The 72089-nt window shown below is 39.0% G+C and overlaps 1 protein-coding gene across 1 annotated transcript; it reads right to left on the bottom strand.

The window, feature by feature from the left end:
- Nucleotides 1–1931: 1931 nt before the first annotated feature.
- Nucleotides 1932–57506, bottom strand: LOC142433745 (DDB1- and CUL4-associated factor 12-like protein 2). The gene is made up of 2 exons (XM_075538457.1): nt 57294–57506; nt 1932–3824 (listed from the first exon to the last, which is right to left on the bottom strand). The coding sequence occupies exons 1-2, from the start codon at nt 57504–57506 to the stop codon at nt 1932–1934; spliced, it is 2106 nt and encodes a 701-aa protein (XP_075394572.1).
- Nucleotides 57507–72089: the final 14583 nt, after the last annotated feature.

The following is a 72089-nucleotide window of genomic DNA, read 5'->3' on the forward strand; positions in this document are numbered from 1 at the left end:
GGCGTGCAGACTCCCCGTGGCCTGCTCTGGAAATTAGGGCATATTAAAATGAAAACGGCGATGGGAGGAAGTAAAATGACGATTCCATTATTATTGAAGAGTAAATTTTTATTTGTGTATTATATATGTTCTAAATCCTTGAACATTTAGGTCTCCAGATGGCAAATACATTCACTCAGTAAATATGTGCTGACTGCCTGTGATTTGCTGGGCATTAGTGAAAAAAAAAAGTGAGACTATAAAGATGACAGTTACATTCTCCTTCAGACATTAATGTATGCTGTAGACTCATACATGTACGCAAACATATTTTACTTTTATATAACAACTGTATAGACTGGTAGAAATAATCACAAAAAAAGCTTTTCTGCCGTAAGCTAATTTTCAGTATCATTGAAATACGAACACTTGTTAAATCAGTTTGTGAATTAACAAGCAGGGCATGGACAAAAGCAATGCCCAAGTGCCAAAACACTTAAAGAAAACAGGTTACATATTACCAACTCAAAGTTAGCACAACCTGGCCACTTTTGGGGAAGGGCCAAGGTCTTTTCTGACTTCCAACATCCTTACACATGACGAAGTATAACCAGTTTCAGTAATAATCTACAACTTATATTATTAATTTAAGGCCCCACGTAGGTTTTTTTTTCAAACAGAACCCCATTTTAATTCTCTAGGCTCATCTTGAAATGGGATTCCTGCATGGATTCATTATTACACTGAGGGCTATATAACACCACTATCTATAACTACACATTGATTTACTTTTCAGAAAAATCTCTGATATTCACAAAAATTATTACAAATTTGAACTTTACAAATTAAAAACTCAGAATAATATGTAATGGGATGTTTTTTTAAATGTTTTTTTTCTACTTTGTGACTTTTTTTCCCCTTGTGACTTCATTCCTGTGTATAATAAACACCTAAAACATAAAACATTGATATTACCAACAGAAAAATATCCAGTTTCTTTCCTACATTCAGTCCCAACTATAATACATCCTACACATGTATACTTAGTACCACTGACTGTGAATGATGGCACTACCATTTGGTGCAAGATCCTTAAACAAAAATTTACATGTAGTCACAAGGCTAGATAGCACTAAGGCAAAAGTGAACAAAATAAGCTTCTGTTTATTTAACATCAGTTAATAAAATGTTAATTCTTTAAAGAAAAAAATTCCACCTTCGGATTAACTCTCAACATTCAATTAACCAGAACTCTCCCATTACTGAAGTGTACTGACCAATTGGCATTTTGGTGAAAAAAACAAAGCCACCAAGAATCTAAGATAAACTTTTTTTTCCCAAAGAAAATATACTTTTTCAAAAGTATCTGTAGCACCAACAATGTATAAACTTTGGACATTAAGAGCCCAACTTAAAAATCAAAGATTTCCAAAATTTTGTCATTTTTAACTTTGAATGTGTTTCTCAATTGTAACAATGCTATAAAACTACAGCTAGCTCTTCAGAACAAATGTATAAACCCCGTTTAGCAAAAACGATTCTTAAAATACCATCTATCTGCAATGAAATATAACAAAAAGTTTTCGTTGTAATACCATTATCTCCCAAAATAGAAAAATAATGTATACTAATTATACGACCAAGACGTCATCTTTATCAGTGTAAACGGAATACTTGAATCACCTAGAGAGAGAAGCAATTAGGGTGAGTCAAAATTCTTTGTACGAAAAGGCAAAAAGATGGTGGTTGGTGCTGGACAGGTGCAGAGAATGCATAAAGCCACGTGTTTGGTTGCCTGAAGGATCCACCCCTCTCTCTTTGTCTCCATCGAACACTCCAAATCCTGGCCAACTGGTAGGGTTCTACCTGTGGGGAGAAAAATAGGCACAGAATGAAAAGCCACAATCACAGAATGAAGAAGTCAGGCAAAACATAAAAGTAGATCTACGCACTTAGCTCCAGAGGCCCGCGTAGTTGCCGTGGAGGCCTGAAGCCAGAGGGCCCCCAGCCACGAAGAGCTTCATGTCAGCCCAGTTGTAGCAGTGGGTGTAGAGGGCGTTGGGGATCTCTTCCACACCGCTGAAGTAGTTTAACCAGTGGTCATTGTGGTTGAGCCAGCCTCTCCCGGTCTTCAGCTTGAGCTTCCTCCCGGTGGCCACTGGGCTGGAGTTCGGGCTGGCTGACGCCATTTCCTCCAAAAACTTCTGGGCACGAATATCATAGAAGAGCAAGGACCCCTGGCCCGTGCCTATGGTGATGAGGTGCTGGTAGATGCTCAGAGAGCGCACGCCAGTGCCGCCATCCCTGGAGCACAGGGGCCGCATGGTCTGGATGCGCTGGCGTGGATCCAGGAAGGAGACGTGGGCCTGGGAGCCCACGGCATACAGGGACAGCTCGTCGCCGTAGGTCAGGCACACGTTATCGCGGCAGAAAGGCAGCCTGATGGACAACAGCCTGCACAGGCTGCTCCGGGCCTTCCACAGGTGGAAGTACCCGTCCAGGGACACGGCCCCCAGCTCCTGGTTCTGGCCGCTGAAAGCCAGGGCACGGACCTTGCGGTTGGTGGGGCTGGTGCTGACCCTGGGGATGGCCTCCATGTCGCTGGGGCTGATATGGGCATACACGGGGAGCCCCACGTTGCTGTGCCAGGCGAGGCTGCCAGAGCACATGTCGGGATCCACGCGCCACAACGCAACCGTGCCATCTCGGGAACCGCTCACGACCACGTCGTCGCACATCCAGGCGATGGCAAAGATACAGTCTCGGTGGCCCAGGCGGTCGCCCAGGCACAAGGGGTCGAGCGTGGGGAGCTGGTAGACGGCCAGGCTGTTGGGGTTCTCGCCGCCCGTGGCCAGCAGCGTCTTGGAGGGGTTCAGCTCGATGGCGTGGATGCCACTGGTGGCCTGGGCCCGGGCCCGGGCCGGCACCGGTGTTCGGTCGCGCAGCAGCGGGAGGCGCGTGATCCGGTTCGAGTGCACATCCAGGACGAAGAGCGTGTTGCACTTGGTGCCGCACACCACCTGCCTGGGGTTCAGCCACTGCGACGCGAAGACCTTGTTGAGGGTGCCCAGGGCCAGCGGGCGCTCGGCGAGCAGCGCGGGGAGCCTGGACACGGCGGCGGCATGCAGCCGGTGCCTGAAGCCCAGGCGCTCGGCACCGCCCAGCGCGCCCACCCCGCGGCCCTGCAGGTAGTACACCAGCGAGCGTCGCGCCACCAGGCGCCGGGGCTTCTTGCGGAGCAGGGGCCCTTCGCTATCCTCGCCCCCCATCGCCGCAGCCGCGGGGTTGCCAGACGCCGACCCCTGGGAACCGGCCACAGCCGGGGGCGCTTTCCGCTTCCTGCTACCTGTTGCCGTAGGGGTGGGCGCGGGGCACAGCGCGGTGGCAGCGGCGCGGCTGCGGCGGCGGCGGCGGCGGCGGCAGCGGCGACGCGTGGCACCCGGGTTGGCCATGGAGGCGGCGAGAAGGGGAAGGTTCCCCGGAAGGTGGCGAAGGTCGGGCGTTCGCGGGCGGCGGAGCCTCCCAAGGCGGAGAGTGGCGCGGGCGGCGCGGCGGAGCTGGCGGCGGATGGGGCTGGCGGCGAGGCGGCGGAGTGGAGGCAGGCGAGGGCGGGAAGTGCACGCGGCGGGCAGTGGCGGCGGTTTATATGGGCGAGCACGGTGCGGGGAGGCGAGGCGAGGGGCGGGGTGGGCGGGGAGCCCGTGGGGGGCGGGCCGTGCGAGGCGGGGGAGGCCTCTCCAAGGGCTCGATGAGGGGTGCACTGTGCAGAGGAGGGGTTCAGTGGCAAGGGCAAGAGGGCACCTGGAGGGCGAGCGCAGGCACGGGCATAGGATGAGGTCCTGGACCTGAAGCCATATCCCAGTTGTTGGACAGGGAGTGTTTGGGTGCAGTGCTTCAAATCCATAGTGGAATCAAATTGGAACCCGGTAGAGTCAAGGAGGAGGCGAGGCAAATCTGACCATGAAGGGCTCACCCCCTCCCACTTCCCCCTCCCCTGTTTGCTTGGTGCAGTCCTGCGGGACTATTTGCTCAGAAGAGATAATTCCCTCCCACATTGGGTCCCTCCCCAAACTTCTTTAAGAGTTTCAGCCCAGTCCTCATCCCCACCTCCCTTTCCAATTAAAGGCTCTGATGTGGGGCTATTTTCCATTGAATTTCCGTTTGGGGGGCAGATTCTGAATTCAGAGTTTGGGCCCGCCTCTAACCACAGAACGTGGAGGACCCTGGTAGGGTTTTAGCCCTTGAATCCCCTGAAACCTTGAGGTCTAGAACTGGGGCAGAAGAAAAAGAGTTCCCTCCTCAGAGTCCTGAGGCTGAGGAGCACAGGCTTCCAAGAGAGGGGAACCGAATCAATCCCTTGCTCCTGGCACAGGAGGTTTAGTTCTCTCAGCCAGTCTCTGGAGGAGGCCCCTGGCTCTCAGGATCCCCATGGGGTGTTGGGTGGGAGACACAAGCCTTGGGGTGAGGGGCAGCTTTCCACAAGTGGAGATAGACCTTTCCAGAAGGATACAACCACGTACACGCAGTGATGGGGGTGGGGGGGGGGCAGGGTTGAAGCTCAGGCTTCTGCTTTGCAGTCTGAAGAGGGTTCAAGGTCTTGTAATTGGTTCAGCCCTCAGCAGTTAACTTCCTGGAAGCTTGAGCTACACAAGAGATACTTTGCCAAAGTATCAACTGGACGATACCAACTCTGCAAACACCCCCCTTTTTTTGAAAACAGATGTTGCTTTCTGAGTGGTGCTTGTAGGGAGAGTGCATTCACTCTTTGACCAATTAGTGGAGCCCTGGAAGCCATATTGTTGTTTCCCATCACCCCCTTCTTCCTCTTTTTTGCAACCTCCCCTCAAGTGAAAAGTCCGGCGTACAAACCCGGAAACCACCCTAACTCCATTTTAGCTGCGTCATCGCTGTATTTTTCAACCCTTTCTGTACCTCAGTTCTAATCCTTTCCCCTATCAATGCACCCCAAAGCAAAAGTTATGGAAGGTTGGTGAATTAGTTAGGGAAAGCTTTGTGGAGGTGCCTGCCTTTTGTTTTCTCAGAGGGTAGAAGGAAATAGCCATTCCAGAAAACATCCACTGTATGTGAAATAAGCGCAGATAGTGTCGAGAAATAGTTCATAAAAATAAAAAAAAAACAAAAGCACTCAAGTCAAGGTTTACTCAAAGTGAACTCCTGTGGGTTTCTGAGACTATTTATAGGAGTATGTCCAGCCTTCCTCCTGCGGAGCTGCTGATGGTTTTGAACCACTGGCTGAGGGGATCGCATCCCAACGCTTCCCCACTACACTGCCAGGACTCTAAAAGGCCTATTAATAAACAGGCACATTCCTGAGTTCTATCCTTTAAAGATACAACCATGCAATGATCTGTGGATGAGTCTGAGCATGATTCGTCTCGATTTTTTGCACTGGAGTTGGCAAAGGTTTATGGCAGGTCAGGAGACCAGAGTTACCCTGGCCAGTGTACTTCAGGGGTACATGACAATGAATTCAGCTCTACAGGTGCTGTCCAGAAAACAGGGGGCTGAAAGGTCACCAGTTCAAACTCACGGGCTGCTCCTATGGATAAAGATGATGGTACCTGCTCCCTTAGGGATTTACAGTCTCTGAAAGAAATCCTATATAGGGTCATTATGTTTCAAAATGGATCCCATGGCAGTGGTGGGGTTTGTTGTTCTGTTTATTCTAATATGGTAAAAGTCTTGCCGAACAAAGAGCCTGTGATTAGGTTAGATAGGTAAAAGAGACTGATCTAGGCAAAAGCATTGTGTGGATGCTGACTCCTAGTGACCCACTGTGAGTTTCTGAAACAAACTCTAATCGGAATTAGAAAGCCCAGTCTTTGTCCCACAGAGCTGCTAGTGGTTGTGAACTGCTGACCATTCAGATTGCAGCCCATCACTTAACCACTACACCAGTAGGGCTACCTAGTGTTCCTATGAGGTTTACAGGAAAAAGAAAAAAGAAAAGAAAACACAAGAGTGCCCATTGAATGAACAGAAGGTGACTCCATGTATTTCAGAGTAATGCAATGATCTCATGACTCCATATCCAAAGAGCAGCAACCTGTGACCCCCACATATTTCATAGTAGATCAGTGACCCCAGACCACCGGTGAGTCCACTTGTAAAGTGGAAAATGTGTTTCTGAGGAGAAGAGCATACTTTTTCCAGTGTAAAGTTGTTCTCCATAAGGCTTTCAATAGATGAGACAGTGAGGTCTTTCTTCTTTGGAACTTCTGAGAGGATTTGAACCACCAACCTTCGAGTTGATATTCCATACCAATTTGTCCCACCAAGGAACTAATGTGAAAGTTGGACTTTGAAAAAACTGAAGGAGAACTAACGCATTTTAATTATACTGAAGGTGAAAAATATTGAAAATACCATGGAATTCAAAGGAACAAACAAACTGCCTTGGAAGAATGCTTTTTAGAGGAAAGCATGGAGAGACTTTGCCTCACATACTCTGAACATATTGTTGGGAGAGACCAGTGTGTAAGTCTGGGTACACTAGAGAAACAAATTCATAGAGACTTATATGTGTATGAGAAAGTGCTTTATATCCAATAGCAATTGAATATTGAGGAAAAGCCCCAGCCCAGTTCAGATCAAGTCCATAAGTCTGATATTAGCCCGTATGTCAATAACAATCTATAAAGTCCTCTTCAGACTCACAAAACACATACAATGATGCCAAAATGCAGGAAAATCCACAGTCTTTTGGATCCAGTGGCGATGTAAGCATCTCAGCACTGGAAGGGCTCCAGAGGTTACTCCATCAGCCTCTCTCCGTGTGTCTTCTCAACAGGGATGTCTCGCAGGGAGTGAGCCTTGTCAGTAGAGTCTCCAAGGGAGTAAGCCGAGAGAGAGACAGTGTCACCCGCCTGCAAGGAGGAGTACAGGAATTCCCAGCATCCTCAGGAGAAGGCAATGCCCACACAGCAGACTCATTGACTATTGCCTGATTGACAGTCTAGACTCCACCCCTTCACTCTGAACCCTCAAATTGACACCAGATTCTGTAACTACCACACTCAATCCCTGGAGAAGGATGTACATGCTTGGTAAAGTAGAAGGGCAGCAAAAAGGATGAAGGAACTCAACAAGATGGATTGAGATAGTGACCTCAATAATGGGCTCAAACTTAAGAACAATTGTGAGGATGGTGCAGGACAGAAGCAGTGTTTGCTTCTGTTGTTTCCAGTGTATCCAGTATTTCCAACTGCACCCAATAACAACCACAACCAGACTCACTCTCTGCCATTGAACCAATCCTGAACCAAAAGTTCAGCAGTTCGAAACTACCAACTCGCATAAAAAGTTACAGTCGCAGAAACCTACGAGGGCAGGTATACCCTGGCCTATAGGGTTGTTGTGAGTTGGAACTGACCACCAGGCAATGTTCTAGAAACTTAAGACACATTAACTAGTTTAAGCCTCCCAATATCCCTGTGAGCTGTCTACCAATATTATCCCCTTTTTGTATCGATAGGGAATTTGAGGCTCAGAGAGACTGTGATTTTGTCCAAGGAATTACTATGTGATGAAGTAAGATTTGAATCCAAGAAGTCTGAAATTACACCTCATATTTTGATCTGCTTTTCGGAGATTAGGGCTATATCAGTTGAGTGAAGGGTTTCTCATAATTACAAAAACTCAAGCCTCATTTCTTGGCAGCAGCACAGATGGTGAGATATGGCTGTGGCTTACCTTTGAAAATTGGATATCATGTCCAGAGACACTAATAATAGCAGGGAGGAATTCTGGGATTCAGCCTGTTGAGAATGGAAGCACTACAACTCTCAGGAACAGGAACTGGACAGAATAGCCAGGACCAGTACAGGGCACCCTGATGCAATCATGTAGCAAACTGAACAGTGGCAGTCACAGCAATTAAGGAGCGGGGGGGGGGTGGTGTTGAGGGGGGTGGGAGTGAAGGACCAAATCCATATCCTTTTCCTGGGACCAAGTAAGCATCCCATAACGAGGGACCAGAGCTTCTGAAATGACTGACACTAGACTTTCCACTGACTTGAATTTAAATGCAATTTAATTTAGGGGGAAAAAACATAAAACACGTTTCCTGAGAGAAAAACCATACCCATTACAGAGGGTTCACAGGAACTAGAACAGGGTGTTCTACTTTTGGACCTGTGATAGATATTTTGCCGTAGCACAGTGGCAACTCCTTAAATACCTAATACCTCTCAAGTGTTTGTTATGTCTGTGCAAAATATCATGGATACGTAGTCCGGACATTCCTCTCAGAATCATTACAGTTTCCTCCTCCGAAGTAACTGGTACTTGACCACCCCCTCCTTTGCCACCTCTTCACAGCAACAACCTTTGAAGAACCTCCCAAACCCTGCCACTATTCCATTGCCCTGCAGCTGCCTCTCCTCCACTGTAAGATCAAATCCTTATCGCAGCTGCACCAGAACTACAACCAGTACTTGGTGAGTTTACTTTTGCTAAACACTTTCTTCACCAATCTCAGCGAGGAGGAGAATAAACATGATGGGAAACCGATGAAGCTTCAGAACCAATGAGGTGTTATAATCTTCCAGCAGTATGTCAAGAATCAGATGGTGATGACTGAGAGAGAGTCATGAGGTGTATATTACAATTGGAAAAGGCACACAAAAAAGCACGAAACATTCACGAATGGAGCTGTGCCAACTGGCCATGTGTGTGACCTCACTGAGACTCAATACGTGGCTGATATACTCAGTAGAGACTTATCGAATGGTAATATAATTTGATATCAATTTTGATGTATTTTAAAGCTGTTTCCATACAAAAAAGTAAAGGGAAATACACATGGATTAAGCCCCTGGTAAATCCCCTCTAACCAAGGACCAGCAATAGGAATAACCTTGCTGACACATGGAAAGTATTGGAAAGTGGGTTGTTTCAGATGCAGTGAGGTTAAAATTTAGCCCCCTATTATTTTGCCTTCCCTTAGAAGCCACTCAAATTTGCTCTACTTTTTAATATTATCTGCTTTCTTTTATATTAAGATTTTTATCTGTTTTATTTTGTTATTCTTGTTAGTTAGGTTTCTTTGTGTTTTCAATATTTTTCTGTATATGAAATTCAAAATTGGTAAATCTATAGAGATAGTAATAGGACTAATGGTTCCTTGGAGGTGTGACATGGGAGGTTGAGGGAAGTTGGGAGCTAATTACGATGAGCACAAAAGTGAAAAAATGTTCTAGTGATAAATGTACAACTCTTCTTCATATTATTGCACTATTGAATTGGATGACATGTGAATTATATGCCAATAAAACTTTGGGGAAAGAAAATAAATTAATGATTTACATGTTAAACATTATAAAACCCCAAAACAAGCAATCAAATATTGTCCACATAATGGAGAAACACAATATGTTTCATACTTTGGAACCACAGTAAAATTATCAGTAATCCCAAATTGATCTATTGGTTTGCTATTATTACTATCAAAATAATGGGAAAGCATTTTTTAGAGAAATGAAAAATTTCATATAAAAGCTTCTATGGAAGAAAATAGATTATAAGTGGGTGGGGAGAGAACAGGCTACTGGTTAGAGTGGGGAAGCTGGTCTGCTCCTTGTTCTCCTAGCAAGGGAGAGAAAAAAAAACAACGAAAACAAATAAGTGGTAGGAAGAAAAATTGGGGAAAAGGGCAAGGCATTCGGGAGTTAGATAATTGAAGTTATTGAATGCAAAAGCAATGCTCTGATATATATATATATATATATATATATATATATATATAATTCACCAGATATCAAAAGGAGAAAAAAACTACATGATCTCATCAATTGATACAGGATAGACATTTTACATGCAATACACATTATTGATAAAACACTCAACAAAATAGGTATTGAAGGAAAGCATTCCCCAATTACTAAAGACCATATATGTAAAAACCCAGGCCAACATCCCCTTCAATGGTGAGATATCAAAGGTTTTCCCCTTTTGAACATGACTCACACATGACCAACCTTTGTCACTACTCTTATTCAGCACTGTATGGGAAGTTTTAGCCAGAGATATTAGGCAACAAAAGGAAATTAAAGGCATCCAAATTAGCACAGACAAGACTATTTGAAGCTCAAATGATGCTATAGGTATAAAATCTCAAACACTGGACAAGACAATTGTTGGAACTAATTGAAATATTTGGCCACACGGTGGAAATCAAGAAAATAATATCATTTACAATCGCCAACCCGAAAATTAAATACTTAGGAATAAGTCAAACCAGATAAATGAAAGACTTGTACAGTGGAAACTATAAGAAAACAAAAGAAACATACATAAATGGAATAATAAACAATGTTGATATATAAGAAGACTTCATATGGTGAAAATGTCCTTATAATCCAAAGTGATTTAATACATATAATGCAATTCTGATCCTGATTCCAGCATCAGGAGCTATAAAGGGATGAAAAAACTAATCAGCAACCTTATACTAAAAGGAATGAAATCCAGGGTAAGTAGAGCGCTACTTGACAAGGAGAAAAATGTAGGAGGCCTCATACCTCCAAGTCTCAAAACCACTACACAGTCATGGTATTCAACAGAGCCTGGCACTGGTAAAATGGGATATACCTAGACCAATGGAACAGAATAGGAATACATCCATGAACCTAACAACTCTCACTGCTATTCAATTGATCACAACTCATAGCGACACTATAGGACAGGGGACTGCACCTGTGCGTTTCTGAGCCTGTACCTCTTTATGGAAGCATAAAGATGCATCTTTCTTCCCAAGATTTGGCTGATGGTTTCGAAGTGCTGACCTTGAAGTCAGCACCCCAATGGGTTTCTATTACATCACCAAGTTTCCTCCACCCACCTAAAGTCAACTGATATTTCATAAAGGATCAAAACAGATTAAATGGGAGAAGAGATAGACTCTTCATCACATGGTACTGACAACATTGGTTATCTATTTGCAGAAGAGTGAATAAGTACTCTTATCACACTCCATGTACAAAAAATTGAATGCAGGGTGGGGTCAACGTAAACCTAAATGCAAACCCTAGAACTATAAAGATTATCAATGAAAAATATGGACAATCTTCAGGACCCTAATACATAACATAAATACACCATTGAATATAAGGGAAACCATGTACACCCCTGAAGACAAAATAGATGACGGAGACTTCGTAAAAGTAAGAAACCATATGCATCACAAGATTTCATTAAATGAGTAAAAAGAGAGCCCACAGACTGAGAAAAATTGACACTTACATACTGAACAAGGGACTAATCCACAGAATCTATAGATGACTTCAATAGTCCAACAAGAAAAGTACTAATTGCAAAATGGAACATAAACAGTTTACCAAAGATGATATGCAGGCAACCAACAAACATGAAGAAATGCTCATGACCTCTAATCAACCAAGAGATGTAAATCAAAACAGAAGACAAATGCTAGAAGGAATTAGGTGTGATAAGAACCCTCATACACTATTGCTGGGACTGTTAAATCACATTTGTAATTGATAGAGCGCTTTTTCAAAGAATTAAGGATATAAATGTGATATAACACAATAATACCTCTATTAGATATATGCCCTACAGAAATAAAGAATATAGCAAGAGTAGATATATGCACACCCATATTAATTTCAGCACTATTTATAATAGGAATAAGATGGAAACAGCCTAAATGAATGCCCATCAGTGGAAGAATGGATAAACAAAAGATGGTACAATTGAATACTACACACCAGTAAGGATCCATGATGAAACGGTTAAGCACTTCCATGCTGAGTGAAGTTAGACAAACATAAACAGGTATTGTATGTAATGATTGCTAGAAAAAGTCAATATTAAGTCTTCACACTAAAGAAAATCAAATTTTATGGTTCCCAGAGGTAGGAAGAGAAAGTGGAGCACTCTATTACAGAATAGATAGATGTTAACTTGCCCAAAGGAGAACTAATATACTAAAAGTGGAATATGGGGAAGAAAAAAGTTTAGGGTAGGAAACAGGGCAAGTAACTGGGAGTTTTGATACATTAAATGCAAACATGATGATCTGATGTACAAACATCTGTCTAATGTATAATAAAAAATTTGAAGGACAGAGAGGTTGGCAGGGATGGTCCCAAACCCAGCTATGTCGACCTCCTCCCCAGAAGAATGCACTAGAGAAGACAACACTGACGATATATCCCAGGGAAAGTGGCGCTTCTGCCCAGATCACAGGGGAGCAAGCTAAGAGGGAAAGAGAAGGAGAGAGGGAGAGAGAGAATTGCAATCTGGTTCACCAAACCTCCAGGACAGCATTCCTGTCTGGAGCAGCCCATGAATGCATAGAGAGGGCCGTCCCCACCACTGAGCACCAAGTCCCAATATTGACACACAGTGCTATTGGGACAGCACTGGAGACACAGTGCGCTAATTGTGCCTGGTCTGATGTCCTCTACATGGGGGCGAACCATGAAGGGAGCTCAGCAAAGCAGCAAGGTGGGCAAAGCAATGAAGTTTCTGAGGAATCTAGAAAATAGACTTTTGGCTTGTGGGGCAGGGCTTGGCACCTCATCAGACCAAATTGGAAAATATTCATAAAGGTCAGCGGACCCACCTGGAACTATTTATTGGCTTCATTTTTTCTTTTCTTTTTTCTTCTCTTTCTTCTCTCCCCCTCCCCCCCATCTCGTTTTTATTCTATGTCTATCTATATAAGACGGGCAGGATAAACAATCCTTAGGAAAAAACAATGGGACCAACAATGGGGGTGGGGGGCATTGGGGTAGGAGGAAGCTGGGAAAGGGAGGGGAGAGCGAACAAACGGGAAAAGGAACCAAAAAAGATCTCAAGTTGATGACAAGGAAGGCATAAAATGCCCTGGGGTTTGACCAAGTGCAGTGTAGTCAAGAAGCATTATGGAGAGCCAAATGAAGGTCAAGCATGCAGGAGAACATGATGAAAGTAAAAGGAAATAAAGCAAGGAACTAGGAGGCAAAAGGCATTTATAGAGGTATAAATATATGCATGTATATATGTAAATATATTAATATATTGTGACACAGATCTAGGTCTATGCACATATATTTATATGTTAAGTATTAAGGTAGCAGACGGATATTGGGCCTCTACTCAACCCTCCCTCAATGCAAGAACTTTGTGTTCTAATAAACTAGCATTCTGTGATGCTCACCATTGAGACATGACCACTGATGACAAAAATGGGCACATAGGAAAATGTGGTGAAGACAGCTGATGGTGCCCGGGTATTATCTGGAGTCTTAAAGGCTTGAAGTTAAACAAGTGGCCATCTAGCAGGGAAGGCAATAAAGTCCACATGGAAGAAGCACACCAGCCTGTGTGATCATAAGGTGCCCAGGGGATCAGGTAGCAGACATTGGAAGAGCGAAAATAATCATATCCGTGCAAACTAGGAGAGTTGAAGGGGAGATCCAGGGCCCATCTCTAGACAGTTGGACATCCCCTCACAGAAAGATGGAACGAGTCAGCCAGGGTGCAGTATAGCACCAACGAAACAGACAACATTCCTCAGTTCTTTAATGCTTCCTTTTCCCCACTATCATGACCCAGTTATAAGTTACACCTTACAAATCTGGATAGATTAGAGCATGTACATTGGTATACATAACAGCCCTCAACACCAGGAGTCTAGGACAGATAAATTCCTCAGGAACAGTAATGAAAGTAACAATACTATGAAGGTAAGGGGCAAGTGGGGAGAGAAGGGGGAAATGATCACAATGATCAAAGTATTAAACAAGCCCCCCCCAGGGGGACGAAAACAGAAACATGGGTGACAGGAAATAGTGGATGGTGTAAGGTAAGAAAATAACAAAAAAATTTAAAATTTATCAAGGGTTCACGAGGGTGGGATGGTGGAGGAGGGAGTGAAAAAAGAGGAGCTGATACCAAGTAGAAAGAAAATGCTTTGAAAATGATGATAGCAACATATGCACATAAGTGATTGATACAATTGATGTATGGATTGTTAAAAGAACTGTATAAACCCCTAATAAAAGAGCTATAGCAAAAACTAGAAGGAAAAACATTTCTACGGAAAGATATAGGCCCTAAAACAATCTTGAAAAATTTAATAACATATAGTCATTTAACTCATTATTAATTCTTATTATATATCCATAAGAGTCCTGTTGGTGGAACAACTAAGCACTTAGTTGCTAAACCAAAGTCAGTAGTTGGGAACCCAACAACCATTCCTCAGAAGAAAAATGTGGCAGTGTGTTCCCGTAAAGATTGTCAACTAAGAAATCTAATAGAATTATTTTGAGTCAGAAGCAACTAAATGGCATTGGTGGCGCAATAGATGCATAGGGAAATTGAAACATCAAGAACCCCAAAACAGAGCTGCATTGGATACATTCAATTAATATTTGACACAGATGAAAAGGCAATCTATGGGCCTCCACTCAAGTACTTAGTGCAAGAACACGTTCTATTCAATTGGCATTCCATGATGCACATCATCCCAACACGAACGCTGAAGACAAATGTGTGCATAAGTTGTTGGGAAGAAAGCTGATGGTGTTCGACTATCTAAAGATATAGGGTCTGCAGTCTTAAAGGCTTGTGGAAAAACAAGTGGCCATCTAGCTGAGAAGCATCGAAGTTCTCATGGAAGATGCACACCAGCCTGTGTGACCACGAGGTGTAGAAGGGACCAGTTATCAGATATCAGAGAACAAAAAAATCATATCAGTGGATGTCCACCTTATGATATGATCACTGAAGACAAACGTGTGCATAAGCAAATGTGGTGAAGAAAGCAGATAGTGTCTGGCTATAAAAAGATACAGTGTCTGGGTTCTTAAAGGCTTGAAGATAAACAAGCGGTCATCTAGCTCAGAAGCAACAAAGCCCAGATTGAAGAAGCACATCAGCCTGTGTGACCACAAGCTGTAGAAGGGATCAGGTATCAAGCATCAATGAACAAAAATATCAAATCATTGTAAATAAGGGTGAGTGCAGAGTGGAGATTCAAAGCCCGTCTGTAGGCAACTGGGCACCCCCTTACTGAAGAGTTGTAGGGAGGAGATGAGCCAGTCAGGGTGCAGGGTAGTAACTATGAAACATATCTTTCCTCTCGTTCTTAAATTTTCCCCCAACCCCCTCCCCAATCATGATCCCACTTCTGCCTTACAAATCTGGCTAGACCAGAGTATCTGCATACTTACAGATAGCAACTGGAAACACAGGGAACTCAGGACAGATGACACCTTCAGGATGGGTGGTGAGAGTGGCGATGCCCGGAGGGTGGAGGGAATGTGCAGTGGAAATGGGGAACTGATTACAAGAATCTACGTATCGCCTCCTCCCTGGGGAATGGGCAACAGAGAAGTGGGCAGGGGGAGACGTCGTACAGTGTAAGATATCACAAAATAATAATAATTTATGAATTATGAATGGTTCATGAGAGAGTGGGGAGTGGGGAAGGAGGGGCAAAAATAAGGAGTCGATATTAAGGGCTCAAGTAGAAAGCAAATATTTTGAGAATGATGATGGCAAAAAATGTACAAATGTGCTTGACACAATGGATGGATGTTTGGATTGTGATAAGAATTGTACGAGCCCCCAATAAACCAAATTTTTAAAAAAGGCTATTTAATAGATGGATTTTTATTTCAGGAAATGTCACAGAAGATATTGGACACAGACGACCCTTCCCCTCCAAAAAAAATGAGTCGGGTTAAACTACACTTCTTTTAGGAACATTCAGTCCAAATACTTCTTGTGCTTAAATACAAAACATAAGATTAAAAAGTTTTGGGGATAAATAGAAGACCATTTCCTGGATCCGTAGTAAAGCGTTTGCTCCTGTCTTGACAATTGTGGACCACATGATTGCACTCTTATATACATATCCTGCTCAGAGCAACCAAAGCACAGAGAAGATCATAGGGCCGGCCCCACTAGGAGACATGACCCATAGCGCTAAGTGGGACAACTCTGGAGACAGTGTGGGAATTGCACCACATCTGACCCCATCACACTGGGACAAAACACTAAGGATATGCTAGAGAATATCAAGAGGAACAGAGAACTGAAGTCCCCAGGGAAAAAACCAGAATAGACTGTGGGGCCAGGTAGGGGCACCACATCAGACTGGATCAGAAAACACTCCAAAAGGTCAACAACTAGACCTTGAACTATTTATAGCCTTTTCTTTTTTGTTGTTTTTGCGTTGTTGTTTCATTTTCTTTTGTTGTTTGTTTTGCTCTGTCTTATTTTTTGTGCATATTATTATCTCTGCAGGTCTGTCTAGATAAGAGAGGCGGAATAAAACATGTGGAGGAGAAAACAATGGGACCGATGGTTTTGGGGGGGCATGGGAGAGGGGGAGGTGGTGGTTAAGTAGTGGGTGTTAACAACCCAAGGACAAGTAAACAAGGTGTTCAAAATCGATGGCAAGAAGGGTGTAGGAGACCTGGTAGGGCTTGATCAAGGGCAATGTAACTGAGAGGAATTACTGAAACCCAAATGAAGGGTCAGCATGATAGTGGGACAGAAGGAAAGTACAAGGAAATAAAAGAAAGAACTAGGAGGCAAAGGGCATTTATAGAGATCTAAATACAGGCATGTGCATATGTAAATATATTTATATAGGACAAGGGAAAATAGATTTTTGTGCATCTATTTATAAGCTTAGTATTAAGGTAGCAGATGGACATTGGGCCTCCACTTAAGTGCTCCCTTAATGCAAGAACACTTTGTTCTATTAAACTAGAATTCCATCATGCTCATCTTCCCAACACAGTCGCTGTAGACAAAGCATGCGTATAAGCAAATGTGGTGAAGAAAGCTGATGGTTCCCAGCTATCAAAAGTTATGGAGTTTGGGGGTCTTAAAGTCTTGAAGATAAACAAGCAGCCATCTAGCTCAGAATCAACGAAGCCCACATGGAAGAAGCACACCAGCCTGTGCCATCACAAGGTACCGATAGGATCAGGTATCAGGCATCAAGGAACAAAAAAAATCTTATCATTGTGAATGAGGGGGAGTGTGGAGTGGAGACATAAAGTCAATCTGTAGGCAACTGGACATCCCCTTAAAGAAGAGTCACGGAGATGAGATGAGCCAGCCAGAGTGTAGTATAGCACTGATAAAATATACAACTTTCCTCTAGTTTTTTAATGCCCCCCCAAATACGCACAATATCATTATCCCAATTCTACCTTACAAATCCAGCTAGACCATAGGGTGTACACTGATACAGATCAGAGCTGTAAACAGAGATAATCCAGGGATGATAAACCCCCAGGATCAATAATGAGAGTAGAGATACCAGGAGGGTAAGGGAAAGGTGGGGGATAAAGGGGAAACCAATCACAGTGATCTACATATAACTCCCTCCCTGTGGGATGAACAAGAGAAAAGTGTGTGAATAGAGACATAGAACAATGTAAGACATGAAAAATAATAATAATAATGTATAAGTTAACAAAGGTTTCTGAGGGAGGGTGGGTGGAGGAGGGAGGGCACAAATAAGGAGCTGATACCAAGAACTCAAGTAGAAAGAAAATGTTTTGAAAATGATGAAGGCAACATATGTACAAATGTGCTTAGCACAATGGATGAATGTATGGATTGTGATAAGAGTTCTATGAGCTCCCAATAAAATGATTAAAAAACAAGAAAACTTTTCATACTGCAAATGTAAATCTTGTCGTCAAGATATTGAATTAAACAACGACAGCAACAAAAATAGACAATAAGCACTCACTGTTAATAGGCCTAAAATTACCAACGTCAGAAATTGCTTCCAAATGTGAGGCCTTGCCTTGATGTGTCAGAGATTATTAGAATAATTGGGATACAAAGACTAAAAAAACAAACCCAAACTTACTCCCATTGACTTGATTCCGACACATAACGACCCTGCAGGGTAGAACTGTCACTGTAGGCTTCTGACTCTAAGTTTTCAATGGAGTATAAAACCTCATCTTTCTCCTTCAGAGAAGTTATTGGTTTTGAACTTCTGACCTTGAGATTAGCAGCCCGATGTGTAACCACTCCTTCACTTGTGGTATTGCTCCATTTCCTCGGCTTCCATAATTCCATAGAAAACAATTGCCAACCACCCAATAGAACTGGCTCAAACCACCACATATATCATTCCAACCATTTCATGCATGTACTCACAAAAGTGCAATTTGTTAGTTCAGTGAGAAGCTGGAATCATGATACTTTAGTCAAATAGTAACAGATTTATTTCTAATCATGCAGGATAATGAGATGAGAGCTATTTATATACTAGTCAATTGCTTCTTAAATGAGTCCATAAGGCATGTTTAGAGAAGTCTCTTCTTTATTTTTAATCATTTTATTAGGGGCTCATACAGCTCTTATCACAATCCATACATACGTCAATTGAGTAAAGCACATCTGTACATTCTTTGCCCTCATCATTTTCAAAACATTTGCTCTACACTTAAACCCCTGGCATCAGCTCCTCATTTCCCCCCTCGCTCCCTGCTTCCCCCTCCCTCATGAACCCTTGATAATTTATAAATGATTATTTTGTCATATCTTTCCCTGTCCGACGTCTCCCTTCACCCACTTTTATGTTGTCCATCCCCCAGGGAGGAAGCCACATGTAGATCCTTGAAATCAGTTCCCACATTCCAACCCCCTCTCCCTCTACCCTCCCAGTATCGCCACTCACACCACTGGTCCTGAAGGGATCATCCGCCCTGGATTCCCTGTGTTTCCAGTTCCTATCTGTACCAGTGTACTTCCTCTGGTCTAACCAGACTTGCAAGGTAGAATTCGGATCATGATAGTGACGGTGGGAGGAGGGAAGAAAACATTTAGGAACTAGAGGAAAGTTGTATTTTTCATTGTTGCTACATCGCACCTTGACTGGCTCATCTCCTAGACCCCTCTGCAAGGGCATCTCCAGTGGCCAACAAATGGACTTTTGGTCTCTACTCTGCACTTGCCTGCCTCATTCACTATGGTAAGATTTTTTTTGTTCTGATGATGCCTTATACCTGATCCCTTTGACACCTCGTGATCAGACAGGCTGGTGTGCTTCTTCTATGTGGGCTTTGTTGCTTCTGAGCTAGATGGCCTCTTGTTTACCTTCAAGCCATTAAGACCCCAGACTCTATACCTTTTAATAGCTGGGCACCATCAGCTTTCTTTGCCACATTTGTATATGTACCCATTTGTTTTCAGCGATCATATCATGGAGGTGTGCACACAATGATATGATTTTTTTGTTCTTTGATGCCTGATAACTGATCCCTTTGGCACCTCGTGATCACACAGGCGGGTGTGTTCTTCACCACGCTTTCTTATTCACCTGCTTTGTCTTCAGTGGTTGTGTGGCAAGTTGAGCATCATAGAATGGCAATTTAATAGAAGAAAATATTCTTGCATTGAGGGAGTACTTGAGTGAAGGCCCAATGTCCTTCTGGTACCTTAATACTAAACCTATAAATATAGGCACATAGATCTATTTCCCCATACTCATATATAAATATATTTGCAAATGTATATGTCTATCTAGACCTCTATAAATGCCCATTGCTTCTCAGTTCTTTCCTCTATTTCCCTTGACTTTCCTCCTGTCCCACTATCATGCTCAGTCCCCACCTGGGTTATAGCAATTCCTCTTGGATATATTACCCTTGATCATGGCCTACCAGGCCCCCCACACCCACTTCACCGCCAATTTGGATCACTTGCTGTTACCTTGTCCCAGGGTTTGATAACACTACTTCCTTTCCCCCCACCTCCCCCATCCCATATCACCCTGGAACTGTTGGTCCCGTTGTTTTCTCCTCCAGATTGTTCATCCAGCCTATCTTATTTAGACAGACCTGAGGAGATAATAACCTGCACAAAAACAAGACAGAGTAAAACCAAGCAACAATATACAACAAAACAACAAGAAACCACTGACAACAACAACAACAACAAAACACACCAATAAGAAAGAAAAACTTATAGTTAGTTCATGGATCATTTGTTGGCCTTTAGGAGTATTTTCCAGTCCAGTCTGTTGGGGCACCATGCCCTGGCCCCAAAGTCTACCTTCAGAATTCCCTGGGGATCTTGCCACTCCATTTCCTTGCTGTTCTGCTGCACGCTCCCAATGCTAGGCCTCGGTGTGGTGGGATCAGGTGGGGCACAATTCCCACACTGTGTCTCTGGTGCTGTCCCCTGCAGGGCCATGGGTTAGTGAGGGGCATAATGGTAGAGAAGTATTTTCACCTATTTGCAGAACTTAAAGGAAAGTGAGCACTCCACGTGAAATAAATAGTAAATTAAAATTATGAAATATTTTTGCTCATAGAATTGCTATTTTATTTTTAATATACTGGCAATATTACTATTTTTGAATTGTGTAAATAGTGATAGTTATTTCAAGCTCTGGTTTATATTATTTTTAAATTTTTCGGTATTATCAATGTGTAGATTAAATAGCTACCATAACTGAAAAGTTAATGGACAGAAATTTATATATATAATCATAAGAAACCCATTATTGGCTGAATTAGTAAATATATATGAATATTTAATTCCAGCCACTATGTTAAGGTTTTAAAAATAAAAATGCAGGTAGTTAATTATTAACTTTTTTGAAGCCCCGTGTTCTTGCAAAATAACAGGAAAATATTTTCATTTGTATTTAATTTTTCCAAAGAGTTGATATATACTGAAACACTTCATTTGAAATATTTGAAAAACAATAGAAATGCTGTTTTCAAAGATTTTCTTTTTTATGTATATGTGGCCAGTTTTTTTTCCCACTTAGGTAACATGCTTAAATTGTACTCAACAGATGAGACTGAACAGGTTTCACCAGAATTTCCAGAGGGAGTAGGAATAAAGACCCGGCAATATATTTTCTTATATTAACCAGTTCAGGAGAAATTGGAGGAAAATGAAGAGCTTACAATCATGAGTACAAGGAATTGATAGGGTCGATGGTTGTGCAACTCCAATGAATGTGAGTGAATTCATGTAATGTGAATATGTGAATTCTATGTTGGTGAAACTGTTACAAATAAACTAATTAAAATGCATATTAGCCTATAAATAGGTATATATATTGAAAATATTCAGTCTTTACATGAAATGGAGACTTTAAATTCTGTACCATTTATTTGGTAGAATACTTGTTCATATCAATATAATTTTAATTGAAAATTATATATGTTAAACATTTTTCAAATATTTTTCAAAATCTCCTCTTCATAGCAAAACTTTATTTTAATAATTAGTAATTTTCTCACTCAGTTAAAGTCATAATGCTACCTTGAAAAATCAGGCAGCATTTTCTGTTATAGCTTTGCCATTCTAATCTTTGACTATGTCTTCTCAATTTTTAAAAAAATCATTTTATTGGTGGCTTGTACAACTCTTATCCCAATCCACACATACCTCCACTGTGTCAAGCACATTTCTGCATTTGTTGCCATCATCATTTAAAAAGAATATTTTCTTACTACTTGAGTCCTTGGTATCAAACCCTAATTTTCCCCTCCCTTATGAACCCTTGATAATTTATAAATTATTATTATTTACATATGTTGCACTCTCTGATGTCTCCCTTTGCCCCCTTATCTGTTGTCCACCCCACTGGGAGCGGGTTATAGGTAGGTCATTGTGATCGGTTCCCCCTTTATCCCCCACCTTCCCCTTATCCTCCTGGTATGGGTACTTTCATTATTTATCTCGAGGAGTTCATCTGTCCTATATTCCCTGTGTTTCCAGCTCCGATATGTACCCGTGTACATGCTCTGGTCTAGCTAGAGTTGTAAGATATAATTAGGTTCATGATAGTGTAGGTGAGGAAGTACTGAAGAACGAGAGGAAAGGTGCATGTTTCTTCGGTGCTACACTGCACCCTGACTAGCTCATCTCCTCCCTGTGACCCTTCTGTAAGGGGATGTCCAGTTGTCTACAGATTGGCTTTGGGTGTCCACTCTGCACTCCTCTTCATTCACAATGATATGATTTTTTTTGTTTTATGATGCCTGATCCTTTTATTACCTCATGATCACACAAGTTGGTGTGCTTCTTACATGTGGGTTTTGTTGATTCTGAGGTAGATGGCCACTTGTTTATCTTCAAGCCTTTAAGACCCCAAACGCTATACCTTTGGATAGCTGGGAAACATCAGCTTTCTTCACCACATTTGCTTATGCATATGCTTTGTCTTCAGTGATTATGTCTGGAAGGTGAGCATCTCAGAATGCTGGATTATTAGCAAAAAAGTGTTCTAGTGTTGAGGGAGTACTTGAGTTGAGACCCAATGTCCATCTGCTATCTTAATAATAAGTCTATAAATATATGCACATAGGTCTATTTCCCCATTGTCCTATATAAATATATTTACATATGTACATGCCTGTATTTAGATCTCTATAAATGCCCTTAGTCTCCTAGTTCTTTCTTCTATTTCCTTTTACTTTCCTCTTGTGCCACTGTCATGTTCAGCCTTCATTTGGGTTTCAGGAATTCCTCTCAGTTACATTGCCCTTGATCAAGCCTTACCAGACCTCCTACACCTTCCTCGCCATCGATTTTTGATCACTTGTTGTTCCCTTGTCCCTGGGTTTGTCAACACCCTCTTCCTATCCCCCGTCTCCCCCTCACCCAATTCCACCCGGAACTGTCATCCTGCTGTTTTTCCTCTGGCTTGTTTACCCCACCTCTATTATCTAGATAGACATGCAGAGATAATAATATGCACTAACACAAGACCGAGAAAAACAAAACAACAATAGAAAATAAAACAATAACTACAACAACACCAAAAAACAACGACAAAAAAAGAAAAGACTATAAATAGTTCAAGGTCTATTTGTTGACCTTTAAGAGTGTTTTCCAGTCAATTATGATGGGGTGTCTTGCTCTGGGTCCACAGTTTATTTTTGATGTTCTCTGGATACTTCATTGCTCTGCTTCCCTTTTTGTTCTGCTCCATGCCCTTTGTGTTTCATCAACATGTGTTTGGGTCAGATCAGACACAATTACTACAATGTGTCTTCAGTGTTGTCCTCTCTGGTGTTATGGGTCAGTGAGGGAAGTCGTGTCTTGTGGTGGGGTCGACCCTACTGTCCTCTTTGTTCCTTGGCTGCTCTGAGCAGAAATATTGTCCTCAGAACTTTGTGAGCCAGGATGTGCTTCACTCTTTTTCCTTCCCCCCTCATTGGCTCCTGTGTGCTCTGATCAGACACATCCCTCTCCCTGAGCTGTAGCTTCAGTGCTGTCCTCTGAAATGAATTCTTTTGGGGGTAGGGAGGTCTGTCCACTTAGGTGGTAATGGGACCGGCCTCTCAGGCCTCTTTATTGGTTCCCTGCTTCATGCTTGTGTGTTGCATTCTCGTCTTTGAGCACAGGGTTGAAGTCTGGTACCTCTTTCCCTGTGGAGACATAAACAACACCCTCACCTTGTGTGGGTTAGTGCCGTGTTCCCAGCTACCCATGTCTTTTTTACCCCCCTCCTTTTTGACTGGCCACCATTTGTATTGCTGGGTTTAGTCGGGCCCCTGCCATATTACCTGGACCTTACCCCAGGGGCGTTTGTATACAGTAGCTTTGTTCCTATGCCCCTTTTGCATTTTTTAATCTTACCCCAGCGGACTCATGTTGTAATTGTCCTTTTGTGCTTGGCTTACTTCACTTAGCATAATTTCCTCCAGTTCTTCCCATGTGGCAATGTGCTTCATGCGTTCATCGCTGCTTTTTAGGGATGCATAATATTCCATGGTGTGTATGTATGTGCCACAGTTTTATAATCTATTCATCTGTTGGTGGAAATTTGGGTTGTTTCCAGGTCCTTGCAATTGTGAACTGCGCTGTGATGAACATTGGGGCACAGATGTCTGGCCATGGTTTGTTTTTTATCTCTTCTGGGTATATGCCCATGGGTTACCACCCATGGTAGCTCAATTTCCATCTGTTTTAGATATCACAAAATCGATTTCCATAGTGACTGTACATACCCACAGGTCCACCATCAGTGGATGAGAGTTCTTATCTCTCCACATCCCCTCCAACACTTGTTACTTTCTGTTTTTTTTGAATTGGGCTTTCTTTGAGGGTGGTAGGTGGTATCTTATAGTTGTTTTAATTTGCATTTCTCTTATGGATAGGGATCCAGAACATTTACTCATATATTTATTGGCCATTTGGATTTCTGCCCTTGAGAAACTTTCAGTTCCTTTGCCCACCTCCGGCGTGAACAATTTTTTTTCTTGTTGCAAGTTGGCAGTGTATTGTAGATTTTAGTAATAAGGCCTTTGTCTGATGTGTCATTGCTAAAGATGTTTTCCCATTCTGTGATCTCTCTTATTACTCTCGGAGAATTCTTTTGATGTACCCAAGTTTTTATCTTTAGTATATCCCACTGTTCTCTTTGTGCCTCCTCTGTGTTTGTGTCCTTTCCTATTTCCTATAGCCTATGCATTTCCTGAGTTAGAGTTCTCAGATTTGTTCCAATTCCCTCATTGCTAGTTCTACTATTTTGGGGTTTTACCTCTAGGTCTATGATCCACCTTGAATTTATTCTTGTGTATGGAGTGAGGTAAGGGTCTTGGTCCATTTTTAGGCAGATATATATCCATTTCCAGCACCACGTATTGAAAAGGACATCTGCTTTCCATTTGATATTTTTTGGGACCTTATAAAATTTCAGTTGTCTGTATGCTTATGATTTTCTTTCTGGGTTTTCAGTTCTTTTCAGTTGGTCTAAATATCTATCATTATATCAATACCGCTCTGTCTTGACCACTTTAACTTTATAGTAGGTGCTAAAGTCCGGTAAAGGAAACCTTCCAACTTTGTCCTTCTTCCTGAGGAGTTCTCTGCTAATTCTGGGTTTTTTCCTCTCTATATGAAGTTGGTAATCAGTTTTTCCAATTATTTGAAGAAAGATGATGGTATTTGGGTCCGGATAGCATTGAAATTATATAGTGCCTTGGGCCGAACTGACATCTTTACTATACTGAGTCTTCTGATCCACGAGCATGGGATATCTTTCCATTTGTTGAGGTCACCCTTGGTTTCTTGTAATAGTGTTCTGTAGTTTTCATTGTACAGATCCTTTGTTGTTTTAAGCAGATGTATCCCTAGATGTTTCAATTTGTGCTAAACTATTGTGAAGAGTACCACCTTTTTGATTCCCCCTTCTGTGGCCTTGGCCGATGTTTATAGTAGTCCGATAGACTTCTGTTGGTTGCTCTTGTAACCTGACACTCTAACATATTCCTCTATTGGTTCCAGTACTTCTCTTGTGGAACTTTTGGGATTTTCCATTTATAAAATCATATAATCTGCGAATAATGAGAGTTCCACTTCTTCCTTCCCCACATGAATACCTTTGACGTCCTTTCTTTGCCGTATACTGTTAGCCAAGACCGCCACTCCAGTACAATCTTAAATAGGAGTGGGGACAAAGGGATATCCTTGTCTAGTCCCCCTTTTCAGAAGGATTAATCTCATCTTTTCTCCTTTGACTATTAAGTTGGCTCTCACTTTTTCATATATAGCTTGTATTATATTGATGAATTTTCCTTACATTCCTATCTTCTTGAGTGTCTTAAATAGGAATTGGCGTTGGATGTTGTCTAATGCTTTTTCCACATCTATTGATATTATCATATGGTTCTTATCATTTTTCATTTCAATGTAGCAAATAATACTAATGGTCTTTTTTATGTTGAACCATCCCTGCATCTCTGGTATGAATCCATTTGGTCATGGTGAATTATGTGTTTTATATACTTTGTGTGTTTTATGTACTTATGTGTTTTATATATTTTGGTCATGGTAAATTTATGTGTTTTATACACTTTTGCACTCTGTTGGTCAGTATTTTGTTAGGGGTTTTTGCATCAATGTGCATTAGGGAAATTGGTCTGCAGTTCTCAATTCTTGTGGGATCCTTTCTTTCTTCCTTTTCTCTAATTTTCCCTCTTATATGTGTTTAGTTTTCTGTATTTGAGGCTCCTACATATCTAACATCAATCCATACATGACTTCCCACCCACTGGCCTGTGATCTCCCTGAATTTGGCATCATTGCATGTGTTGTGTGAGTCTAAAGAGGACTTGGTAGATTGGTGTTGGACATATGGGCTAATATAAGATTTATGGACTTGATCTGGACTGGTCTGGGATTTTTTCTCAATATTCAATTGTTCTCACATGTAAAGTTCTTCCTTATACACTTATGAGTCTCTCTAGATTTGTTTTCCTAGTCTACCTGGACTAGCATATTATTGTACCTTGGGAACGGGGTTCTAGGGAAACAAATAAAGACAGAGAGTGGATCCTTGTTCAACCACTGCATTATGGTAATTTTCCTCCTTTGGCTAGCCTGAAGTCAGATATGTCTATGCCGTTTATTCAGTTGTGTTCTGGAAAGAAAAAGGGAAGTTAAAGTTTTGATTCTTTTCATTGGTTGCTGTGTTTGGCTATTCCTATTTGAAATGGGGAAAATTAATGTGATTAATGTTTACTTTGAGCTCAAAGGACAAAATCGCCCTTTGAATTTTTCAGAGTTGCTTAGAGAAATGGCTGACAGAAAGTGAACATGGTTGACAGAAATCCTGGATCTGTTTTGATGCTCTCAGAGGCCTAATCCCATATTTTTGTATCAATAAAATAGTTGAAATAAAGACTTAGAGAAGCTAAATAAGGATTGAACTTGACTCTTTCAAGTGTTCAGTTTAGTATCTGATTCTACTTTGCTTATACTGATTTCTTCTGATTATTATTATTGATATGAGGATTTATATAAATGATTCTGGGAAGTGTGAAAACAGAGATCTTGTAAACCCATGTGCCTTGAGCCATTTATTTGATCTTTAGATGGGTTCAGAACATGTCTGCAAAGAATTCTCTGAAAACATAAGTCCCACCCAGTGCTTGGAGCGTGCTGGATGTTCGCATTTGAAGAGTCTTACCTAAGGGCTGTGGTTGACAGATGGAAGGAGAAAAGGAGCTCGTTGGCTTTTTGAAGTTTGAATTCTACTGGTTTTTGTCAGAAGCTGGAAAAAATGTGGAACCCTTAAAAAATTCTCTGCTCTACATTGAACTGTTAAAGAAGGCTGTTGGCAAGTTGAAATGCTTGTTAGGTTACCACCTGGATCCACTTGTTGAGTAGAAGTGAGAAAAAGCAGCAATAAAGATATGGGTTGAGTCTGGCCACTAACACCCATGGACCTGGTTTATAAAGAACTAGAGGAGCAGATGAGAGCGGGTTGACTGGTTTGAAGTCCATGACCTAGCACAAGGAGGCTAGGGTTTTTGAGAATTTGTGACAAGCCCATGGTCTAAAGGTGAGGTGATGAATGGACATGCTGGTGAGGTTAAGTGAGGCAGCCCACATTGAGTTGACCAGAACCCGAATAGATGAAGAGAAGAGATTTGAGCCTGTGAACTGGTACATTTTGCTGCGGACTTTATGGGTGGCCCGTCCTGATTTGACTTTGCTTATGGACATGGATTCCACAAGGTTCCAACGGCATGTATATACCAAAGTTTATTCATTCATCCACAGAAGGGCATTAATGAGTTCCCATTTTTCACTCTTGTGGATACTGTTGCCATAAACATGTGTGTCTAGACACATAAAACCAGTGACACTCATAAGTATATAATAACTTTATACAAAAATCTATTTTTAATCAAGATCCTGGGAGATCAAAGACCAGTGAGTGAGAACACAAGAATCCAAGGTCCTCAGGAACATGGCAGGGCACCATAATTCCCAGGATTGGAAGGTCACATGAGCTGGTAATGCCAAAGCTGGGCATGCAATCCAGACAAGCTGGAAGGCAAAGAGCAGCTAGAGCAGGAGATCTCAGTGTCTCTCTTATATAAAAAAATGTCTCACCAGAGAGAGGCCTCATCAGGCTGTGACCTGATTGATGTTTTGTACTCTCTCCCTCCTTCCACACACCTACCATCATGCTGACTTACAATCCTACTCTCATAAGAGGTGTACATATATTTTTCCAAGTTTTGTTCTTAATTTTTTGAGGTATGTAGCAAGTAGAGAGGTGGCTTCATCGTGTGGTAGTTCTACCTGAATCTGTTTAAGGAAGCTCCATATTGTTTTCCATGGTGCTTGTACAATTTGAAATCTTACCTGCAGGGTTCCAATCTCTCCATATCCTCTGTATCATTTGCTATTTTCTGTTTTGTTCTGTTTTGAATTTGCTTGCAGTGTCAGTCTGATGTGGTAATGTATTTCTTAAATGTTCATTTCTCTTATAGCTAGTGATTGTGCTTTTCTTCATAAGATTGATAGCCACCTGGATGTTATTGTTGGGAAATTGTCTATTCATATCTAATGCTGATTTTTAATTGGATTATTCATGGTTTTCTTACTGAGGTATTGTTGCTTTCTATAGATTTTAGAGACTACCCCTCCTAATCCCATTTTATTGGATGATTTTTTTAAAATGGATGCTGGATTTTTTCATTTGCCTTTTTGTGTCAATTGGTAAAATTTATTGTGCTATTCTTTTATTTATGTGGTGGATTACATTGATTGTTTTTCTATTGTTGAACCATCCTTTCCTACCTAGTTGTGGTAGTTACATAATCTTTTGTCAATTTGAGACCCTATGAGTGAAGGGGTAGAGTTTAGCCTGTATTTCAGGCCTCAGCTTAATGACCTCATTTGGAGGCACTAATGAGAAAAATAGCTCATGGAGCTGGGTCACAAACATGTTGCCTGAGACATTACAGATGACAAATTTGATGGAGCTACACTGATGCAGCAACAGTTCTGGAGCCAGAGGAGTTAGATGGAGACCCCTGCCAGCACTGAGATGCTTACACTGCCACTGGATCCATAGAACCATCTACCCCCTGGCCTGTGATCTTCCTGCATTTGGTGTCATTGCATATGTTCTGTACATCTGAAGAAGACTTTGTACATTGGTATCAGATATATGGGCTAATATCAACTATATGGACTTAATCTGGACTGGGCTGAAATTTTTCTCAATATTCAATTGCTCTTGTCTATAAAGCTCTTTCTTATACACATATGAATATTTCTGGATTTGTTTCTCTAGTCTACCTGGAATAATACACTAGTATTAATCCCACTTGATCATGATGCATTATTTATTTAATATTTATTCAATTCTATGGGTTGGGATACAGGATTGAAAAATACTTTTTTTTTCCAATCTGTGGATTCTACTTTTATCTTTATGATGAAGTTTTTTGATGTGCATAAATGTTGTATATTTTAGAAGGTCCAGTGTGTCTTCTGTAGTGAGAGCATTTTTTATTATGTTTGCTTAGATCTTTAGGTTTTGCTTTAGGGACTTTAAATATATCCTTATTTTTCATTAATGGCCATTATAATTCTAGGGATTATATTTAGGCCTTTAATACGTCTTGAATTTTGTGTTTGTAGATGATGTGAAAAATGGTTCTGTTTCATTCTTTTACAAATAGAGACCCAAATTTGCAAGCACTTTTTGTTGAATTACTATGCTCGACATCAAATCTCCTAAGAGCAAACTGCAAGAGAAACTCTCATTTTTATGTATCAACTCTATCTTGATCCATTGGTGTATACTTCTGTGCCAACACCAAACTGACTTGACTACAATGGCTGTGCAATAGCTTGTGGAATCCAGGAATGAGAAGCCTCTTATTTTGCCTTTATTTCCTGTTGTCTTTTGCTCATCCTGGGTTCCTTTCCTTGTTGCCATATTTTTGCTGTTGCCTCTATCTGTGTTACCTAGTAATGCTTGGGCTGCAGAATGCCCACTTAATAAGGGTCAGTAAGGAATGTGTGCGGAGTCTGCTTTCCCATAGCACTTTTGATGGTAATCTGTTTCACCTGTATCTCTACAAAAACACTTTTATGGATCATGCATTATATCTTGTGACCCTCCAGATTTGAGTTGATTGCACTAAGTGTAGGTGAATCTGTAAGGGAAGGCAATTCATAAAAAAACACAGAAAATTCAAAACTCTATTATAGGTAAAAATGAACAAGAACATTTTCAATTTCAGCAATTTTATGTAGTAAATACAATTTGATATAACTCGTCTAGAATGAAATCCCAAAAAGCCAAATTTGGGGGATGAAAAGTGACAGACGGAATTGAATTAAACAATGTAGAATATTGCCATAATAGTACCCACATGATCTCAGTAAAAACAACTGATGGAGAATGAACAAGACTCCTGGCCACTGTGCCTTTTCCACCTAAAAGCATTACGCATTCATTTTCAAATTCTCAAATCTCATATAATGTATTTTTCAAAGTAGACAGAAATTTTCTATCAATTTATCAATCCTATTTCCATGTGAATGCATGTATATCCCCCCATTATCAATTGTTTAAATGTCCTGTAAGCATTGCCGTTCCACTGCAGCGTTAAAAGAGACATGATCAAACATATTATCCAATATTAACTTAGTGTTTTAATAATTATTATAGTTTTGATTCATCTGCTATTAAAATGGAGTTTACAATATACACAGAAAAACTACACCAATTCAAACATCTTTACAGATTTCATTCAGTGATAAGGTTACATTTTTCAAGTTGTATTTTTCATTCTTACCATCCTTTACCAAAACAATTCACCACTAACATACACTATTTGCCTGCAAAGCAAGACTCTCTTTTCTCCCTATGTCCCCCCTCTGACAACCACTAATAATTCCTGGTTTCTTTATATTCTGTAAAATTCTCAAAAATGGACCAGTAAGTAACAACATGATAAGAAAAGGAAATACTTAAGTTGTCAAGGAGTTCATTTTACTTAGATACATACACAATACCCATGTAAGCACTAGTCATGAAATCAAATAATAAATTACATTTAGGAGAAACTTACTGCAAAAGGTAAAGAGGCCACTTGAAAGACTAAGATGTATTGGACTCAAGTTAAGGTATTATCATTAACCTCATAAGTGTGCAAAAGCTGGACAATGAATAAGGAAGATCAAAGAAAATCCATTGCTGGAGAAGCACACTGACTATACTGTGGATTGCTAGAAGTGTACAGAAACCCAGGTGGTGTAGTGGTTATGCATTGGTGACTCACATGGTCGCAATTGGAATCCACCAGCATCTCTGCTGGAGAGAGATTAGGCTTTCTACTCCAGTAAACAGTACAGTCTCGGGAACCCACAGGAGGTCACTTTGAGTCACTGACATGATGGGCAGTGAGTTTGATTTAGTTTGGGCCAGGAATGTAAGGAGCCCTGGGGGAATAGTGGTTCGGTGTGGAGTTTCTAACCTCGAAGTCAGCAGTTTGAAGTCACCAGCAGCTCCGTGGGAGAGAGAGGAGCCTATTGTAATTGTACAGATTTGCAGCCTCGGAAACCCACAGGGGTGGATCTACTCTGTCCTATAAGAACACTACAAGCCACAGATGACTAGAAGACAGTGAACTTTGAACCAGAAGTGTAACCAAATATGTCTTGAAAAAGTACTTCTATGAAGCAAGGTTAATGAGGCTTCATCTTACTTTCTTTGAGTATGTTCTCAAGAAGTACTCCCTAGTGAAAGAATCTATACTTGGTCAAGTAGTTCTTGATATTGTTCAGTTCTGTCTAGTTAGGCCTATAAAGAGTTACAGCCTCAGTGAGGTTGTTGTTGTTTGTGAATTACATTAATACTAATAGGCTTTTGTTTTGAAAAATAAGGCAAAAAGAGGAAGAAGGAATCTATTATCTATCCACATACACATACAATTTCATATATTTGCATACATAATGATTTCATGTGTGAGGTAGCTTCAAAAAGCTTGTGTAAATGGAGGTAAAAGATAATGGAATTTTTGCATAAAATTTTTGAAGACCTTTTGTATATATAAATTATGGTGGCTTTAAAAGGAAGTGAGACAAAAAAATAAAAGGAAGTGGGAGAATGCACACATATTTTGAAAACAATAAGGAAAACACACATTACTCTGTCTTTCAATACTCATCATTAGCAGAAATTAAAAATTTAGACAGATTTTGAAGAAGAGTTTTGCAATTTACTTACTTATGAAACCATAATATTTTTATTTGTTAGTTTAGGTTTTCAAAAATATTGTTATGAAAGGTATTTTTATTAAAGTATCAAAATTATGGTTTTATTATTCTAATTAATATGCATACATATCTATGTCAATGAATTTATTATTAAGATTACGTTATTAAAATAAAATTTTGAAACAAACTGTCTGACTAGATACTTTTCCACAAGCCATACTGATCATTGGATTATGAGCATTATTTTTTAACTAAGACAGTAAGTACAACATTATGAATGTCACCTGGAGGTTTTATGGGCATAAAAATATGTTCACAAATGAAAAATAGTCTTTAGGGTTCAATGATGGAAATATCCTTGAGTGTTAGAGCTCAGTGGGCTACCTACCTAATATAGCTAATGTGTCACTTGATATAACTAGGTCTAATGGGCAGCAAAGTTAGTTGAAAATAAGCAAATTCAGGAGAACAAGCTCTCAAGCAGCCTTAAAATTAGGTAATGATAATGTTTAAACACCTGATCTATTGCCAGACTTAAAATGTCCAGGTGAATTGTACTCAGGTTAGTTTAAATCATTTCTGAATATTTTCCTTACCTAAAAGGACTCACAGAGATATTGTATTTTACCTGAATTTTCAAGCTTAAATAATAACCAAATTAATAAATTTTCAATTCTCTATAAACTTAGAGTTTGAGCAAATGAAAATTATGACAATGAGCTAATAAAAGAGAAATAGTAATATTAAACCTGTTAGATGCCTCAAGTAAGTCCCAGCTCATAGAGACCCTGTAAAACAGAAGGAAACACTGCCCAGTACTGTGCCTTCCCCACAATTATTATGTTTGAGCACATTGTTGCAGCCACTGTGTCAATCGTCTTAAGGGACTTCCTAGTTCTTTGCTAACTCTCTAGCGTGAATAACTATGATTTATTGTTAGCTTCAGGTGGCACATATTTGCACAATTCCACTATATTTAATGTAGAAACAATTTACTATCCCTTAGAGGTAAAGTACTAAATTAGTTTCTAAGCTACAGTATGGATATTATTATTCCCACTCAGTCAATGAGATTGATATGTTATCAGAACGAAGGCCCTAAACTGTCCTGCAGAAGTCTACTTTACTTGATTTAATCAAATGCTTTTCAAAATCATTTTACTATTGAACACATTTCCAGAGAACAGGCTTTGATAAGTGTGTGTTTCCATTGGTCATCCTCTGCTCTGCCAAAATGCTACCTGCAGAGTATAATGACCAAAGGTGTTCAAAATCTGGGTAAAATATGACACAAGGCTATCAAATCTAAGACACAAGGAAGAAAGCTGTATCATGTGGCATTTGTTGTTCTGTCAGTGGACAAAATAAAGTTAAAATAGGTGTTAGGGACAATGTGAAATAGTATAAAATATTAGGCTAAAAGTTAATTTTTTAATTTAGTGTTCAGCATTTGACACATATTAACACGAATGTTGATAATGGTGATATTAATATTCTATGAAGCAGAAAGTTAATGCAAATACTGCAGCCTTATTTTAAGTTCCTTTTTAAATTCTAGAAAGTGAATTACCATACACAATTGACATAAAACTATTGTCACATTCTATGCAAGACAGATTTTATGTCTGTGACTAAGGAACTTAGTTGAAAGCACTCACTCTTTAAAATAAACCTACATGTGAAAATCAATTGCAAGAGATTCATTGGACTAAAGCTTCTACACAAAGTTTCAGAGGAGAAGTGATGAATTTAAAAAGAAAAGACATACTAAAACCTTCAAAGAGTGAAATAAATTTCTACAACCCCATTTTTAAATGTCAAGACAGACCTAGAAACAATTAAGTGAATATAACTAATTAAAATCAAATTACTAAATCGATAGTGTAATTTAGCCTGAACTAAAACTCACTCTAGCAGACTTGAAATACTTGGATTTGACAAGGTGCGGTCCGGATCTCAATTAGACAACATGATGCTATTTTCCAGGAACCTTGTAGAAGAGCTTTATTCTTAGATTTTGGTTTACTAATAAGGTACAAAAGAGTGTTCTCAGACTATATGAGGCAATCCAATATTCAAAATAATCCACAGCAGTTTCATTACTTTAATTATACAAAGGTTAAGAACATTCCTTTGTTTGACAGGGAAACTTATCAAAATAACACCTAAATTTCAAATAGAGTTTCAAATTAATTTTTAATTATGTAATTTAAGTTTATAAGCTTCATGGTATGTTTATTATAATCATATTGTCTACTTTCTATATAAAATTAAACCTTTTAAAACTATGTTAATAAAACACTTGCACAAGTATGTTGATAGAACTGGAAGGCTGAAAACTTTAGATTTTCTATGGAATTTAGGATATAGAATAAGCTCCTGAATTCCTTGGGCTCATATCAAAGGAGGCAAAATGATGCAAAAAAGGTGTTTCTAGTATAAAGTAGAAGACAATTTTGAGGGCCAGGTGGTGGATTTATGCTACTTATGGGTTAATAACTGGTATATTGCAGGTGGAAATTGATTAATAAAGTGAAAGCACACATTTTATTTGAGAGTGCATAAAAATAAATGGTTCATATACATAGCATTTTCTTGTACCCAAATTATTTGATTAACTGCAACCTTCCTAGATGCTGGCTTCTGTTAACATAGCAGATTTAGGAGGGGGGAAATGTGTACTGTGTTTTCTGTAAAGAGATGAGAGTGATAGTATTTCACACAGAAAAAACAAGAATTATCCCAATGAGATTATTCAGAGGCTATTGAAATTGCTTGAATGCTTATAAAGCCTACTGAAAAGAGCTGAAAAGCAGATTCTGAGAAGAAAAAAAGATGGGAAATATCCGTAAAGGAAAGATTGTCTTTAAAGTATAAATAAAATAGAAGGACATATGCTAAATGAAATGATCAAGCTATAAATTTATACAGCAACAAATAATGCACTGTAAAGTAAGCCAGACACAGAAGAGTAAATATTGCATGATTACAATTATACCTTTAAAAATACTACCTGTATAATTAACTATGTACTAGAAATCAAGGTGAGTTCACTGTGTGAAAACCTATGTATATAGAGAATATCCTAAATATTTTAAGTTTATTTAAATGTTTGCTTGTTTAAAAGCTTAATAAAACAACTTTAATGTACCATTGGAAGAGAATACATTGGCAGAGAAAGATAAATACCTTTTGATCTATTCAAATAACAGTATAGTACTTAATGAAATTGACCAAACTATTGATGTCAGAAAGCAAGAAAGAATAGAAATAATCTTATTGGTACTAGACACTGAGAGAAAGAAATAGGATGCAGAAAGAACACATTCTGAGATTTGAATTACATAAAGTTCTAGATTGGAGGAAAACTCAGTAACAACCTGTGATATGCAGATGACAAAATCTTGCTGATGGAGAAGAGGACATGGAGCTTTCACTGATGGAGATCAAATGCTGTAGCATGGACTATAAATCAGCATAAAGAAAACAAAAAATCTCTAAACTGGGTTAATTAGCACCATCATGGTAAATCAAGACAAGATTGAAGTTGTGAGGGGTTTCACTTTATTTGGATCCCCAACCAGTGTTCATGAAAACAGCAATCGAGAAATCAAAGGATCCATAACTTTGGGCAAATATATTAAAAGATACCTGGTTTTAATTTTAATTTTTTAAATTGTGTTTTGGGAGAAAATTTAGAAAGCAGAATCATTTTCCATTTAACAATGTCCTACCCATCTTGTTTCGTGACCTCAATGGCAATCCCTACAATTTGCAGCATGCTTCCCACATCCTCCCTGTATCCACCGTTTCCATTTTTTCCTGCCTTCCCTGCCTTCTAAGATTTATTTGTGGCAAAAGCTACCACCATTTTAATGTGGTATTTTTATGAGAGGAAGCCCTAGATTTGGGACTTCTCCCTTGCAGTGACAAAACAGGTTGTGACCTGTTGAGCAGAGATCTACACTTGTAAGAATTGATACAGGAAGGTTCCCCCAGCAACACCTCCCATACTAAAAGTCAACAGAAACCAATTAGATGAGAGATCAAACTGTGTAGGACCAAAACTCGGGTTGTGACTCAAGGTGGAACTGTACTTGCATAGACTCCTCATACCAACAGTATCTGAAGTGTTGGGAAATTGAGAAAATTGATAATGTCAATAGTGCAATCGACTTATTCCCAGGGGGATGATTGGCAATGCTGTACTTCTTTATTTGTATGGGTTTGTGCTTTCCTGTTTGTAGCTTCATTTTTGTTTCCTTTTGTTTTTAATTCTTTCTCTTTCTTTTTTTCGTGTGTGTTCGTGTGTGTATGTGTGTGTTCTGTTTGTTTGGTTGCTGGTTGACTTATGGTTGCTATTGATGCAGTTGGGAAGGTGAGCAACATGAAATGCCAGTTTAATAGAACCAAGTATTCTTGCATTGAGGGAGTATTTTAATGGAGGCCCAATGTCTATCTGCTACCTTAATACTTAACCTATAAATATATGCACATAGATCTATTTCCCCATCCGAATATATATATATATATATACATATGTACATGCCTTTATTTATACCTGTATATATGCCCTTTGCCTTCTAGTTCTTCCCTCTATTTCCTTTGACTTTCCTCTTGTCCCACTACCATGCTCAGGCTTCATTTGGGTTTCAGTAATTCCTCTCGGTTTCATTACCCTTGATCACACTCTATCAAGCCTCCTATACCCTCTTCACCACTGATTTTGATCACTTGTTGCTCCCTTGTCCCTGGGTTTGTTAACACGATGACTTCCTTTCCCCCCATCTACCCCTCTCCCATGTCCCCCCGGAAATGTCAGTTCGGTTATTTTCTCCTCCAGCTTGTTTATCCAGCCTATCTTATTTAGACAGACCTTCAGAGATAATATAACATGCACAAAAACAAGACAGAGCAAAACCAAGGAACAAATGAAAAGAAAACAACAACAGGCAATGACAACAAAACGAAACACAACAACAAGAATGAAAAACTTGTAGTTAGTTCATGGACTTTTGGATGGCCTTTAGAAGTGTTTTCTGGTCAGGTCTGCTCCCGTGTGCTCCGATCAGATATGTCCCTCTCTTGGAGCTGCAGAATCAATGTCGTCATTTGAAATAAATCCTTCTGGGGGGAGGGGGCATTATTTTTAGTTTTATCTTTATATTATTATTATTATTATTTTATCCTTAGCACCTTATTTTGAATTGATTTCATATTGTTTCCGTTTGGTTTCCCAGTTTCGAAAGCACAGGAGGAGTGGGTGCATAGTGATAATAACTGATACAAAGGGTTGTTAGGGGATGCAGAGTTGGGTGATAGTGACGGGAAGGGATTTGAGGGAATAAAAAATGAAGGCAGGAGGTAGGAGAGAGGATTAGAACTGATTGTGATTGTGCAACTCATTTTAAAGGTAATTTAACCATGGGGGAGGTATTTCTAAAATTGATGTGGTAAAATGACTGTACAATTCCCCTTGCTATGATTGATTGAATAAATGGTTGACTTGGATGATATGTAAATTATGTGCCAATGAAACTTAAAAAAAAGACACAATTCTATCAGGAGGTTGTTCATTTAATACTTAAGAAAGGAATATGTGTGGCTCAGTGTGCAAGCAGGTGGCCCAGCTAGTTTCAGTGACCTGCCGGCTGGGGACTTTGAGGGTTTACACCTGCAGTGAGCAAAACCCAAACTTGAAGAACAAACTTATTGCTGTCCAGCCAATTCTGACTCATAGTGGCACACTGTGGATTTCTGAGACTGTAAATGTTTACATTTTTGTAACATAACTGTTTACGTAACTGTTCAGGAGAGGGGGGCAGAAAGCCATTTTTCTTCCTTTGGAACTGCTGTTGGTTTCCAACTGCCAACCATGTGGATCTCACATGGTGTTGAGTTAGGTTAACATATATTGAAGAGATAAGTTAGCATACATTCGATTGGATGAATTGGCCCTCATGATCCCTGCAGGATGCTTCAGCCACATCTGTTAGAGTACAAATTCCCACTAAAATGGAAACTAAGGGTCTCGCTCTTTTTTAATATGTAGTGAGTTGTTCTTAAGAGAATAAGTTCCATCTTTCTTTCTGACAGATAATATGGATGTGTGACTTGGGGAATTTCAGCTTACAAAAAAGCTTTGATTATGAAAGGTGGTGAGAATTTCCTGTAACTCTTCTCTTGCCTCTGGGTTTATAGAGCTTTGTCTTCTATTGAGGAGACCTGGTGGCATAGTGTGTTACACAATGAAGTCCTAACACAGAGGTCAGATATTCAAAGTCACTAGCACCTCCACAGGATAAAGATGAGACTTTCTACTCCCATCAAGAGTTATAGTCTCCGAAACTCACAGGGCAATTCTACCCTGCCTGATAGGCTTGATATGAGTCAGACTCCATTTGAAGACAATGTTACCCTACTATTGGGACATTTAAATTGATCATAACTGCTTTGGCCTGGAAGATTCCTGCTTTGCATACTCAAGCATCAAGAGCCTACACTCCATCTATATCCAATTCAGTTGAGTCTTGTGAGATAGCAATTTCTTTTAAAATAACTGTTTTCAGATTAGTCCCAAGGAGCTAGAAATTAAAGATATTCCAAATGTTCAACACTTCCAGGTCAACCCTATTTTGTTATCATTCTTCTGATTAAAATACTGAACGGAAAATGGGGAGTATAAATTTCTCAAAGTATGTTTCTGATACTTAATTTTTGTTTTGTTTTTAAAAAGGTTATTTAACAAAGTTGACCCTGATAGCCAAGTGGTAGAGGAATAGTAGTCACATGATGAGACAGTTAGATAGAGTCACAAATAGTGTTGTTTAATTTACTAGTGTTAATTGATAAGTACCAAATAGCAAATATTTTGACTTTTATCAGGGCCCTGGCATATCCAATAATTGCATCAGGAACTTGGTTGCTATTGTGGTAGAAATTTATTTTAAAGATAACAGATATGTCCCAAGGGCCACCACTTTTCTGTCAATTGTTGTCTTGTGGTTGGTCACTTGTATTTTGCTGTCATGCTGGAAGCTATGTCACTGGTATTTCAGATGTTAGTAGGGTCATGCAAAGTGAACAGGTTTCAGGGGAGCTAATAGACTAAGAACAGACTATAAATAAATAATTGGCTACCAACTTCAGAGGAATTTATAGTTGAATATCTTATGCATGATATCAAAATATTATCAGATACTGAAGGCCTGGTGACTGGAAGGGGAATATTGCTAGAAAAAGTGCCAGGAGATGGGCCCCAAGTTGGAAGACACTACAAATATGTCTGACAAGGTGTTGCTTTTCAAAGTAGAATTGACCATGGTGAAGTGAATGAAATTTATAAGCTTTGGTCTGTGTGAGATAAGCCTTCTGAATCTTCATTCACTGATGGGGCAAACCTCAAAATGAGAAAAATAAGCTGCAAAATCGATGGAAATTGGAATTTAGGATGTCCAAATTATGAATCTTGGAAAAATTAGAAGACTTCAAAAATAAAATAGATCACATAAATATCAGTATTCTAGGCATTAATCAGCTGAAATGGATTGGTGTTGACCAATTTGAATCAGAAAATCACATGGTTGACTATGCTTGAATGGCAAAAATCATTCAGGAATGGCATTGCATGCACTGTCAAAAATGACATTTCAAAATCTATCTTAAAGTACAATTCTGTCCAATCATTTATTCAAATTTATGCATCAACCACAAAGCCTAGTCATGAAGAAACTGAAAAATTATTCCAATGTCTTCACTTTAAAATTCACTCAAGATGCTCTGATAATTATTGGATACTTATTGCTGACTGGAATGCAAATGTTAGAATCAAAAAGGAAGGAACAGAAGTTGGAAAATATGGTCTTGGCAATAGAAACCACATTAGAGTTAGCATGATAGAATTTTGCCAGACCAACTAATTTTGCAGATATATTTTAACAAAATGAAAACATACATACTGACATCTACAGATGGGATACACAGATATCAAACTGACAACATCTGTGGGAAGAAACTATGAAGAAATGAAATATTGGCAGCTAAATCAGGATCGGGAGCTGACTATGGAACAAATAACCAATTGCTGCTCATATGTAAATTGAAGGTGATATTGAAGAAAATTAAAATAGATCCATTATATGACCTAAAGTCTATCCAACCTGAATTTGGAGAACATCACAGGAACAGATTTTAGGCATCTAACAGTAATGACAGAAGTCCTAATGAGCTGTGGGAGGACATCAAAACGACCATAAATGAAGACAACACAAGATCATTCAAAAAACAGGAATAGATGAAAAGATGGAAATGGATGTCAGAAGAGACTTTGAAATTTGCTCTTAATCATAGAGTAGATAAGGCAAATAAAAGAAATGATGAAGTCAAAGAACTGAACAGAAATGGCATCTCCAGAAGAGAAAGTCAAATACTACCACAAAATCTACAAAGACCTAGATTTAGAAAACTAAAAAGGAAGAACATGCCCTGCAAAACTAAAACTGAATGAACTGAACACAAAAAAATCCAAGTCTTGCCTTGAGATATTGATTCATTGGGCAAAATACTGAGTGCTTCAGGAAGCATCAGAAGAAAATGGGAAGATTACATAGAGTCACTGTACCAACAAGAACTACTTGGTATTACAAGATCATCCAAAAAATTTTTGCAGCAGTATATTGACTGGGAGCTGCCAGACGGTAAGACCAAATACAGAAGACAGTGAGGAACAAGGGTGTCATTGCTGATTTCAAAGGGATATTGGCTCAAAGCAGAAAATACCAGAAAGATGTTTACTTTGTTTTATTGACTATGCAAAGACATTAGACTTTGTGGATCGTAACAACATATGGCTAGCTTTCAGAATGGGAATCCCTGAACACTTAATTGTCCCCACAAGGAACCTGTACTATGATCAAGAGGCAGTTATGCAAACAGATCCAGGAAATACTGAGTGATTTAAAATCAGGAAAGGTGTATGTCAGGATTGTATCTTTTCATCATACTTATTCAATTTGTATGCTGAGCAAATAATCAGAGAAGCAGGATTATATGATGAAAACTGCAGCATCAAGATTGGCAGAAGTTTTATTAATAACCAGCTATAGTCAGATGACACAGTATTGCTCTCTGAAACTGAGGAGGACTTGAAGATCAAGGATTGAAGCCTCCAGTATAGATTACAATTCAATATAAAGAAGACCCAAATCCTCATAACTGGACCAATGGGTAGCATCATAATAAATAGAGAAAAGATTGAAGTTGTCTTGCTTGGATCCACCGTCAATATTCATTGAAGTCACAGTCAAGATATCAAACGATGCTTTGCATTGGGTAAATCTGCTGCTGATGACCTCTGTGGGATATTGAAAAGCAGGGTGATTACTTTGAGGAGTATTTTAAATTGCTTCATATGCATGTGGAAGCCAGCCATTGAATACAAAAACCAGAAGGGTCAATGTGCTTGAATTAATGTGCTCTGAAGAATATTGCAAGTGCCGTGGACTGCCCAAAGAAAAGGCAAATCTTTCTTGGAAGAAGTAACAGCTAGGATGTTCCTTAGAGGCAAGGAGAGCAAGAAAGTTTCATGTATTTTGACATGCTGCCAAGAGAGGCCTGTCGTTGGAGAAGGGCAGCATGCAAGTTAAAGTACAGAGGCAATGAAGAAAACCTTCGACGAGATGGAATGACACAGTGGTTTAAACAATGGGCTCCAACATAAGAACAATTGTGCTGGTGGTGAAGCATGAGGTGATGTTTCCTTTTCTTGTATGTAGGGCCAATATGAGTCAGAACCAAGTTGATAGCCCCTAAAAACAGTAACAGTCCCAAGGAGTTTGAGATTATAGATATCCCATATGTGCAACTTGTCCAAGATACTGTTCTGCTTCTTAATTCTGCCACTCTTTCCTATGTCCCTGTAACATCCCATACAAAATCATAAAACTGTGACGAAATGGTGGGTGCTATTCAGTGCAACGTCTGAAGGTTTGTAAGAAGCAAGTCAGATGCAAAGCCCAGAGCCAGAAGCCTAAAATGACCAAAAGTCAAAGTGGGTTTTCTTATTTTGACCATAGCTCAGTCAGATGAGATGCCTTAAGTCACACCCTCTACTAAGGTAAAGGCAAAGATGCCCTCAATGAAACAAAGCATACTAAGGTGGGCCAAGTATTCTAACTCTAGGTCTTAGAACATGTCATCATAGTATTTTGTTTAATCTTTTTGAGCTGTCCTTTGAAATTTTCTTTATTGTGTTATTTATTTTTATTTCCTTTGAAATTTTCTAGTCAGCTCTTTGAGTTCATCATTTCTTCCATTTGCTTTATCGAAAATCTATGATTAAGAGCCATTTTCAGAGTCTCTTCTGATAGCCACTTTGATCTTTTCTCTCATTACTCCTTTAAAAAATTTTATTGGGAGCTCTTACAGATGTAATGATTCATAATTCAATTAGATCAAGAATGCTTATACAATTGTTGCCACCATCAGTTTAAAAAAATTTTCATTCTCATTGAGCTTCTTGATATCAGATCCCCTTTATACCCTCTCTCCTCCATCCACCCAGCCCTTATTGTTATGCTATACATTATGAATTATTATTATTGTTAGCCATGACTTACATCATCCAATATACCCATTCACCTAAGATCTTTTTTTTCTTCATGAATGATGTTCTAAATGTCCTTACACGGCTCATTAGGTCTTCTGTTATTAGTGTTCAATGCAGCCAACTGTTCTTGAGATAGTCTCCATATTCAGCTGTGATAGACTCAAGGTCATATTTTCACTCATATGGACCTGTTTTAATTTTCTTCAGCCGTATCCTGAAATTGGTGATCTGTTCCAGAATCAGCCCCAGGCCTGGTTTTAGTTGCTGATAACATGCTTCTCAGTCATCTCTCCCCACAGGTGTAGTCAGCTTGATTTCTGGGTACACTATCTGTGGAAGTCCATGTGCATAGTCGCCTTTTGTGTTGCTGTAAAAAGGTATCAGCTATTATTAAGTCCTTTATTTTGCAAAATTCTATTATGTGATCTCCAGCTTTGTTTATATCACCAAGTCAATATTTTCCAACTACTATTCCTTCCCCTTTATTTCCAAGTTTTGCATTCCCATCACCAATAACTATCAATTCATTTTGATTGCATATTTGATCAATTCTCAATTGAAATCAATGGTAGAATTTTTCAATTCCTCCATCACTATCTTTTGTGGTTGGTGCAAAAGTTTGAATCATTATTTCATTGATTGGATTCACTTGAAGGTAGATAGATATAATCCTTTGACAGACAGCATTGTATTTCAAGATTGATTTTGAAATGTCATTTTTGGAAGTGAATGCCAGGTCATTCCTCTTGATTCTTATTCCTGGCATAGTAAATTCTATGATTTTCTCATGCAAAATGGCCAATACCACTCCACATCAGCTCGCTAATGCCTATTGATCTTTATGCATGCCATTTCATTTGTTAATGCTTCCAATTTTTCTAGTTCTTAATTTGCACATTTCAAGTTCCAATAATTAGCAGATTTTTGCAGCTATTTTCCTTACCTTAAGTCCTGTCACATCAGCAGAAGATCCCAAATCATTCAGTGATTCATATTACCATGGTCAACTCCACTCCAAGAAATCTCCCAAGTCACATTTTGAGGACCCTGAGACCTGAGGGACCCATCCTCGACACTATTTTTGACAATGTTCTGCCTCCATTGATTACGTCTTCAGAATCTGACAATGTTTTGGTCCTATATAGATGTTGCTGGCTCTTTTCTCTGAAGTGGAGAGCTGATTCCTTCTTCGTTGTCTGTTCTTAGCCTGGAAGCTCAGCTGAAACCTGTTCACTTTGGTTGACACTGCTGGCATTTGAAATACTAGTGACAAGCTTCCAGCATCACAGTGACACACAAGCCATCACAGTATGACAGACAAATGGCCAGCTGACTGGAATAAATCCATATTTGTACACATTCCTAAGAAAGGTTACCCAACAGACTGCTCAAATTTTAGAACAGCATCGATAATGTCATATACAAGTAAACTTTTGCTAAGCATCACCCCACAACTCTTGCAGCAGCACAGGAAGCTTCTAGAGGTTCAGGTTGGATTCAGAAAAAGGATGTAGCACAAGGGATATAATTGTTGAAGTCAGATGGTTCTTGGCTGAATGCAGAAAATACTAGTAAGTGGTTTCCTTTTGCTTTATTGACCCTGCAACGCAATCAACTGTTTAGACCAAAACAAACTATGGATAACCTGGAGGGAATGGGAATTCCAGAAACTTTCATTTTGCTCATGTATAATATGTACAGGGATCAGGAGGAAGTTGTGTGGACAGAACAAGGCATTGCTGCATAATTTAAAATCAGGAAAGTTATGAGTCAGATTTGAATCCTCTCACCAGACTTGTGAAAAGTGTTTGTGGAGAAAATCATCATTAAATCTGAATTATGTGAAGAAGAATATGGCAGCAGGATCAGAGGATGCTTATTAACTGTCTGTGATATGCAGATGATATAACCTTGCTTCCTGAAAGTGAAACACTTGCTGACAAATATTGTAACCTTCAATATGGATTATAGCTCAATGCAAAGAAACCCCAAATCAGCACAACTGGACCAATAGGTAACATCATGACAAATGGAGAAAGATTGAAGTTATCAAAGATTTTGTCTTTCTTGGCTCCACAATACAATGCTCATGGAAGCAACAGTCAATAATTCAAAAGATGTGTTCATTAAGAAATCTGTTGAAGCACAAGAATTCTTTAGAGTTTGGAAAAGCAATGATAATTCTTTGTAGAATAAGATGAGCTTGACCCAAGCCATGGCTTTTTTCCATTGCTTCATATGCATGTGAGAGTTGGACATTGAATAAGGAAGACCAAAGAGGAATCAAGGCATTTGAATTGTAGTGCTGGAAAAGAATATTGAAAGTATCATGGACTGATAATTTTGCAAATCAATCTGTCTTGGAAGAAGAACAGCCAGAGTGCTCCTTAGAGGTAAGGACATAAGACTGTCTTACTTAGGGTATGTTGTCAGGAGAGACCTGTCACTGCAGAAGAACTCCACGTTTGGTGACATGGAGGGGCAGCAGAAAAAAAAAAAAAGGTCCTCGAGGAAATGAATGAAATGGCTACACACATTGCCTGCAACATTGGGCTCAAGCATAGGAACAGCATTGAGGATGGCTCAGGACTGGGCTGAGTTTCATTCTGTTGTACGTCGTGTTCCTATGAGCTACAACCTACTTGTTGGCACCTAACAAGATAAAAAAACCTAAGGGGAGGTCTTGAAGAGGGCTCCCAGCAAACAAAAGGTTTGACAAGGTTCACACTCTCTATTCCGGTAAAAAAAACCAACTTCATCCCACCCTCTTCCTGTCCATAGAGAATGCTCCCCAAAATGGGATTATAGCCATAGGAATATAAATCCAGAATTAGAATATATAAGTAATAAGGCTAGAAGGGCCGTATTAATTAACTATAACTCACCTTGCTTATGAAATAATGGCATGTTAGAGAAAGATTTCTGAATATTTACTGGTAAAATTACCCATGTTTTAATTTTTACCTAAAATATCTTTTTGCCTAATAATGTAGCAGGAAACTCAATCATGATTAAAACTCTATGGGCAAACATAGTGGTACCCCAGAGACAATTCAGGTATGGTGTGAAATACATAGCTCAAGTTGTACCATCTACTTCTTGTTTGATGGTGTTATCAGAAGAGAAAGAGCCTGGTAAGAGATGAATACAGCGAAGATGACTCCTGTGTACAAAAGACAATAGAACTTTATGCCACATTGAGGCTGACCCATATCTCTGTCCCTGTTAGAACAATGCCCGTAGTGTACTTTAGAACCTTATCAGTTCAAGCTTGTAGCTCTTGTTGGAGTTGGCTGGCTTATGGTCCCTTTGGTCCTCTGAGCATTCTCTCCTCCAAAGACCAAGCTGTTGGCACAGAAACGCATGGCTGTTGTGGAAGTCTCCTTCCATGGCACTCCCATTTCCAGTCCCACCAACCAAACTCACTCCTACGCAGTCCATGCTGACTCTGCTGGATATTGAGAACAATAGCTCTCAAGGACAGCAGAAACCTCAATGTCCCTTCCCTGGCCTGTTTCCCAACTACAACAGCATCCCCTGACACATTTCCTCAAGGAGAGTATGCCACCGAGTCAGTTGCAACCCCTAACAACCTTATGCACAACAGAAAGAAACACTGTCCACTTTTGCACTCTCCCCGCAATGGTTGCTATGCTTGAGCCCACTGTTGCAGTCAGTGTGCCAACCCATCTCTTTGAGGGCCTCCCTCTTTCCCTCTACCTCTATACTTTCCCAAGTCTGAAGTTCTTCTCCAGGTACTCGTTTCTCTGACAACACACCAAAAGTCTGTGAGGCAAAATCATATATCCTTGGCTGTAAGGAGCACTCTGGCTGTATTTCTTCCAAGAGAGATCAGTTTGTCCTTTTCAACAGTCTATCTATTGTTTTGCAGGGAATTGTTCTATGGGAATAAGGACAGTCCAGGTTTGAAGTGTATCTAAGGACTATAGTCTCTACCAGGTTTATAAATCTGATCATTTTTGGTTTTATGGACTGGCTATTCCATAATCTTAATTTCACATAGCCCGGTTGATTCAGCTATGGAATATGGAGGAGGGGGTGTCAGATAAACTCCACCACATAGGGGTTCTACTCAGAAAAACTAAACCATGTAGGGTGAAAAGATGTATCAATCGGGGCATAGACCTCATAAATCATAGCAACCTGGGCTTTGTTTGAGGCCAGCCCTTTTCAGATCCCTAATGTATTTATGGATTAAGTACAGCTTTATAATGTGTTGCTAACATATCTGTCTGGAGAAGGCACGTATCTCTAATCATCTCTAAAGATGAACACACATCAGAATGTAAGGTTTACTTCAATAAAATAGATGTAGCTATAGATCTGGACACAGGAATTGAGAAGAAAAATATGTAATAACTGAATGTCTACATCTATGACCAGAGAGCCAGAAGATCAGGATGACCAGGCTTAAGGTAATAAAGAATTTTGCCGGGAATGTCTAATATCTTCAAGCTTTCGCCCAAGAGCTAAAGATAAAAATTATGTAAATTTGTCATGACTTATCCAAAGAGGCCAAAAGGTACGTGGAAACTTATTCTTATTTACCTCTAAGGAAGCTGTCGTGGAATCTGGGTCCAGTACCATGGAGACTCTTCTGAATTTCTGCTTTGTGACTCCCCCGGAGAGACAGTCCATGTGCTCCTGCTCTCCATCCACGCATACTTAACATGCAAATCTTTCCTCTGTCCAAGTTGAAAACATCAAGCGAGTCTAGGTTTTCTGGTGACAGAGAGGACTACAATTCTTCAGAACGGTGAAGACATCAGCAATAACTGCTTATTACGTTAGGAAGCCTTACAGAGGGGTTCTGCCCTGTCTTTAAAGTGAAGGCACAGTTCTAACAGTATCAGCTGTTTTTGAGCTCATTCATGAGTGACTAGTATTTGTATCATCTACTTATGAATACCTTACTATTTGGCTGACTTTTCTTTTTCCTCTTCTTCGTTTTTTTTTTTTTTTTTGAATTTGCTTACCTTATGGAAACCAGTCCCGGGAGGACATTGTGCTTGGTAAAGTAGACTGGTAGCAAAAGAAAGGCAGACCCTCCATGAGCCGGATTGACTCAGTGGCTGCAACAATGAGCTCAACCATGAGAACAGTTGTGAGGACGGCAGTGTTTCCTTCTAGTTTACTAGGGTCGCAATTTGGTCAGAACCTAACTACACCCATTGAAACTCTATGCATAACTTTTTGAGTGACTCCCGAACTTTTTTTTTTAACCTGCCACCTTACCTACAGATTTTAAACTTGTCAATTTGTGTGTTTGTGTATCTAATTCTATTCTTCTCAGAGCCCTAAGAAAGACAGTTAGTATCTTATTTTACTGTCTATTTCCTGGTTCTTTGGCTTTTTGTTGGTACTACATGCTGGTCATATCGGTTTGTTGTGTATTTTCATTAGTCTTTGCTACTTAATCTCTAAATCTAATGTCCATTTCAATGGCTACACAGAACTCACAGTCAAAATTCACGATTATAAGGTGTATTAAAGAAGTTCACAAGTTGTCATGACAGTGACATTTGTTTATAAGGACATGTTACAAAGTTTTTTCAGGTCATCTCATAAATACCCAGAGGGGCATACTACTCTGTTGAAAGCCTCCAGTCAGAGGCATTCCACTCAAGCTGCTTGAGTCAGTAAACCTACCTCCCTAAATCAAGTGGTTTGTTTGTTTGATTTGGCAGAGGCATATTTAGTTATGGATAGTCATATTTTGACAAACTCTTTTAATTTCTCCTTGTCTGGAAAGTTCCGTATTTTCCTCTCATACATTATGGAGAATTTTGTGGAGCATACATTCTTATTGGTTTCATATTACAGGCAATTTTTCTTCTTTCCTGAGTTGCTCTCAGGATTCTTTCCTTTTCTTTGATATTGGAAACTGATTATGCTACGTCATTGTGATTTTGTTTTAGGATCAGTTCTATTTGGGGTTACTTCCTGTTCTTGAATGATTATTTTCTGTCAGGATGTTCAAGACATTTCTGTGCCCCCCCCCATGCGCCCCACCCACAGTGTTTCTCAGAGTGCTTTTTTCTTCTTACACTTCCTGTTCTGTTTTCCCTAGGGGAAGTCTGGCTCAGTCATCTCTCCTATATGTGAGATTCAGAATTTCAGGACTTTGTTTTCTCTCCCTTTTTTTCAACTCTTTGTTGTAGAAAGAAGATGTAGAATATCTGCATCCATAGCTGTGCTTTCCCATAAGCCAGACCCTTTGTTTTTATAATTTTTAGTTGTATTCTACATTTTCTTCCATTCTATGCAGGACATATTATTGTGATCCAAATCAGAATGATGAGTGGCACAACACCATCTCTTTCTTCTGGTTTCAGGAGGCTGAAGAGTGCTTGTTCCATTAGTCTATTGATTAATTATTACCACTCATGCCTGATGTTTTAGGTCACTCTTCTTTGCTAACACCAGTCACTGCTCACCAAAGTAGAATGTAGAACATTTTCTCCATGGACTCTGCTATGACAGTTGAGATACATGTTCCTAACATGGTAAGTCTATGTATAAAAACTCAGGGACACATTCCTCAAGGTGTTTGCTTGTTGCAAATAAGTTTTCAAAATGTTGTCTCCTGTACGCTCTATTATATGAAGGGTTTACAGAAAGGTCTTGGATGAATTTTATTATCATTCAATTCCATTTTTCCAGGGTCGTGTTTAAGCTCCTTATTTGCAACTCATAAAAATAAACATATATAAAAATAACCTTTGACATATGTATGCAGATAAATACAAATATAAGTGTTTTGTTTTTGTTCGGTCTCATAGCGACTTTATGCACAACAGAAAAAAAAACTCTACCAGGTCCAGTGCCATCCTCATAATAGTTATTAAGTTTGAGATCATTGTTTCAACCACTGTGCCAATCAATCTTGGCAAAGGCCTTCCTCATTTGCACTACCCCTTTTACTTTACTAAGTATGATGTCCTTCTCCAGCGAATGGTCTCTCCTGGCAATATGTCTGAAGTACCTGAGAGGAGGTCTCTCCATACTTGTCTGTAAGGAGCATTCTTGGTGTACTAGGGGGCATCCCCCCAAAAAAAATCTGGAATTGTGCTTGGCAGAGCAGCTTTTGTTACATTTTTCCTGCTATGGGAAGCATGAAACAACTCCATTTGAGTTAGTGAACCCAGTGGTGTTGTCTGGAAAGATTTACTCTGGTCACAGTAATTTTTTTTTTTTTGGTAAAAGCAGTTTCGCTTGAACCTCAGTTTTTGTGATGGCCTAATTAAAAGAACAATGTGTGACAGTGAAATTCTGTTCCCTGCTTGGGAATAATGCCATAGAAACTGTTGTGATGTTGAACACACCTTATAAGGAAAACATTATGAGAAAAACTCAAGTGTATGAGTGGTTTTCTAGTTTCAAAAAAGGTGAAATGCTAATTGATGACAGACCTCATTCTGGATGCTAGTCAACTTCTTGATCAGATGAAAAGTTTGACTCATAAGGCATTTGGAGTTTGTTCCACCAGGTCAGACTATTAATCAAGCTTTCTCTTAAGAGGTTCTGAAAAGATTGTGTAACAGTGTGTGACAAAAAAGGGCTGATTTGTGGTTTAAGGCAGACTGGTTTGTCACTATGACAATGTGTCTGCTCATGTCCTCATCTCAATGATGTTTTTTAAAAAACAGCATACATCTCTTGATTTTGGGTGTCCTTTTGCCAGTCCATGGTATCTTCAATATTCTTCCCAAGCACTATAATTCAAGTGCACTGATTGTCAGTATTCTTTTTCCCCCCAGTCTTCTTTTGTGTGCATGTGTGGTGTGTGTGTGTATTGTGTGTATGTGTGTGTGTGTGTGTGTAAATACCATACAATTCCCAGGAACGCTGGCTGTGCATTGGGTTACATCATAGCTTGCTACCTGCAAGGTCAATGGGTCAAAACCACCAGCTGGTCCTCAGAAGAAAAATGAGACTTTCTGCTTCTGTAATATTTACAGTGCTGAAACATACAGGAGAAGTTCTATTCTGTCCTGTAATGTCACTGTGAGTTGGAAGCAACCTGATGGGAGTGAAGATGAATCCCATTCACATCTGTTCAGCTTGTTTTGTTTGTTTGTTTTTCCACCCCATAATACCAAATGAAACTCATTACTATCAAGTTGGTTACACTTCTTTTGACCCTAATTATAAAATAATGAAACACTGTTTTTGTTCATCATCTGCAAAATTGTTGTTATGTTAGAACCACTGTTTCAGCCACTGTGTTAATCCATCTCCTTAGCGTCTTCCATTTTTTTTGACTGATCCTCTATTTTGCCAAGCTGATATCTTTGAGAGATGGATTTTTTTTCTCATAACATGTCTAAAGTACTTCAGACAAAGTCTCTCCATCCTTGCTTTTAAGGAGCATTCTGGCTCTATTTCGTCGAAGGTAGATTTGTTGGTTCTTCTCATAGTTTACAGAGCTTTCCATAATGTTTGCCAACACTATAATTCAAATAATCAGCTCTTCACTAATCTTCCTTTTTGTCTGGCGGCTATAAATTGGAATTGACTTTTTGGCAGTAGGTGTACTCTAGTGAATGGCTTTTCTTCTCTTTCTCTCAGATCTCTAATTACCCTCAAAATGGTTCTTTTTTATGTCTTTTCTTGTCTTTTTATGATAATGGTCTCATAAAATATTTTTCCTATTTTATCAACTATTCTCCCTCAGCGTATTGTCCTCCAGGTACATGCATGCTATGAGGTGTTTTGTAGAGTCACCATTATTCTTTGACATAGTCTCTAATATGATATTGTATGTATGTACCATGCTCTATGTACTCATTTATTAGTGTGTACTTAGGTTGTTTTAATTCTATTGCTGTTGAGAATAAGAGGGCAATGGACATGGTGTGCATGTAACTATTTATGTAATGATTATTATTTATCCAAAATATTTTTCTAATAGTTCTCACACTTTAACCAAAAGGTAACAAAATGATAAATGAAGAAAAGAGTGAAGTTGTTAAAGATTTCTTCTCCCTTGAATCCACATTCAATGTTCATGGAAGGAAAAAATTAAATGACTTATTGCATTGGGTAAATCTGCTTCACAAGTTATGTTTTAAGTGTTGAAGAGATCCAAGCCATAAGATTTCCGATTGCCTCATATACCTGTGAATGTTGTACATTGAATAAGGGAGACCAAAGAAGAATTGATGCATTTGAATTATTGTATTGGCCATGAATATTGAAAGTACTATGAACTGTAAACAAAAGAACAAGCAAATCTCTCTTCGAAGTACAGCCATAATGTTCCTTAGAAGTGAGGATGGTGAGATGTAGAGCAGTCCCTGGAAAGGGATATAATGTTTGGTAAAGTCGAAGGAGTGCAAAAAATAAGATATATGGCAGGCTCTGATGCTTCCCAGGTTCACGTCATTACTCAAGTCCAGAGAACCTAAGGTTGATGAGCCAGAAGCAGGATTCAGATCCTAACAGAGCAGAGTAGCTTCTTCACAGTGTTCACTAATAAATGAATAAGTCCATACCCTTAATATGAGTTTTTATTCCATTCTAATCTATTCACAACTGCTTGGCTGCTCACAGTAGATCCCATGGTGGAGTTGATTACATTTTATTAGGTCATATCATGGAGGAGGCCTCAACTGTCAATCTACTGAGACTTCTGGCCAAGGGAAGTTGACACAAAATCTAACTCTCACATTTTCTATCCATTTATACTTTTATGATGTTGTTTATGCTTTATGAAAATTGACAAAATCTTAAAGTCTTTCATTTGAGGAGGATTTGAATAAAACATAATATAACTGTATAATGGAAGTATATGCAATCATTTAAAATTAGAATTCAAATGAAATTTTACTTTATTACTTATTCTATTTCAATCTATTTTATGATAGCAATCTATTATTTATATAAGCAGAAAACATGTAAAGTTCTTTTTATACTGGAAAATAATATTTAAGTAATTTTTGAAAAACATCTTTTTAAACTAATGTGAAGAAATAACACTTTATTCTTCTGAAGTATTTAAATACCGCTAAGCTATAATTAAATAGGTAATAAAAGCAGATTAAGAACAATTTTTTTAAATTCTCTCATTTATTTTCAGTCAGTAACAAGATTTTTCTACTATTAATAAATAATTCCCAAAATATGTAAACATTATCAGTATATTGTAATTAAATATCTTTATGTGGTATGTACATTATTTAGTTATAAATAATATTCTCTTATATTAGCATTCATATACAGAAGGCAGATGGTTGTCAAAGAGACGAGATAAGAAAAGACATGTTTACCTACCTTCCAGAAGTGAAGATTTATAATTAATTTTGCTTTCACTTTACAGATGTCACCTGAGGTAAGCTATCAAATTTCCAAGTGGCAGGCTACCTGATAAAAATTCAACCAAGATTTCTCATTCGTTTTGTCTTTCTCACAGGTTGTTGACGTTATAATAAATGGGGGCAGAAATGTTTAAGGATTGATTAAATACATATTAGTAGAAATGTGCAAAGTGCATCCTCAAGAATGTTGTACTATAATGAAAGGAATTTTGTTCTAAATTATTTCACTCCAATATGCTTAAGTGTAATGAATAATAGCTTTGTGAATTCTGGCTACAGGTGGAGGTACTATATTCTATTGTGGATAATAACCAGTTTTAACAAATCACATGCTTGCCAATTGTTCACTATCACTGGGGATATTTAATGAGTGATAAATAATTGTCTTTGACCTACTCAGAATAATTTAACCTTACTCATATATACAGGGAAATACATAGACATGTAGGAATGTAGAAAAGTATTGAGAACCAATTTACTTTGAAAACACATGTAGGCATGTTCTATAATTATGGAATGTCTCTCTTTAACAAATATACCATTTTAATATGGGATTTAGATGAAGCATCTATTTTAATAATTTTCCAAAATTAAATTTTATTTATTATTATGGAATTGTTTCTCAGAGTACATAGGTTATAGATTGTGCCTCCTTGAAAACAGACCCTCAAATGGATATTTGCAGGCAAATATTTTTGGGCAGAATAACTTTAAAAACAATATCTGTGAGTTAGTGAGAGCAAGGGATTTGACGTTCAGGTATAGCGTATGTGAATGAGTGGAGGAAGGAGTTGAAAGGCCAAGCAATTGCATTAGATAACACATCTCACAGGGAGCTCTGGAGCTAGGATGGCCCCCACTCCTCCATAAATGAGTGTAAATTTGTTTTTTAATACTCCCGGTAACTGGGTGAATTAATTCCATCATTTTTCAGATGGGCGCCTGTATTATTCTGGGTTGACTAGAGAAAGAAATCCAAAGAAACTCATATGTGTATAAGAAAGAGGTTTATGCAAGAGCAACTGAATATTGGGAAAATATCCCAGCCCAGTCCAGATCAAATATGTCAGTCCAATATTAAACCATATGTCCTCTTCAGACTCACGAAAACATGCAATGATGGTGATGGCAGGAAGATAGCAGGCCAGTGGCTGGAAAGTCTTTGAACCCAGTGAAGTTGCAAGCATTTCAGCCCTGGTAGGGGTCTCTACATGGCTCCTCCAGTTCCCAGGACATAGGGTCGATCAGCTTAGTGCCACGTGTCTTGTCAGTAGAATAGAGCATCTCTCCCGGAGTGAGTCAGGAGAAAGAGTCTCTCCTCTCCCCAAGGAGGAAATCCAGGACTTCCCAGAATTCTCAGTAGAAGGCTAGGTCCACACAGAGGCCTCATTGGCTATGATCTGATTGACAGATTAGACTCCACCCCTTCACTCTTAATCCTCTCAAATTCCAAATTGACACCTGATTATGTAACTACCATAGAGGCATCTTGGTGATTAACCACAATATCCACCCTAATTAGTGAAAAAAAATGCAAGCTATACTCCAACCAAAAACAAAACAAAACAGAACATCTAACTGTCATTGAGTTAGTGCTGACTCATACTGACCACTAGGTATCATAGCCCAATACATAACCACTATGTTTAGCACCAGGGCTTCTAAACAATATTTGCAGGTATAAATATTCAAAACTAAACTCACTTATTTCTGAATCATGGCCACCCTATATGACATTGAAAAACTGCCCTGTGCATTTCTAAGACTGCAAATCTTCACAGGAGTAGAAAACCTTATCTTCCCCCCAGGGAGCAGATAGTGATTTTGAACTGTTAACCTTGCAGTTAGCTGCCCAAATGTAACCCTTACACCACCAAGAACTCCTAGGAGCTAAAAAGGAAATAGTAAAAATCTACTGTAAGTTCACCAAATCACAAAAGAAATGCTAAACTTTGGTTTAAGTCACTGTAAATTTAAATATATTTTTAAAAGTATATCTAGCAAACATTAGGATTCCTGGGGGATGACGTTAGGCTGCTAACTACAAGTTCAGTGGTTTGAACCCACCAGCTGTTCTGAGAAGAGTGAGAGGGTGAGTGCTTCTGTAATTTTCGACGTAGACACCCCAAAGAACAGTTCTGACCTCTTCTTCAATGTTCCCATGAGTTTGGAGTCGATTCAGTGGCAGTGGGCTTGTTTTTTTCTTATATAACAAAAAAGTGGAGGAATTATGTTTACAAGACAAAACATTTCACAAGCTCGTATATTTGTGTAAGTTCTCCCTTGTGCTTTCTCACGCTCAAAGGGAATCACTAATTTTCACATACACATAGTCTTCACACTTGATCTTAGCCAAAAGGCCGAGAAGTGATATATACACATAGTCTTAACTTTTTGTTTGGCCTTTTTGTATTTTTGTTGTTCTGTTCAACATAAAGGAACCCGGGGGTGGTGTAGTGATTAGGAGTTGGGGTGTGATTTCCATAGTCAACAGTTTGAAGCCATGCAGGTTCACGGGAGAAAGATTGGGCTTTCTACTCCCGTAAACAGTCTCATATACTCACAGGTGGTCGCTATTAGTCAGCATTGAATTGATGGCAGCTAGTTTGGTATTTGTTGTTGCTTTACAATTTTTATTGGCACATATTCCATATCATACAACTCGATTATTCATTCATGTCAAGAAAAATTGTACAATCATTACCACAATCAATTTCAGGAAATTTTCTTTCTCCTTTCCCCCATGGTTAAATCACCTTTAAAATGTGTTGTGTAATCGCATTAAGTTCTATTGCTCTGTCCCCCTCTTGCCATCATTGTTTACTCCCGAAATCCCCATACCCTCCCTGTCTTCAGAGTCCCCACTCTGTGTCCCCTAGAAACCCTTGCATCAGTTATTATCTCTGTGCATCCACTCCTGTGATTCACACACTGGCAAACCCAACTGAAACAATAAAGAACAAAAATGAAATCAGGTGGTAAGGCCAAAACAATAATAATATAGAGATAAAAATACTGGCAATGAAGAAGGAAGAAAAAAGACCATTAATTTTTTTAAAAAAGCAAGGGAAGGAAATTTTGTCTTGGTACGAAAAAAAGATCCTTGAACCTAAAACAAATTCAAGTTGGGTCTAGAAGGAGGTCAACTGGTTAAGTATCAAGTTTGATCCAGCATAATAATGATTGCAATGATCTATATATGATTTTTTTAAAAAATGTTCCAGATCATTCCCTGTGACTAGAGGGGATCTGTCAGGGGTTTAATCTGACTACATGCTCTGCAGATGGATTAGGGCTCCCACTGCCCTCCACAGCCTTCCACAAATTGTGTGTTCACAATTTTCAGGAAATTTTAGCTCTGATATTTTTCTCTTAGGCATATTTGAATTTTGTTATTGTCATTTTATCACACAAGCTTGTGTTCTTCTTCCATGTGGTCATAGTTGACTCCTAGCTTACTGTGTTTGACTGCTTGCTTGAATACAAACTTTTAAGACCCCAGACACTATTTCAATTGATAACCTGGCATCATCTGCTCTCTTCACCACACTTTGCTGTATTACCCTTATCTTTAGTGATCATTTCATGAAGGCAAATATTGAACTGGACCATGTTATCAAAACTGTTCTTGAGTTGAGGCTAGAGTTTTGTAGGAGCCTAGATTCCATCTGCTTGTCCATGGACCAACTACATTAGTACCAGTAACAAACCAACCAGCAAGTAAACAAACAAAGAGAAAAGGGAAAGAAAAAGTTAAAGGCAGGAAAACAAAAGCCCATATAAATAAAACATACATTGTCAATCATCCCCCTGGGGTATAAGGCAATTGCACTGATGGCATCAATTTTCCCAATGACACAGCACTGTGGACACTGTCAGTATGAGGAGTCTATGCAAGCAAGTAACAATCCACCTTGGGCCACAGCCCATGGGTTGTTGCTTTTCAGTGTGAGCTCCTATTCTACTAAGCTCTACTTGCCCTAAGTATGGGATTTGGTGCCAGGGGGACACTTCTTGGATCATTTTTTCCATGTGCAGTTCTCTACCCAACAGATAAACAACCTGTCATTTCACTACGATGGGGGTATAGCAGTTCTAAATGTATGGTTGTACTGACTCTCTTTCCATTGGACAGTCCCTGAGCCGGGTGGGGGGTGTTCCCAAAATTTCCAGTGACCACCATTTCCACAGTGCCCTCAGTCAATCACATAAAAGGGACAACGCCACCACTGCTCCCCAAACACGTAGTACTTCCCTGGTTATGTGCTCCGCACTTTCGCATGGTCAGCCTTCCCTAAACAGTGTTTCCAATCCCCATCCTAAGCTGTGTTCTCAAACCATCACATGGATACCTCAAGTAGGTAATTCGTGATATTATTCTTAAAGATCTTTAGGAACGTTCCATTATCTTTAGAATAAAAGCCAACCTCCTGACTCTGGCTTACAAAGTCGAACAATTTTTTTGCTGTGGATACATCTCCAGAATCTAATATAGTCCATTCCTGTTTGATGGCTTTCAGATCCAGGGTTTGGTACTCACCAAGATCATTCTTCTCTTGAGACATGTTTGCTTGTTGTAGCATTAGCTGCTGCATATGGCAGTGATACGGGAAAGAGGGAGTTCAGTGGCAGGATTTTGTTCTTCTGTGCAGAGGACCCAGGAGTTAATGCAGACACCACCTTCTGTTTGTGGAGGCTTGCATGTTGCTGTGATGCAGAACAGGATTTAGAAAAGTTTCCAGAGTAAAATAAGCTAAGATGAACAGTCAAGCTATCTACTTAGGAAAATAAATCAGCCAATGAAAAATGCTATGGACCACAACAACCTGATCCCATCGTACATGGGATCATCATGAGTTATCAGTACATGGATTTCTTGTCATTGAGGTATCTGGCTAACAGTAATTTTCATTGTCTGGGCGAGCCTTCTTTCAACCGCTCTAGATCAAATAGTCCTCCAGTAACTGACATATCACTCTTTCATTTTTCTCATATCAATTGTCACAAGCTTTAACTTCCTTCATTAGGATATCAGTCCCTGAGGATATGGAAAGTAGGTTTGTCTTATCTATCACTGCATCCCCAATTTAGGCAAAACTGTCTGATACATAGTAGGTTATTAGCAAAAATGTGGTGAATAAATAAATATTCATATCTGTCTTTTTCTCCTATTAGCGTATTTAAATTTCAAAATTAGAGCATATGTTTTATTTTGAGATTCTTCTCGCTCCTACAAAAGCTGCCTAGAATTAAGCAGAAGTTTAACAATAATTGCCAAACTTAAGTATGCTTATTACTTTGTGTTATGGATCAGGGATTCTTGGTACCAAATCCATTTAACACACTCTGTTGCTATTGATTATGTTCTCTAAAATCTTAGAAAATATTCTAAGGTATATGTGTTCTTCTCTATTAAAAATGTCTAATGATGAGAGCAATGAATATACAAATGTGCTTTACACAATTGATGTATGTATGGATTGTGGTGAGTTGTAGGTGCCCCTAATAAAATGGTTTAAAAAACAAAACAACAACAAAAACCTGTCTATTTCCTGACTTGCTTCCATCATTGCTTCCTGAATGATTCGGCATACATTTTCTTGGGGTTGCAGCTATGAATTGAGAATGCAAGGACAGTGAGAGTGACAGTGCCTCAGAGGGTAATAAGGCCCACTCAAAGAATGGACATTGAACAGAGCTGTGGTCTAGTATAGTCGAGAAAATGGTTTTATACTGTCAGATGGGTAAAGCAGGCAAATAGAGAGAGACTAATTATATCCGAATAGAAAACTCATGGTTTTAAACAGATGGGCACACAAATTTATTAGTTTTACCTGAGAAGGCTTAAGAGCAATCTGTGCTTGTCAGTGGACTGTATCTTGGCCTCTAATAATCCAAATGAAAGGAAGTATGGCTTCTTGGTGAAATTAAAGTTTGAAGGAGGCAGAAGTACAGGAAGAGCCTGGAGCACACTGCTGTATCCTAAAGTAAGAAGATGCTTCAAGATTGATGTGAAAATTGATTAAAATGATGATCTCCCAACACTTTTTGTATGTAAAACACAATAAAATCCTTTGGTTCTGCTATTCATTATTCTGTCATTCACAGCTTCTCTTCTTGAAAAATTAGTCTATTTCCTTTACCTACCTTTTCCCCTTCCACTTGTTTATCAAATTCATTTTGTCTTCTTATTTTAATTTTCCAATAAATCTTGTCTTTTCCAAAGTAGCCAATAACTTTCCAAGTGCCAAAACCAATGTGACTTTCAGGTCTTACCCTGTTCAAAACTATACTCAGTGCTGTTGTTCAAGTGATATTTGTGATACTCAGATATGTCTACATTAATCCATTGCTTAAAGCTCTTTAATGATACGTCATTACATTTAAAATGAAGTCCAAACAAACTTTTCATCATGGTGTATAGAACCTATAAAAGGCTGGTATCTGATGAATTGACAATTTTCATCTCTTTTATGTCCCTCCCTCTCACCAAGCGGAAAAGCAAACTCACAGCCATAGAGTCGATAATGACTCATATTGACTCTATGGGACAAGGCAGAACTGAACTTGTGAGTTTCTGAGACTGGAACTGTCACAGAAGTAGAGAGCTCCGTCTTTGCCTGCGGACCACACTAGTGGTTTCAAACTACTGACCTTGTTGATCGTAGCCAAATATGGAACTGAGGCTCCTCTTCCATAATCATGCCAAATGACTCATCCTCTGAACCCTACGGCTATCGAGGTTATTGTGACTCGTAGAGACCTTTTTGGGTTTCCGAGGCTAAAAATCTCCATCGGAGCAGAAAGCCTAATGTTTTTCTAACAGAGGGCATTGTGGATTCAAACTACCTACTTTCCAGCTAGCAGCCTAACCGATATCTTACTACACCAACAAGGCTCTCTGAATTATACAATGCTTATCCTATTTCCATAGTCTCAGCACTGATCAGGTAGTGAACTATATGAATTTTTCATTAAAATCCACTTAATGAGTGCCTGACACGTTCTTAACGTCCTTGGTTAGTGCTAGTAATTTGCAATCAGCTGCTAAATGGAAGATTGATTATTATAACCCATTTGTCAGTAACACTAAAGAAAGGTCTGGCTATCTACTTCCATAAAGATTATAGCCGAGAAACACTATGAAGCATTTCTACTCTGTAACATTTGGCATTGTCATGAGTCAGAATTGACTTAATGGCAAATTGGGTATTAAGTACTCAGAATTGTGCAAGGAGTTATGGCGAATATCCAGAAGTATTCAGATTAATTAAGACAACCTAACTTAATTAGTACTCATTTCCAGGGAATCATTGTGGTTCCCACCCCCTGTAATAGCACCAATTTTGTTAGTTTAAAAATCAGTAGCTATTAAAACGAAAAAGATTTATATTTAAAAATTAAAATGAATAATTGAGTCAATTAAGATTGTTAATGGCATAAAACAAAATACTGTACTTATAATACAAGAACAGTTTATCTCCAAAAGAACCATAAAAATCTTGAAATGGAAAATAGTAGTCCACAGAAGGGAGAAGAGAAGTTAAGGAGCAACTGAAGGGTAAATACCAGGCGGCCTAATTAGCAGCTTCAACTATTGAAAACAAAAGTAAATATTCACCTAACTTACAATAAAAAATGTTTTAAAGCAACTAGGGCTTGCGATAACTGAAATAAAACATTCAATAAAATTGTTTGCAGACAAAAGTGAGAAAAATCTTCCCAAAAGTTGGACAAAAAGAAAGTGCTTCACAACTGGAGTGAAGAGGTAAGAGCTCTGTTCGTACTAGTCTCGGTGTATTGGTGAGAGGCATTGCAGAAAGACGGGGCTGAGGAATCGTGGAGGGACGATTCTTAAAGAAAGAACACAAGAACTTGTCCTAGAACTGAAGGCTATTAACTTTCATGTTAAAAACGCTCACGGGCACCCAGCACAATGGATGTGAGTGGGAAAAAAACCAGTAAATATTGCTAAACAGAGAGTCTACAACTCAAACTCACTAGCTGCACACTGGGGGAAAGATGAGGTCACCTACTCCCATTAAGATGTACAGCTGCAGAAACCCGGTAGTAGGTCACTCTGCATGAGAATAGACACCACAACCCAACTACAGCTCTTGGTTTAGGGCCAAAGAAGAAATGCGCAGAAGTGTGTAGGGCACTTACAAAGAGTCTGGGTGGAAAAATGGCCTGGTGGGGAAGCAGGAACATTTTCTGGCCTCCTCTAACTCTACAATGGAGAAAGAAAATCAAACTCTACATCAAGCTAATATGATTCTTCTGAAGCCTCCACCATCCAACCTTCTTACCAATTCTGCTACCAACCATAGCCCTCTCGACCTCTTAGGCGAGTTCGTTTATGCATTGTAATGGCCACACATAACTCGCAGGCCTACTTCGTATTCATGATTTCGGGGTTTCTTAGGATAAATAAATGCTCAGGTTGGAGTTCTTGGTCAAGACAGTGTCTCCTCTCTCATGGTGTCTGCAGGCAGGCCGTTCTCTGCATCCTAGCTACTTGACGTGATATTTTCCCTACTCGGGTAATGTCATGAAGCTCTTTGGCCACTGTCAGAAATGCTCCTGGGCACTCCGTTCCATCCGAAACTTCAGTCACCACTAGCTCTGTCGGTCACACAATTGGAGGTATCCCACTCCACAAACAAGCCTCCTGCCTAAGACACTGAGAGGTCCCGGCCCCATTGGCTGATTGGCCCGCTGCTTTGCTTCATTCTCTGAATCTTGGTTCTGCTACTGTTACTCCTCTGCCACTTCTCTGGAGTCACAGCTTTCTGTTCCTGGATAGACAAGATTCAAAACACAGCGATTTCGGGATCCAAGTAATGAATTCCACTCCAGGTTTTCTTTGCTTGGTGTTAATGAGATCCTTCCCCTGCTTCTGAGAAGGTGCATTTCGTACCAAAAAGATGGCAAAGTTGACCCACCCCATACTAGAGTTCTATGTTTTCACACTCATGGCCCTATTAACAATCATACCCATATCATATAATCCTATCAGCACCTTCCATTGCCCTCTATTACCCAGACCCATGAGGAAAAAGCCATTTGGTGGGAGTTCCAAAGACTGGCAAGTAGAGACAGTCACTGCACGCCCTGGGATGAGAATGTTAACATTCTCAAAAGCAACACTGGACTTGAGAAGCAGTAAAGCATTGTTTGCGGGTTTCTGAAACAAAAAAAAGAGAAATCTGTACAATAATTTAAAATTCAGTCCATCTATCATTCAAAGGTGAATGTAGAATAAAGATATTTCCACACATATTTTTTGTTTGGTGCTATAAACTTCGTTGCAAGTGATAACTACTAGTATGTATAATGGAATGTACCACTTCTTGGTCCTGCGTCATCCTCAAATATGTTTTTTCACACACAAAAATTACTCTTCATGTCCTATGTAGCTTTTCTCAGGTAGCAGATGGATTGTGTGCTTCATCAAAAGGAGTAAGCAAAGAATAATACTTGATATCCACATAAAAGGGGATCCAATGCGAGAAATGAAAGGAATGCTAAGATGATGATAAGAAGCACTATGATAGTAAGTGCGCAGTGTTCTTAGCACCCAATACTAAGAGGTGGGAAGATGTCTCTGGAAAGGATGTCCCTAGGAAGAAAAATGTAATTGATGTATTTTCCTTCGTGTTAGACGGAGTAGACAAGTATAATGAATGGCATCTTAAAGAGTTGCAGGATGTGAATGTGGGAAGACTTACATAATAAAAGTAAAAGATGCAAAGGTTTAATATGAGGACAAAACATTGTATAAAAATGAAATGTCATGTAATACACTGACTTAACAAAGTACAACATTTGCATAGTCATAGGTATGAAAACTAAGACTTAACAGAAATTTAGGTAGACTTTCATTTGCAGAATAGAGCAGTCTATAAGTGAACAAAAATGTTCCCCTACTCTTGCAATAACTTAATGGGTACTTTCTAAAGTTGAGCAATACAGAGATAACAGTAAACATCTATGTATTGGAATTGCAGCGATAAATGCAGCAACCAAAAAAACGGAAGATAGTTCGTTCCGGAAGATGAGATGAAGTGAGGCAAAGAGACAATGATAAATGAATCTTTATTGCAAAATTTAGGCAGTATTTGGATTTTTAACATAATGGCATGCAATGATTCAATATTATTTAAAAATAAAAAGAAATTCATTAATCCAAGAAAACATTCTGGAGAGGTAGAAAAAATTGACATAATAGAAAGATCTTTCCAAAGCAAACACAGTGCCATTGAATCAATGCTGGCATAGCGACCCCCTGTGGGTTTCAGACACTGTAACTGCTTACGGGAGTAGATAGCCCAGCCTTTCTCCAGGGGTGCTGCTGGTGGTGACTTCCAACTGCAGACTACGCAGATCCCAGCCCAATGCTTAACCACTACACCACAGGGGCTCCTCTTTCAGAGAACAGCGTGACACAATTCCAGGTTCAGATCACCTGGGCTAGAATAAGGTTTTCCTTTACTTAGAATACTCACACTTAGTCATTTATTTAATTCAAAAGATATAGTTTGACTGTTTTTTACATGGCATAAACTGATGAATACACTGAGAACATGGTATTGTTGCTTTCAAGTGCTATTGAGTCGACCTGACTCATAGAGACAGTTCAGTACAACAGGACACCTTACCTCCCACTCCTGCACTGTTCTCACAAGTGTTCATATGTTTGAGACCACTGTTGCAGCTGCTGTATCAATCCATCTTACTGAGGGCCTTCCTCCTTCTTTATTGCTTCCCCAAACATTACTGACAGGTTTGAAGTGGCACCTTGTCCAAATAAATGAAACAAAGTCTTGCCATCTTTGCCTTGAAAGGAGCATTCTGGCTGGACTTCTTCCAACACCAATTTGTTTGGGGGCAGGTCAGGGTGATATAAATATTCTTTTCCAGTACCACAATTCAAATGCATCAATTCTTCTTCCTTATTCAATATCCAACTTTCACAGGCTTATGAAGTAACTGGAATTTCCATGAATTGGGTAAGACCTATTCTAATCCTCAAAGTAACATACTTGGTTTCAAAACTTTCAAGGGATCTTGTGCTGCAGAGCTACGTAATGCAATTAGTCGATTGATTGCGTGACTCCTGCTGTCATGCGACTTGATTGTGGAGCCCTGGTAGTGCAGGTGGTACGAGTTGGGCTGCAATCTTCAGGGAGTGGCAGTTTGCAACCACCAGCAGTGTCCAGGGAGAAAGACTAGGCTTTCTATTCTGTTACACAGTTAGTCTCAGGAACCCACAGAGGTCACTATGAGTCAGCATTAGTTAATTTAGTTTTGTTTGGATTCTGGATCCAAGCAAGGATGAAATCCTTGACCCTTCTATCTTTGCTCCATTGATCATGATGTTACCCACTGATCTAGTGGTAGGACTTTGACCTTCTTTACGTTGAGTTGTAATCCTTCTTTACATTGAGTTGTAATCCATACTCAGTATTGCAATCCCTGATCTTCATCAGTAAGTACTTCAAATCTTCCTTATTGTCAGCAAACAAAGCGGTGTCATCCGCATGTCACATGTTGTTAGCAAACATTTTCTGATGCTTTCATCCCATTCTTCTTAATATAACCCAGGAGCCTTGGTGGCATAGTGGTTACACATTGTGCTTCAATTGGAAAGGTCAACATTTAGAAACCACTAGCAACTCTTCAGGCGAAAGACAGGGCTTTCTGCTTCCATAACGAATTATAGTCTCAGAGACTCACAGAGGCAGTTCTGTCATGTTCAAGAGGGTCATTACGAGTCACCATCCACTCAATGGCAGTGAGAGGTTATTATAATCCAGCTCTTCTGATTATTTTCCAGAGCATATATTAGAAAGCAAAAATATTTGTAATCCCTGCCTACAAGGAGCCTAGAGTTTAGCAGAGATGACAGCTATTAACTAAATAATTTAAGTAACTATCACACATAAACACACACAACACCTTGCTAGATATTAAAATTAAAAATTACAACATTCATTATCTACTTTCTAAACATTAATGACTTGGCTCATTTCTTCTTGAAATATTATTCTCTGTCATTTTTCATTTTCATGATGGTATGTAAATATGTAAGTATAACCTAATATTTTCCATTTAATGAATTACCTTTTGCTTTGAACTAAATGAAATGATTACAAAGTGAATATCAAAAATGAGGAATGGTATACAATATGAACAAGAATAGCACAATCCATTGTGTTCTAAAAATATATTTTCAGCAAAGTAAATTTGTTCCATCATAGCCAAAAATGTAGATATATAATTAAGAGTGATGCATCTCCTAATAATACTGGGAAGATTGTAATGCATTACAAATTCAAACATTTTTATAAAGCAATATGATAGTGTGAGCCGTGAGCCATGGGTCATGATATATACACCCTTTGACCATGTAAACTATTGCTAGCTATTTTTTAAGGAGATAATTAATTAACCATAAAAAACAAAAAATGTGAATGGAAATATCTATGTAAGCATGAGCTATAGAAGTGTCAAAAAACATTAATTTTTTTCCATTAGTAAAATAGTTTAATAGCATATATTAGCAAGTTAAGAGAGAAAATATTCATTAGAAGTAATCATCATCAATATAGTAAAATTTGCAAATAAATAATATAAATGGAAAATAATACAACTGTAGTGGATATAGAAACTGACTAAAATGGTATAGAAATATCTTGAGAAGTGCTAATAAAACTGATGAAAGTAAAAAAATAAAAATTTTCTTACTGGGAATTGGAATATTCATGCAGTTGCTCTGCAAGAGTGTGAGGATTATGTGCTCTTTATTACTAATTGAATGCCAATTTTGTTGGAACTGCTATATTCTTTTAATTCTTCCTATACTAGATTAGAGATAAAACTTACAGCTACAGGTCAAGAACTTTCATGCAGGAGAAGCAGAGGGATTAAAATACTGAGAACCATTTAAATCAATAAATCTAATCCAGAGCTGAAGTGGCTTATACGATTTCCAAGGTTGTGATCTTTAGAGAAGCAGACTGCCATATCTTTGTCTCATGGAACAGCTGCTGTATTCCAACCAGTAACCTGTCCGTTTAAGGGGAAAACATTAACCAAATCACCATCAAGCCCTCTGTTATTAGTGTTAGGCACCGTCCAGTAAGATCTGATTCAGAAACTCTATATACAACAGAATGAAATATTGCCTGGTCCTGCATTTTCCTCACAATTATTGCTAGGCTTGAGCCCATTGTTGCAGCCACTGCATCAATTCCTCTTATGGGGGGCTTCCACCTTTTTTCCCTAGGGGCCTCTCTACTTTACCCAGCATGCTGTCCTTTGCCAGAGACTAGTCTTTCCTGTACTTATGCCCAAAGTATGTGAGATGAAGTCTGGCCAACCTTACCTCCAAGAAGCATTCTGACTACTTCTTCCAAGAAAATGCTATTTATTATTTTGGCCATCCATGGCGCTTTTACTATTCTTTGCCAGAACAAGCAGTTTGCTACTATCCACAGAGTTTGTTATGATCTACACATATAAATGCCTTTGCACTGTCAAAAAACCGCAAGTAAACCTTTGTCTTGTCTTCTGATGTCATCAATGATCTCCTCCTTGGTTCCACATTCGCTTCTGTGTCTGGCATGAACATCTGGCAGCTCCCTGGCTATGTACTGCTGCAATAGTTTTTGAATTATCTTCAGCACAATGCTACTTGCATGTGACATGGATATTGTCCTATAATTTGAGCAATTCTCTAGAGTCATCTTTATTTGGAATGGGTATAAAAATGGATCTCTTCCAGTCAGTTCACCAAGTAGCTGTCTGCCAAATTTCCTGGAAAGTGGGAGACCAGGCTTCCAAGACTTGACAATTGGGGTCTCAGGTGTATCTTTAAAGGTGTAGGTAGGGTGTACAGAAGCTAATGGGACATACGGAGCAGCAAGTTGCTGGAGGAAGGTTGGATGACTGTAATTAAGATGATGGAGATTACCTAAGGTAAACTTTAGCTCTTAAGTTATTTTGCTTAAGTTAATTGGCCATGATAACCTTTCAGAAAAGACCTTAATATTAGTGGATAAACTATCAAGAATATGACTTTTGTCTATTGTTACTAAAACTGAGTTATGAAAAAAATAGGTATTTAAGTGTCTCTTCTTGACCTAAATCTAGATGGATATAGATTACATTTGTTTTCAAATGGGAGGTGCTAGGTGGAGAAAACAAAAAAAAAAAAAGCTATTAAATCCTTGGTGGTTAATTTGTTTACTTTGATGAGTTTTTTTTATGTAAAGCAGGGCTATTTATTTATTTATTTTAACATTTTATTAGGGGCTCATACAACTCTTATCACAATCCACACATATACATACATCAATTGTATAAAGCACATCTGTACATTCTTTGCCCTAATCATTTTCGAAGCATTTGCTCTCCACTTAAGCCCTTTGCATCAGGTCCTCTTTTTTACCCCTCCCTCCCCGCTCTCCACTCCCTCATGAGCCCTTGATAATTTATAGATTATTATTTTGTCATATCTTGCTTAGGCTTTCTATTTAGTTTGACATGTGTTTTTACTCTTTTTAAAATTTGATATTATTTTTTTATAAACTATTTTTGGGGGCTCTTACTTCTCTTATCATAATCCATGCCTTCATCCACTGGGTCAAGCACATTTGCACACATGCCGCCATCATCATTTTCAAAGCATTCTCTTCCCACTTGAGCCGCTGATAACAGTTCTCCATTTCTTTCCCCTCCCTCCCCCTATCCTCGCTCACGAACCCTTGACAATTTGTAGATTATTATTTTCATATCTTACATTGTCCTCCATGCTCCTCACCCACTTTTCTCTTGCTTGTCCCCCTGGGAGGGGGTTATAGTTTGATCTTTGTGATCAATTCCCTTTTCCTCCCCCATCCTTTCCTAATCCTCCTGGTATCTCTACTCTCATTGTTGGCCCCTTAGGGTTTATCTATCCTGCATTCCCTGTGTTGCAGGCTCTTATATGTAGTAGTGTGCATGTTCTGGTCTAATCCAATTTGTAAGGTAGAATTTGGGTCATGATAGTGGGGGGAAGGGAACACCAAAGAACTAGAGGAAAGATGTGTGTTTCATTAGTGCTATACTGCACTCTGACTGGCTTATCTCTTCCCCGTGACCCCTTTGTGAGTGGATGTCCAATTGTCTACAGGTGGACATTGGTTCTCCCCTCCATGACCTCTCCCCCCATTCACATTGGATATGATCTTTAAGTTCTTTGATGTAACCAGTCTACGTTCTACATGAAATTCTAAGGCATTGGTGCATGAACATTTGTTCTGTAGCAAATGAAAACATGTTATCAGAGTGACTTATTGCAGCAATGAAATTTATCTGAAGTAATAAAGAGCACAGAAATAAGCTAGAAGCTCAGCCCCCAAGGCAGAGCAGAGAACATGGGTGTCAGGATGGCCCATTAAGAAATAGTCAGTGAGCTGGACACCCCTTCCAGAGGGGGTAGTGAGGAGGAGATGGGCCACTCAGGGTTCAGTGTAGCAACAATGAAACTCAAAACCTTACTCTAGTTCCTGAACGCTTCCTCCCCTCCCAGTCATCATGACCCCAATTCTACCTTGCCTTGCTGACCTGGTTATACCAGAGGATGTACAGTGGTGCAGTGGGGATCTGGAGGCATAGGGAATCTAGGACAGACGAACCCCTCAACACCAGCGGTGGGAGTGGCGACACCAGGAGGGAAGGGTGTGTAGAAAGGGAGAACCGATCTCGGAGGTGTAACCTCCTCTCTGGGAGATGGGCAATGGGGAGGCGGGTGAGGGGAGATGCCAGGGAGTGTAAGATAAGATATAATAATTATTTATAAACTATCAAGGGACCAGGGGTGGGATCGGGGAGGGAGGGGGATGGGGGGAAAAAAGGGAAACCGAGCTAATTCCAGGAACCCAAGTGGAAGGTGAATTATGAGAATGACGAGTGCAACAAATGTATAAGGGTGCTTTGCTCAATTGATGTATGTACAGATTGTGATAAGAGCCTTATGAGCCCCAATAAAAAGATTAAAAAGAAATAGTCAGTGTATTATCAGCAAGGTTTTGAAATTGTTAAATAGTATCATGATGGCAAGGGCTGATCAGAGTTAGCATTGTATGCCACAGAGTTAAGCTGTGACAATCACATACTAATTCATATACCCTCATCACTCAGTCAGCCTTTTAATTAATCCTAATTTTTGATTATGATTCCTAGCAACTGCCAATATGACATCCAAGAATTCCATATAATTTAATCAGTTCTTATTGTATGCTTTAGATTTTTAAGTCAACTAACCTTCTTCTCATTTAAAGAAGTACTGAAGCTGTACCCTTAAAAAAGTTAAAGTGTTGAAATCTGTTACTTGGGGAATGGATGGATTATTTCTTTACAGGCTGAATTCCATTTATTTAAGTCTTCAACATATCAGAAGAGTTTGGGATTGAAGGATAGGAAAGAAGATTTCATATATAGAACTTCAGAAATTGTTGCCAATCTCTGTACAAGAAAATTGAGGGAAAGTTTGTCGCTTTGTCCTGACTATAATAAAATTGTTTCACGAACATGTTTAAATATTTAAAATTACTTTTTGTCAATCTGGGGGGCATTTCAATAGGAAGAAGCAGGTTATGTTTTTGTTGTTAAGTGGAACTGCTTCATGGGTGTTTCAAGACCACAATCTTTGTAGGAGCAGATAGCCCAGTTCCTCTTCTGTGGAGCTACTGAGTGGGTTTGAAATGCCAGCTGATAATCTTACAATTGTATTGTGAATGGTTTTAACAGCTTCAGCAATGCATTTAGAAGATGCATTGTAATTGAATGATGGATTCCCTGGTGGTGTTGTGGGGTAAGTACTGGATTGTTAACCTCAAGGTTGGGGTTCACAAATCAACCATTCGGTAGGAGAAGCATGTGGCTGTTTGCTTCTGTAAAGATGGATATAGAGCCTGGGAGGTCATATCAATGAGTTGGGATTGACTCACTAGCAGTGGATTTGGGGTTTTTTTTGTTTTTTGTTTTTTTGTGATTACAAAAATTTACTTTGTAATATGTTGGAGAAGGATTTTTTTCAGGGCTCAGTTTTATACATTCATATACCATATATTCTTCAAAGTTCAACTTCACAAATTTAAATGTTTTGCAGACTATATAATCAACTGACAAAATTATTAAAATGTCCTTAGTAATAGGATGAGCAACTCACAAGCCATTTCTCAGTTTCTCATACAGGCGCCTTGGATGTTGCAGTGATGCTGGAAGCTGTGCCCCAGGATTTCCAATACCAGGTTGGTTATCCCTGGAAAACAGGCTGAGTGAAGCTTCCATATTAAGACACAATTGGAAGACAGGTCAAGAAATCTACTTCCAAAAGTTAGCCAGTGCAAACTCTATAGATCACAGTAGACTGATCCATATAGTCTGATATGGTCCCAGAAAATGAGTCCCCTAGGTAGGAAGTCATTCAAAATATGCTTGGCCATCCCAAGGATCAGGAAGATGGTATAGGCACATGCAACATTTTGCTTTGTTGTACATGAGATCATCATGAGTCACAGTCAACTTGACAGTAGCTAACATAACAACATAATAAACAATGAACTTACCAAAAGTTTTCATCATACATGTTTTATTGGGAGAAGTTTACACATGGAACATTCTGTAGGTATAATTTTTAATCAAAGAGGGAAAATATGGACCACATTTTATTCACAAGCATCATCCCAAATGATCTCCCAAACTTGCAGATGAAGTTAAGGCAAAAACAAATAAATTAGTACATACAAATAAAAGCATGTTTGCTCTAAGACTTACTCAGTATTTGACAAACATTTTGAGTAAAGCTCCTATTAGAACTGTTATTGTAATGAAAGTTAGCTTTTCTAGATTACATCAATCTCTGTATTCCTACTAGGAAATATATTTCTTTAGCATAAGTCATATACATCTTTCATTAAAAGTATATTATTGTGTAAATCCCTATACTAATTTAAAGCAACAAATTGTACCATAATACAGCTTCTTCAAACTGTTAAATATTTCTTCAGTGTATATTAGCGTACATAATGTGTTTCAAATCTTGCTTGGTGTATGTATGAACCTACATAGTTTACAGATAAGGAGACAAAAATTTTTTCACATAGTATTAAAAATATAATTTTGAGTTGCTTTAAATCTCTAGTTTTACAATTGAGGAATTATGGCATGTTTTCAAGTATACAGCAAAAGTATCAATCTAATACACATCTAGGAATGAGAAAGCTAGGAAGAAATTTATGTGCCATTGTAGCAAAATAATACTAATGGTAATAGGTATAATTTCTCAAATAAGCATTATTCTAGGTATTTTGCATATATCAGCACACACAAATTCTCACACTGGGAAATGTATATTACTCACAACTGTAGATGATTGGACTCATTTACCAAATTCACCTTGCTTATCTATTGGGTTACTAACTGCAAGGCCAGCCTTTTGAAATTACCAGCCACTTCTGGGAGAGAAATATGGGACCTACAATTACCATAGAGTTTCCATCACTGATTCTCACAGGACTGGTCCAAGCCTGTCCTATCGGGTTGTTATTAGAATCAACTAGATAGCAGTGAGTTTACCTAGTTTAGATATAGTAGCTATTTAGATCAGCCAAATGTTCCACAACTCTTCCAAAGACTGCTTGCACAGTCAAATTAAAATAAACAAACAAACCATACTTATACTTTAACTAACATCATTTTTGTTAAATACAGAACTTTATTCAGAAACTGTTTAAAGTAGAAAAAACGAACAAACCCTGTCAAGGAAGACTAGGTGGAAAATGGGTTCCCAATAAACTGGAATTTTACCACAATGAAAGTCTAAAAGACCATGAAAGAGAAATAGCACTACTACTCTTAAACCATTGCTAATTACCTGTATTTCTTTTCTTCCTTTTTAAAACTGGCATTGCTAATCACTAAATCTGTGGTTTTTTTTCTTCCAGTATTCCACATGGAGCATGCACTACACAATACGTTTATCATAAAATACCAATTTTCTACCCACATTATAAGACAAGCTACCACTTGACCTTGCCGGGCAGTTACAGGATCATAGACTTTGCCATTGTAGTTGCATCACAGGCCTTCTTGACCCA

The sequence above is a fragment of the Tenrec ecaudatus genome, chromosome X (assembly GCF_050624435.1).
Source record: "Tenrec ecaudatus isolate mTenEca1 chromosome X, mTenEca1.hap1, whole genome shotgun sequence".
NCBI classification, from domain to species: domain Eukaryota; kingdom Metazoa; phylum Chordata; class Mammalia; order Afrosoricida; family Tenrecidae; genus Tenrec; species Tenrec ecaudatus.

Bases quoted from the DNA above. Each gene is read 5' to 3' on its own strand.
- LOC142433745 (XM_075538457.1), bottom strand. From the start codon at position 57,506: ATGTCTCAAGAGAAGAATGATCTTGGTGAGTACCAAACCCTGGATCTG. The intron at 3,825-57,293 runs GTATCCATGTGA...ATATGGCTTCAG, and splicing joins TCACGAATTACCTACTTGAG to GTCCAGGACCTCATCCTATG.